This window comes from Gymnoscopelus microlampas (genome assembly GCF_963454915.1).
Source record: "Gymnoscopelus microlampas genome assembly, chromosome: 8".
Taxonomy (NCBI): domain Eukaryota; kingdom Metazoa; phylum Chordata; class Actinopteri; order Myctophiformes; family Myctophidae; genus Gymnoscopelus; species Gymnoscopelus microlampas.
The window spans coordinates 40,155,068-40,225,577 of NC_139945.1; the positions used below are offsets into that span (position 1 = coordinate 40,155,068).

The window sequence follows — 70,510 nt, forward strand, 5'->3', positions numbered from 1 at the left end:
ACACACACACACACACACACACACACACACACACACACACACACACACACACACACTTGTGTTGCTGCCATTGACAACAAAAAACAAAAGCATCCTTCCTAATAATCAAGAATTCTATGCTCCATGTTTTGACACAACTATTCTTAGACCTGAGTTGGCTTTCAATGCATCAGAATGCAAATGTAAGTTGGAGTAAACTTAATCTCCATGGTTTTCAGTACTGCAGTATGATCATGTCCCATAATAAAACCTGATCTAAGCACGGTCACGTTTATTACGGAGGCCTGGCTGGAGAGTGTCACGCTCATTAATTTCGGTGGGGCCACTTTCCCACAGAACCAGCCCTGCTGCTGCCGTAGCTGCAAGCAGCAGCAGCTGGACCCAGCTAAGCTCCACACTCTTACATCTGACCCCTCAACCCTCCTTACAGCCATTGTTGATTTTCCTTTCTTTCTTTCTTTCCCATTACACTTTTACCTTCTTGCCATTCATTTCTCTGATATTTCTCGCACCTGGTTGGTCACGCACTGTCCTTTTGTTATCGGTCTCCTCTGTGTCACTGCCTCCACCACTCTGACCCCTGCCAGGCGCTGTGCCTCCCGTGTCTCCCTACATCCTAGCTCCTCCACCTCTGAATGTGAAGCAGACTGTCAGTGACATCACCCTCAGTCTGTAAGGTCTCCTTATTGAGTAGAACCTGGCCTTCTCTCCCTCCATATGGAGGTGATTTTCCTTGTGCTTTACCCATTAGAATGTGCAAATACATTTTAGCAAAGGTTAAACAAACAGCCAGATTACTTCTTCTCACTCCTGCAACCACTTTGGTCTGAAATGAACCATAATCTCTGGCATTACCGTCTGTGCGGGTATAGCTACATGTTAATCTTTATGTTGGAATAATATATGGGTGGGCAAATAATGGCTTCTAAAAGCTTTTGTGATATGTGCATACGTTTATTTCATTAGAATTAACGTGTGTTTTCTTAACTTTTGGAAAATCTGCCTGTCCAAGTCCAACAATGTGTAATTATGCAAAATGGACTTAGGTGTGGGTAATTATCACTAACAAGCACCAGCGCTTTCATCGATGTAACTGTTGTTGTTGGAACTTGGAATGGATACATTTAGACAGTGCATGACAATGTGTTCAATGACATGCTAATTACTGTATTTTCACTTCTCCAAAACCTACCAAGTTGTTGGATGTGATACCAATTAATGACCAAATTGCGGAACAGTTCAAACAACTGTGTCATGGCCAGTGCAGTACAACTGAACAAACTTGCAACCATATCGGACAGTGTCTCTGTTTATGAAAGAACTGTAATTGAATGCATTTTTCAGTGTGCTGGTGAGCCAGTGAATATCCAAGAGTAGAAAGCAGTTGAGACAGACAGCCTGACATCAGTCTTCCATCCATCCTCCCATTTCCTCTGACTGACTCCTGGTGGCTTGCCCCTGGGTGAAAACCTCAGTCTTTACTGGGCTAACTGTCTGCGGTCTGTGGTGTCCAGGAGGAGCACTCCCCATGAGCAAAATACCCACTGCTTTCCACTTTAACAAGCTTCTCCACTAAACGTTTCTTTGAGGTTTTTCTTTTACTTGACTAGCTGTACTGTATCTATGGCCATATTTAGACAGAGGGACAAAATGGCTTTACTTCTGTCTGTCTATGTAAGAGCATAGTAGTGATGATAATACAGCCTTACAGTCAGTGGTTCTGAACTGGTTTGTGTATGGAAGCACACTGGTGTACGTAGCTCGAAGTCACTTCAGGTGTCCCTTAATATTTTTGCTCAAATGCTAAGAAGATTTTCTTCATTGTAATGAAATCAACCTCCAATACCATAATTATTTTACCAATCTTATGTTAACATCTTTGCTCCTTGGCCAGCAACTGTTTGCCTTGTAATTTTGATTCTTCAATAAGGGGCTGGAGTAGACAAAAGTGCTGGGAGACAGAAAGAGAGATGGAGAGAGAGACAGAGAAGGGGGGGGTCTAAGCTTCCTTAAAAACAGAGAAGAATCTTAAATACAGGGCTATAAAGGTGCAGGTACAAAAACCACAGACCATGGCACCCTTTCAACGTTTTACTACAGTCCAACGTCTAATCTAAAGCATGCTCTCTTACAAGCTTTAATTCAACACAAGTTTAAATGGTATCTAAAAGCCAACTGCTTCACAGTAGCATGATTGCCAAGCTATATTACCAAACAAACAAAAAAGTCAGTGATGTGGGTTAATCTCCTTGGGACTGCTAACAAACCACAGATGAGCAATGCTTTGAATCTTTATTTCAATCTTTGAGTGATTTAGATACAGACCACATTTTATAGTGCAATCCCTTTTCTTCACTACTTGAGAAGTAAGCATCTGGCAGAGTCTGTGATTGGGAGGAAAAGTACTAGATACATCTAGATACAACATAATCTGTAGTCCATTTTTATCCTTTCAGAGATAAATGAATACTCCGCATTTAACTGTGTAGGGAAAATGCTTACCTTCACGACACTCTTCTCCTACGAAGCCAGGGCAACACTTCCACTCCAGTGCTGTAACCAGCCTATAGGCCACTTTATAGGAAGGCCTGACCAGAGTCCTGTAACTGGATTAAAACACATAGTCACTACAGGAACACACGCACGCACGCACGCGCGCACACGCACACGCACACGCACGCACACACACACACACACACACACACACACACACACACACACACACACACACACACACACACACACACACACACACACACACACACACACACACACACACACACACACACACACACACACACACACACACATTAATCAATTAAGCCCTATAAACTTTGTCGTATGATGACAAATAGCAAAAATAACCATTGTACATACAAGCTCTCAATGTGTTGCGTTGCAACGTGCTGTGAGCTTGTAGATCTGCTACTTTCTTTTGAAAGTTCTGAAACATTTTGTACAATTTTAAAAATATTTGAAAGATTCTGCAACAAAATCCCAAAATAGGGATGGCAGTGATAAAGTGATTAAACTACCATTACACATCACTGACTTTCGAACAACAAAATTGGATCAGCAAAACAATAGAAATCCATTATGACAACACAAAATGAGAACAAGGCAGGTATACCTGATGAGCTTGGCACAGGGTCCAGGCCATCGACAGCCCTGAAACACTCTCTGAACTGTGGTTTCAGTCCCATTGTGCACCTGGCACGTCACTGTTCTGGAAACAGTGTACTGACACCAGTTCCTATAGGAAAACACAATGGAAAAGGTCATACAACTGACAAGTGCTCTACGGAGATATGGAAGATTTCCAATGCTGCAATTTGTTGTGAAAGACATTGATATTAAAAACAATATTCTGTTAAAATAATGTCACTATGTTGCACATTTTGAAAGAAATAGCTCACTAGTTTTATACATTGATCTTATAGGTCTGTAGCATGCGGTATCATATCAATATCAAATCATATCATATTGTATCAAATCATATCATATTGTATCAAATCGTATCATATCATATTATATCAAATGATATATCACATATATCATAATTCAATTCAATTTTATTTAAGTGTCAAATCACAACAAGTTGTCTCAAGACACTTTACATGTAGAGCAGAGACCCGACATTGTCCCCCGATCACATCATATCATATCATATCATATCATATCATATCATATCATATCATATCATATCAATCCTACAGCCTAACTTGCACTTATCTAAACTCAATCTGCACTTCAATGATGGAATGAGTCCAAAACGTTCAAAACACCAAAAGACAAAACAGTTGTTACCCATGCAAACAACAAATTGATTCGATTTAATTTAGACTTTGAATGTTGTTTTGAGTCAAATATAGGCTATGTCTTAAAGGGCAAGACCACTTTGGTAGAGGTTTGGGTTGTGTATTTACCTTGCCATGATGTAACTCCAAAGGTGGACAAGAAATAAAAAATAATTGCTCCATTGATTAGAAATTGATAATTAAAAATGTGCTCCTCATTGACTTACATTGTACGGTAAAACAGCTCTCAAAGTCACTCTTTAAGCACATAAACGAACACAAACACAGCTGGTTCAGACAATATAGAACATCACCAAACCCAGTACTGTTTGTTTTTTTAATAAAAATGTTAACTTCCTGCTGATTTTACTATTTGAAGATCCAGATCCGGATCCGCGAATCCAGTCCAGGTTTTCTTCTTAATAAAAATAGCAAAAACAACAGGAAGTTAACATTTTTATTTAAAAAAAACAACAGTACTGGGTTTGGTGATGTTCTATATTGTCTGAATCAACTTTGTTTGCGTTTGTTTATGTGCTAAAAGAGTGACTTTGAGAGCTGTTTTACCGTACTACAATGTAAGTCAATGAGGAGCATATTTTGAATTATCAATTTCTAATCAATGGAGCAATTATTTTGGATTTCTTGTCCACCTTTGGAGTAATGGAGTTACATCATGGCAAGGTAACTACACAACCCAAACCTCTACCAAAGTGGTCTTGCCCTTTAAGCAGTGGTGTAAAGTAACTACAGTAAGTAGGCTACATTTACTCAAGTAGCCTACTGTAGGCTACTTAAGTTTTACCTAAAAAAAAATTGAGGTATTTTGACTGTATTTGAGTACTTTTACTTCTACTCCACTACATCTCAGAGGCAATATACATTTCGACCATTTGAAAATAGCCGAAGCTCACAATTGTGAGCATTGTGAGCTTTACTGTAGATCGGCTATTTTCAGAAGATTTGTTTATACATTTTGAAGTTTGTGAAACGGGACATTCTGCATGATGACTACTTTTACTTTTGGTACTTTAAGTACATTTTCCTTCCAATACGTTTGTACTTTTACTCAAGTACATTTTTAATTACGGACTTTTACTTGTAACAGAACGTTTCTACATTGCAGTATTGATACTTTTACTTAAGTAAAAAAAAAAAAAGAGCAGTATACTTTTCCACCACTGGTCTTAGTGCAAGCCAAGTGCATGGACTCACCTGAGCTGGTTGTGTGATCCGGTGCCCGGCGGTCCGGCCGTGTCTGACTTGATGCGCTGCACAGTGACCCCAGGGAACTGATAAATGAACCCAGTTCCCACCGAAACACACATCAAACACATCCACACGCACAGCGCGTACAAGACCGTTATTGCCATGGCTTCAATTTGATGTATTCCAATATGGAGATATTCGTGGATTTTTCAGCTGCACAGAGCAGAATACAGAATTAAATGTTGGAGTTGTTCGGGTTTGCCAGATATTTCCGAGGTGGAGCAGAATAAAACGGCATGAATGAACAGATCCTGCAGCGCTCATAAGTTTGTCACCCCGTCGCCTGACAGAGAGATGAACTAGCCTACTTGGGAAAGCAGAATGAACGCCACACACACACACCCCTTCCCAAAGAATAATAGGCTTTTCTGACGTTTGACATCCTGCCGAGGAACTAAAGGAATCAAATATCCAATCGCTGCGTAAAAGCGCACTTGAGTTGAGCGCTCAGGACCGCGTGCGTAAAAGCGCGTCTACCAGGCTGGCAAGGAAACATGTAAACTAGAAAAAGTGCTCCTCGGAGCACAGGTCTCCGCCAGGTCAGGTAGGTTATTGTGGGCCAGCATTGTTCGGAATTCGCCAATCAGGATGGAATATGAAAAATCTGACGGATTGTCTGGATCACTTGACTATAGAGATAATTTGCGTGATGTGTGGACAAAATCGGCCTCCTGGTGGCGCTATAATAGGGCAATGTTAGGGTGGCATTTGCTCCTCAACATGAATGTGCCTGCAAAGTTTCATGCAATCGGACACTGGCTGCGTCCATGATTTTCGGTATTTAGTTCCAGACCCTCCTGCAAACTTTAGCCAATCAGGATGGAATATGAAAAATCAAACAGATATCTGTTTTGATCACATGACTATAGAGATCATGTGTAGCGATTTGGGTGAAATTTGGATGAAATCTGAAGGAGTAATATATTTTTTACAATTTAGGCACTTAATCCAGAGCGATTTACAGTAAGCTTACATAAATCGGGCTCCTGTTTTTTTCTTGGCCTCTAGGGAGTGTGCGTGCAAAGTTTTATGTAGATCGGTGCAATTGAAGGTAAAAACGTGAATCGGCCCATTATAGTGCCACCATGAGGCTGATTTGAACAATTTCAAGTGTCATTTCTTCCTCGGCCTAGTAGGAATGTGTGTGCAAAATTAACTTTGGAAGCCAATCTTAGCTAATCAGGATGGAATATGAAAAATCGTCCAGATCCGTCTTCATGACATGACTATAGAGATACTGTGTACCGATTTGCGTGATGTATGGATAAAATCTGTAAGAGTAATATCAAAAAATGTGTTTCGGCCTCCTGGTGGCACTACAACAGGCCGATCTAAAAAATTTGGAGCACAGGTTCTGCACTGACACCCTGCTGACACCCAGGAAGTGTGCTGCACAGTTTCACTGACATCGGGCAACAGTGCCCCCGGAGATTAGCTGTTCACAGACAGACGGACACACAGGTGGACAGACGAACGGACAGACGGACAGGGTGCAAAAGTCTCTGCCACGCCTTCAACGTGGTCCTATAGGCTACTGACCCGTTTCTCATCCATTATAGCCTGTATTCAATGAAATCAAACTCTGCGGTAGGCCATGTTGGGTGTTAGCCCCATTTAGTACCTCTCCCTCCGCTATGTAGCTCCGAGATGAGGTCCTACGTGGAGCGGTGCCGTATGGTTGAAAAATGTCCGCACATTTTCCACTTTACATGTTTCTTACCCCTTTCTGCACATCGTATCCAAAAAGTAAACGTATTCTGAAATGATCACAGATGTTTGACATTTTAACTCACCATAAAATCCATCCAACGAGTTGAAAAAAGTGTTTAAATCGCTTCTCTCCTCAGCCGGTTCAATAATATTATGCATTAGAAGATGCAATTCAACATTTGACCAGTAGGGCAATCAGCAATGTTATCTCTATGGGCGCAACTCTTGCGCAATGTCTTAAAAACATGTAACCGGCGGAGGAGAGAGGCAAATAAAGTGCTTTTTTCAACTCGTTGGATAGATTTTATGGTGAGTTAAAATTTCAAACATCTGTGAGCATTTCAGAAAACCTTTACTTTTTGGATACGATGTGCAAGAAAGAGGTAAGAAACATGTAAAGTGGAAAATGTGCGGACATTTTTCAACCATACGGCAGAGATAAACATGGAACCTCATCTCGGAGCTATACAGCGGAGGGTGAGGTTCCGATTGGAGCTAGTTGGGTGTGTGTTATTTCATATTTTATTGAAACAAAAAATTGTAGCGAGTAAATTACTCGTAATTAAGCGTCATCCAAATGCACGCGCAACTTCAAAATTGTACAAATGTAACCAAATAGCCTACATTGTCTACACATTTGAAGTTGGTGGTTACATCAATTAACCTTCAAGATGTTTTAATGTATGATTAGCCGACAGCTCGCGATGCATAGACACAGCAGCAGTGATAGCCAGGTCGTCTCACATAGCCAGACTGATCGGATATCTCCAACGGTCTCCGAATCGCCATAGCAATGATAAATTATTTGTTTGAATTTACTTGTTTAATCTGGAGATACATCACTTCAAACTCACCTATAACTAGAAAATGTGCTCCTCGGAGCACACTCAGCACAGGTCTCCGCCAGGTCAGGAAGTGGGTTTGGGACCCATCCGTAGCGAAAGTTTTTCTTTCCGTCAGCCTGTGATTGGCTGATTGGTATTCAGACCCTTTGCTCAGTACTGTGATTGGCTAGCGAGACGCATGACGAAATTAATACTCATAAATTGCACCACCCACTTAAAAAAAAATACTTTTCTTTTGAAGTGAGCTTCCATCACTGTGATGACCACTGTTGTTTTTAAATAGCACCGCTCACTTCACACTGGGTGTGATTTTTAGCGGCGCTAGCCGCTCTATACCTTTAGGTATAGAGCGGATCCTGCTCTATACCTGACTTTGTCCGTGTTCACCGTCAACGTTCTGATTGGTCAGACCCGTCAACGCTCTGATTGGTCAGACCCGTCAACGCTCTGATTGGTCAGACCCGTCAACGCTCTGATTGGTCAGACCCGTCAACGCTCTGATAGGTCAGACCCGTCAACGTTCTGATTGGTCAGACCCGTCAACGCTCTGATTGGTCAGACCCGTCAACGCTCTGACTGGTCAGACCCGTCAACGCTCTGATTGGTCAGACCCGTCAACAAAGTGATTGGTCAAGCTTCACATGACACGTGTGTTTATAAACACATTATAAACACATATCGATGACAAAATGTATCAAAGGCGCGCTACCTTCACACAGGGTGTGATTTTTTAATTTCATCATGCGTCTCGCTAGCCAATCACAGCGCGTCTGCGAAGTTTGAAGTTAATTTCATCATGTGTCTCGCTAGCCAATCACAGGTGGACACACACACACACACACACACACACACACACACACACACACACACACACACACACACACACACACACACACACACACACACACACACACACACACACACGGACTGACGGACGGACGAAGTGAAAACGTACTCTCCGCCTTCGGCCTGGCAGAGACAATAACATATATTACTCACAGACAATTCTTTGAACGTTGAGCTTTGGCCAAAAATAAACTATAGTATGTTTGTTCACCAGTTCAATGGAATCCACTTCACAATGACCTACTGTACCTCTGATAATTTGTAAGATTTTACTGTGGAAAATGTAGAAATATCACTTCAAACTCACCTATAATAACATATATTACTCACAGACAATTCTTTGAACTTTGAGCTTTGGCCAAAAAGAAACTATAGTATGTTTGTTCACCTGGGGCTGGGGGGTCACTAATAATAATAAAGAAAACCTCCTTGATTGTAGGATGTAAGCAGGCCTGATGACAATACAAGTGTCACGGTCGGTCACTGTACAGCATGGGTTCTCAAAGTGGGGTCCGAGGACCCCCAGGGGTACTTGAGGGGATACCAGGGGGTCCCCAGCTAAATGATTTATAGGAACCAAATGGACCCTTATGGGTCTGTAACTCTGAGAGTGTACAAATGGAACCAAATGGACCCGTTAGGGTTAACATTGATTAACATTGATTTTACAATATGAATTGGGGCCCCAGAGATAGAAATGCCATTAAATGGGGGTCCGTAGCCTAATAATGCATGTCAAACTGGGGGGGTCCTTAAATTACAATGATTGAGAATCACTGCTAGAGCCGTAAACATCTTCTCTTATGGGGGTCCCTGGCTTATCTTTTCAAATGGGGGTCCGCAGGGGCTAATAAGTGTTAATTTGGGGGTCCTTGACATGAAAACGTTTGAGAACCACTGCTGTACAGAACCACACTGCCCCCTGCTGTTCAAACTCCTGTATGCACCAAGAAAGCACACGTGTCCTACTTCTTCTAGAAACACGATCGATAGATAACTCTGTAGGTTAGTGTGACAGCAGCTAGCTAGTCACACACACACACACACACACACACACACAAAGATGGAGGCAGAGAGTATAACAGACCCAGGAACCATGGACGAAGCAGCAGACACCGAGGTAGCAGAAAGCCCGTTTGAAAAGTACTTGGAATCCCTGCGACAGGAGCTGGAGGACCAGGATCCAGTGTTTCTCGTTGCGATCATCGTTGCTTTAGCAGCTGTTGTCATCACGTTTGGTAACTAAACAGAGAGCTTGTGTTTAGCTGTTAGCGCACAGGCTAAATAACAGTGTTGATGGCTAACATTAGAGAGCTAGCAGTGCAGTGGTGGGAAAAGTACTCGAATGTTTTACTTAAGTAAAAGTATCAATACTTTAATGCAGAAATAAATGATATGAATCCGGAAATAAAAATGTACTTGTACTTATACATGAAAGTACAAAAGTATTGGTATCAAAATATACCTAAAGTACCAATAGTAAAAGTACTCATATACAGAATGTCCCGTTTCACAAGTTATCATGTCTAAAATCTATAAAAAATCATTTGAAAATAGCCAAAGTTTAAATAGGGATGTAAAGTGGTAAATGTATGTTTAGTAATCATAATCAAAATCTACAAAGTAATTGAAGTGAACACAAAGTGAAGTAAAAGTTCAATATTTTCCTCAGAGATGTAGTGGAGTAGATGGTAAAAGTATTGAAAATGGGAAACACTCTAGTGTATTTTTTTTTACTTTACTGAAGTACATGAGTAAATTTACTTTACACCACTGAACGTTAGAGAGCCAGACCCCATCCTATTTGGATGTAGCTTAGCTAGTAGCTGTAGCTAGCTTAGCGAGCATGTCAAATTACTGTGCACCACAAAAAGCATGTTTCTAATGAAACCATTTATAAAAATGTCATGAGCCTGTGTTGTGGATAAAGATATTTCAGTTTACTCTAATAACATACAGGTTAATTGCTATAACGGAATTAATCAGGTGGTTGTTGGCTAATAACAACAACACATCCAACAGCTGTCAGTTGCACTGTCTCATTCCTGTTACTAAACCAGCTACTGTATTTAACAGTGGTGTAAAGTAACTAAGTACATTAGTACTTAGTACTAGTAACAGTAATTTTCAGTACTTCTACTTCTACTCCACTACATCTCAGAGGCAAATATTATATACTGTTACTGCACTACAATTATTTGAAAGCTTTAGTTACTTACTAGTTACTTTGTAGATTTTGATTATTATTACAAAACAGGGGCGGTGGCAGTGGCTCAGGGGTAGAGTGAACTGGAAAACCGCAAGGTTCCCAGTTCGATCCCGGGCTGGGGCGCTCCCCTGGAGTTAGTGTCGAAGTGTCCTTGAGCAAGACGCTGAACCCCTAATTGCTCCCGATGAGCAGGTTGGTGCCTTGCATGGTTTCCTCCGCCATCGGTGTATGAATGTGTGTGTGAATGGGTTAATGGCACAATCAATGTAAAGCGCTTCGGATAGAAGCGCTATATAAATGCACCATTTACCATTTACCATACATTACCCACGTCAGCCCTATATACATTTTGGCCATTTGAAAATAGCTGATGCAACGCATTGTGAGCTTTTAGATCTTCTATTTTCAACAGTCACAATTGTGAAATTGGACATTCTGCATAATGAGTACTTTCTACTTTTGGTACTCTAAGTACATTTTGATACCAATACTTTTGTACTTCTACTCAAGTAGATTTTGATTACCGGACTTTTACTTGTAACAGAGTATTTCTACATTGCAGTATTGATACTTTTACTTAAGTAAACAGGGATTAAAGTTCTCAGTCCTGGGGACTGATTTCAGTCTTGAGGATTCCATGTGCCATGTTTAAAAATCAAAAATCACATATTGGGACATGGTCTGAAAATAATTTTCAGTCTTGGGATTCTTTTTTCTTTAACCCCTGAGTAAACAAATAGTAGTAGTACTTTTTCCACCACTGATTGCTAATAGCATTTGTTGGACAACATGGAGCTGGTTTTCCATTGATCACTGATCCCTGTCCCTTTTCAGTTTTCCTGAAGTACTTCCTCAGCAGTAAAACAGTGCGCAGTGCTGTGCTGCTGGTTGGATTGTGTGATTCTGGAAAGACCCTGCTGTTCAGTCGGGTGAGTTTATTATATCTCTGTTGTTGCCACATGGACTGCTAGAACAGTGGTTCTCAACCTTTTCAGGCTGTGACCCCTCAAAATAATCATAATTGAACTGCGGACCCCCCACCCCGACAAGCGCTTGGAATGTATGAGTTGAGTGAGGCATTACATTTAGTTTGACTCGGTTCTACAGATAAATATTGTGAAAATAGTAGATCTACAAGCTTGCGAGGCGGTGTGAGGTTGAAGATCGTCTATTTTCACAATGTTTGCCTCTTATTATTATTTGACAATTTGGCCAATGTTTGGCCAGTTTTTATAGTTTAGTTTGTTGATAACTTTTGACGTAGTAATGTTATTTTACCCCACTTGTACAGTGCCTACGACATTAGTGATTGTCAGTGGTGGAAAGTAAGTACATTACTCAAGTACTGTACTAAAGTAAATTTGAGGTAGTTTTACTTGATTATTTCAAAATGTTTTATATTTCTACTCTACTACACCACCCTTCACTTTTTCCACATTTTGTTGTTGCAGCCTGATTAAATACAAAATATGTACAAAAAAATCTCCACACTATTCCACATAATGACTGATGATGATTTTTTTGCAAATGTATTTAAAAAAATGCAAAATCACATGTGCATCCCTTTGCTATGAGACTCAAAATTGAGCTGAGGTGCCTCATGTTTCCATTGCTCATCCTTGAGATGTTCCTATAACTTGATTGGAGTCTGCCTATGGTAAATTAAATTGATTTGACATAATTTAGAAAGGCACACACGTGTCTCAATCAGGTCCCACAGTTAACAGTGCATGTCAGAGCATAAACCAAGCCATGAAGTCAAAGGAATTGTTTGTAGACCTCTGAGACAGGATTGTATCGATGCACAGATCTGGGGAAGGTTACCAAAAAAACTTCTGCAGCATTGAAGGTCCCAACAAACACAGTGATCTCCATCATTCGTAAATGCAAGAAGTTTGGAACCACCAGGACTCTTCCTAGAGCTGGTCACCTGGCCAAACTGAGCAATTTGCGACAGTTAAAATTAGTGACAGATTCTTAATACAAAACATACATTAACCATGATTGTGAAATTCTATATCTGTAGCTGCTGTCAGGGAATTTCAAGAGAACGCAGACCTCCATCACTGACAGCAGTGCTCCCTACAAAGCCAAAAATGACAGAGTAAGTAAGGATGATTGGGAGTTCAAACTCATTAAAAGTTGCGATGAAATATTGACTCATAAAATGGCTTTTTAACTTTGCTCATAATTTGTCTGTCAAATGATGTGTGCAGGGCAGCATATGGACCCTGATAGACCTCCCAGGTCACGACAGCCTTCGTCCTCAGTACTTGGAGAAGTTCAAGTCTGCAGCAAGGTAGGGAAGAAATGACTACCAGGTTTGGGCTGGGCGATATGACTTCAAATCAGTATCGTAATCATTTCAAACTTATGCCTCGATTATGATTAATGTATGATAAAAATAAATAGTGAAACTAGATCTACAGGGCAAGCTCACAATGCATCGTGATGCAAGACGTTATGAGTTTATAGATCGTATTTTTCCAAAAATGTTGTACACCGCCATTGTACAAAGTATAATGCAGGGTTAAGTGGTTAATGAGACTAATTGATTTAGTCAAATTCATTGATATGTAAGGTGGGAAAAACTGCTTCTCAATTATTCGATTAACCTACATGACTGTCTCGGTTATTGGTTCTAAATCGGTTTCGATATATATTTTCGGTTAATTGCACAGCCCTACTTAACATTTGTCAGTCTAGACTTCTTTCTTGCATTGACATATTTAGTCTCTCTTCTGCCCCCACAGAGCCATTGTGTTTGTGGTAGACAGCGCTATCTTCCAGAAGGAAGTAAGAGATGTGGCAGAGTTCCTTTACTCTTTGTTGACGGACACTGTGATATCAAGGAATGCACCGACTCTTATTGTAGCATGCAACAAACAAGGTGAAGCCTCTCCTTCTAAAATAACCCTATAATCCACTTTGGTGTAGATGCACAATGGCATTATTTATATCTTCTGTATTCCTATTTTTATAGATATCACAATGGCTAAATCAGCCAAACTGATTCAACAACAGCTGGAGAAAGAAATGTAAGTTACTTAACCCATTTTGGGCGGGAACCCCTTTTTGTAACTATACCTTTCAGGACGGGAACCCCTTTTGGGGTTACTGTTGCTATGTACAGTATATAGCAACATACATACATACAACATACAAGTTAGAATCGGCCTCAGGTCTAAATGGGTTAAAGCTCTATTTCCTGCTCTTGTTTGAGACATTTAGATCCTGTGTATTAGTCTATGTTGGACACGACCTTAGACACAATCCTGTTTCTGGTTTGACACAAATTTTGACCTGAAGGTCAAATTCAAGCAGGCAAGCTCTATTAGCTCAGTGGTAAAAATGTCAGCACTTGCACAGGAAACCCAGGTTCAAATCCGGGGTTGAACAGGAAAGTTATAGTGCAGCTTTAAGTGTACTTTTATTTTTTCAGAGGGGTGTCTTTCAAACCTTAAGTTTTCAGTATTTAAATGGTAGTGCAAGTGATGAGGCTAGACAAGAAGAACACACTGGTAGAATAAGTATTTTTGAATGGACCATTATATATTATTATATATGGTTATATTTCTTTCCACATTATTGCCCTTTCTCTGGTTTTTATCACATTTATTGGGGAATTAATCAAATAACTTGAGTTACAATCTGGGATTTATTTTAATGAATACATTATTTTAACCAATCCATTCCCATATAACCAGCATATCTGCAATAGTTGGAGGTGGCCTCCCTTTTCTTCCATTGAGTGTTTTACCCGTTTTGGTCAGGACATCGATTGGTTGACCATGTCAATAGTTATTTGAAGCAGAATTCACACTGGATTGGACACTAGAAGCAACTGCCATCTTTAATGTAATTCGGACATCACTGCAATTACCTCTCTTCCAGGAGAGGCATAAAACGTACAAATTGTAGTTTTGACGCAACTACAATTTTTATTCTTGTCTCAAAGGAACACATTGAGAGTGACTCGCTCAGCAGCCCTGAGCTCTCAGGATGGTTCTGTTGGTGGCAGCGTGCACCTGGGGAAGAAGGGAAAGGACTTTGAGTTCAATCAGCTGCCCATGAAGGTGGAGTTCCTGGAGTGCAGTGCACGTGGTACCAAAGGCGAGGAAGGGGACGCAGACATCAACAGTCTCGAGAGGAGCCTGGCTAAGCTGTAAAATCAGCTCCCATCTCCGTGTCTGAGGAATTTAGGCACAGGTCTGGGATGAGATGAATTCTCGATTAAGCTAATTTAAACTCTGTGTTACTGATAACTTCACAGTAACTATATTGACAAGATGTAAATAAAATGGATCATAGGCCTTTTCAGACATATTTACTTAATCCCATGAGCCCTGTCCCAGCTCTGAACTATGTGGTTCAACACATACGCACATTGCATTTAATCAGCAGCTGTTTGCATTTCAGTCAGCTCTGTGCCTTTTTCATTTTTATAGAGCTACATTTTCCCTTGACAGAGTGCTGTGGACTGAACACAGTACATGAATGAATGTATACATTTGTGGTAGCCATTTAGTTTTTGTTCATCAGATTGTAAATAAAAGGTTTACACAATGGTGAGTCTTACTTCATGCATGTTTTATGCAAATGCACCCTTAATTATAAATAATACACTTGGTCTGGTTTAGTAATGTTCAGGGGGCTACCAGTATTGTTGCCCAGTCAAATCATTCTCAAATACTGTATGGTAACAGCTGCACACAGTTTTTCAGGCACAAGGACAAATATTTGCTTTATCAGGCAGTTATTAGTTTCAACCAATAACTATGTATTAGTTCAGGACATGAGTACAAAGCACTCATTTAAGTTAACTATGGCAAATTCATTTTCTTTGGCATGTACAAATAATGTGATAGTATTACAGAAACAAACTCCCCCAAACCATATACCCAGATAAAGCTGTAAAACAAGACCAGCAAAAAAGTTATACCCCTCAATATTGAGTTGAATAAAAATAACATGAAATTCATTCATTATGTGAAATGTGCCTGAAGGTATAACAGCTAGCCCCATATGACTGTCTATATATTGGACAGGGCCTTATTTGACTAAGATTAATTCTCGTCCACTGTTCAGACTTAATGGAAAAACCAAGAGGCAGTTCTGTCATGCAACAGTTCTGGCCACCCTTCAGCTGAACATCAAATCTCAAATCAAGAGTGCATTAAATGCTGTTTCTATGAGCCCTGAATTTCCCTCTGGGATCAATAAAGGTTTATCTTGTCTTGAAGCATTTCATAAACACCTTAGTTGAGCCATTTCCAGCACTTCCGTGAGCCCCCATGCCACAGACAGTAGTACATGGTAGCCCATATCTTTCACAAGAGCAGCGGAGTGTCTTGCATGCAGGTATGCTCTATGACAATGAAGTTTGGTAGCAGATTCAGGTGGGGCAGACAACCTTCTTGCTCAAGGTGTTATATTGCATTGTTGCAAGTGAATCTGTGCACTTTCCACCAAAGAAGACAGCCATTACGTGGCATCCAAGGTCAACCATCACTTCTGTGGTCTATGACATATAGGGTTCTCACGAATTTTGCCCACATTTTTGCAAGGGGCATGGGGGCACAATTTGTTATAACCTTCATAGATCACAAATCCTCTGAGAAACGAACCTCCGCTCTCCACGGTCATGGAAGTGCTGAAAATGACCCAACTACCAGGCAGCTTACAAACGATGTATTCAAAATGTGTCTCATACAAAATAAGGTATGTGGCTGGAGCTATAGCACAGATAGGGGGTAGATAGTCAAACTGGAGCTCTGATCTGCTACCACTAGACTGGGCTCTCCTTTCAGCAGAGCAGGACACACCCAGTTCACCTTGTCCCCATGGCTGAAAGTGAGTCTGGGCCCAGACTTCAGCACTCTGTCTGAGGCTGATGACTGATCAGCACTGTGACCCTCCACTATCGCAGTCTCCTCCTCCTCCCCCCGCTCTCCTTTTTCATCCTCTTCTTCCTTCTCAGTTTCTTTTTCCTCTAGCTGGACCTTAGATGGGGTCTTGGCTTTACCCTGGGACGGCTGTTTGGCCTTTGCCTTGCCTCTGGCTTTCCTTCGGTGGCCTGTTGGTGGTTGCGGCTTGGACTTCTCCTCTGGGACGACAACTGGATTCTGGCTAAGGTCCCACAGGGAAACCTGGCCGTCATTCCCGCCTGTGGCAAGCCAGTATGGGTGGGAGAGGAAACTAACGAAGTGGGCCTGCGATGCTCCCTGACTGTGTGCCTTGAATGCCCCCTGCTGTTCGAGTTTAGAGCCACTGCCGACTCGTATCAGATGCACTCGCCCATCCTCGGCTGCACAAGCCACAACATTCCCACAACTGGCCACAGAAACACAGTGTACCAGAGGAGGGTTGAACAGCTGACCGGCCTTCTGCTGATGCTCCTCTTCCTCCTCTGTGACTTCCTGTAGGTTGAGGGTCCAAAGGGGGCGGGTTTTCTGCAGGCCCCACAGCATCACCTGAAAAATTAGGGCATTTAGGAGTGTGACACCATACAACTAACTATCATTGATTTCACAACAGTCACTAAGTGATAATCTCTCACCTGCATATCCAGTCCAGCAGAGACAAGGTTGTTGGGCCTGTGAGGCCGGAAGGCCACTGAAGAGCAGATGTTGGTGTGTCTACGGAGGGTCCTGTAGACTTTCCCCCCTGGTAGCTCCAGCACTCTCACTGCCCCGGAGTCATCAGCCACTGCCATGGAAGAGCCCGTCTCATTCAGCGCCAACGCATTGATCTCCTCCTCTCCTGCACCATGGAAATCTTCTACAATCCCCTTGAAGTTCCGTGGGTCAAGCACACTCACCGTCTCTCCATGAGACACGTACAAAAGACCCGAGGCTGCAGGTGAGAACACCAGACTTGTGTTGTCCTCTTCTCCAGGCAAGGTGAGATGCCCTACAATGGTTCCTTCTTGGTGCCACAGCGTTACTTCTCCACCCTCAGATCCAGAGGCTAGGAGACCCTCTGGGCCTCCGGCAGCCCCAACACAGAGTACGGAGGTGGAGTGTCCCTCACACCACTGCCTGGCCATGATGACCTAGGGTTTGAGATAACAATAAAACAGAAGAAAAAAAGATTCAACCTTATTGTATCCTAATAGGCTAAAGCAGATTGTCACAGCAGTCATACCATATTAGAGTTTGTCTTTTGAATATGATAGCTGACACCCCTACAATGACCTGATCAGAGGGAGCATTAAAGATGCTCTCTGCTATTCGAAGTATTACCTTGCGCTTACCTGATGTTTTAAGTATCTCGAATGATATTACTGTAACAAATACCATACATACACACACTTATTTAGAAAATGAAATCAACAATAAGTTTATAAATGTGGCAAACTCGATCGGCTATCGAGACAGGCAGTTAAAAGTTCAGATAGCAACATTATTAGCTATGACTTCCTTAAACAAGACTGCATTCAAAGAATATTGTCTGCAGAATACGTGTTCAGAGTATTCTTCTCTTGTACATATTTTTCACTCTTCATACCAGTAACCTGTAAGCTGATTGTATGACGTTCTGTATAGTAGTGTGTATATCTGTCTGTCTCTTATATGTCATCATGATTTGTGTGCATGGGGATCTCATCTTAAACAAGCTCAGTGCTTAATGAGTCTTCCAGTTTAGTAGTCCTTGTATTGTGAATTTGTACTTCCATTACTGTTGTTCTCATGTCTTACTAAATAAAGTACATCAATCTAATAATCAATCTTGCAATAACATAGTAACGTCATTTGGTCAGCTAAGCTGTCAAACCTCAACAGTGGTGGAAAAAGTACTACATTTCTATATTTAAGTAAAAGTATTAATACCGCAATGTAGACATACTCTGTTACAAAGTAAAAGTCCAGAATTCAAAATTTACTTGAGTAAAAGTACAAAAGTATTGGTATTGAAATGTACTTAAAGTAACAAAAGTAGAAAGCACTCATTATGGAGAATGTCCCATTTCACAAGTTTTCAAATGTATAACAATCATTGAAATCAACTGAAAATAGCAGATCTACAAGCTCACAATGTGTCACAGCTATTTTCAAATGGCCTAAATGGATGAAGTGGGTAATGTCAAAATCTACACAGTAACTAAAGTTGTAAAATAATTATAGTAAATGAGTAAATGTAAAATATTTGCCTTTGAGATGTAGTAGTGGAGTAGAAGTAAAAGTATTGGAAAATGGGAAGTAATAAATACCTAAATATTGTACTTATGTACAGTACTTGAGTTTTTGACTGATTGATTGATTGTATACTTTATTAGCAGTTTGCAAAAAAACACAGGAAAGTACAGTTCGATACAAGGTCTGCTAAGAGGATTTAAAATAAATAAGTAAATGTGTACTTAGTTACTTTAACTTTACACCACTGTTCTAGATAGATTGTTCAGTGACACAGCTGTAATAATAAGATAGCAACAAACGTGCTATGGTTTTACATTATAAACAGTATCTTGTTATGTTATTAGCATTTTGCATTACCTTCGTTAAAGCCGTCAAAACACTCTCCCGGCTGCCATGTGAGACCTGATAGCATGATATGCTCCGCCGTAAAACGGTGTCGCGCACTGAAATTAGCAGATCTATAAGCACACAACGCCTTGCATGCGCTACGCGTTGTGAGCTTGAATGTCGTCTATTTTTACACGCGATACCGACGTACGGCGATGTACAAATGTGGTACGTCGCACATAGATGACGACGCTGTGGCTCGTGCGTAGGTGTGTCTCCCCCCCACACTCTCTGACGTCACCAGGCTTTTCCATTTTCCAGGTTCCAGACAGACAGACAGACAGACAGACAGACACACGCACGCACGCACGCACGCACGCAGGCACGCACGCACGCACGCACGCACGCACGCACGCACGCACGCACGCGCGCACACACACACACACACACACACACACACACACACACACACGTACAATGTATTTATTGAAGTTGTTTTATAATAATATTAATATTAATATTTGTATTGACTTTTTGTGACATACAGGACATGCACTTGCATAGTCAACACATCTAAAAATTAAAAATGAATAATGATAAATAAATTAAAATAAATCACATTGTTTACACTTTCTTTACCATTATGAAATGTAGTTTTCAGTTTCCTTTTCTCTTAATGATCTCCATAACATTCATGTATGTGTCCCAAAGCTGGACAAACTCATTCTGCTTACCCCTAATTATATATGTTAGTCTTTCCAGACCAATACAGCTCATAAGTTCCCTGTGCCACATCCTTAATGTTGGGGCATCCATATGTTTCCAACATTGTGCAACAACTCTTCTGGTTTGAAGAAGTCCAAAGTCCAAGATTTTAGTCTGGTTTGTGCAAAGTTCTTTGGATATATTCCAAGTATACAGAGTTTAGCACTTAGAGGAACTGTAGTTTTTTTTTAATTCCTGACAGACATGTTATGACTTCTTTCCAAAATATCTGCATCTTGGGACACTCCCACATACAATGAAATGTACCTTTCGCAGTTAAACATTTAGTACAGACATCTGGAATACTAGCGGACATATGATGGAGTTTGACAGGAGTTATATACATTCTCATTAACCATTTATATTGGAGTAATTCAAACCTTGTATTTATTGTCTGCTTTTGCGCTTTTAAACATGCCTGTTTCCACTCAGTGTCATCAATGTCTTCTTGAATGTCTAATTTCCAAGCATTTCATTTATCTGTTGTCGAATCAGTACTATATTCAACTAACAGATTGTAATATATAGATAGGCCTATGTGTCCTCTCCCCTCTGAGTTTAGTGTTTTCTCAAGTGTTGATAGGGGTGGTGCATACATTATCTGTTCACATTTTGATGACATAAAACTTTTTAACTGTAAATATCTGGGGGGGGAAAAAACGTTTTTTTTAGGGATCTGATACCTCCGACACAAATGTTCGAAGGAGAGCATAACTCTGTCTACATAGAGGTCCATTATTTTCTGAATACCTTTGATATGCCACAACTTAAAACCGCCATCTTTTTTAGCAGGTGTAAACTGGTCGTTTCCCCAGATAGGTGTAAACTGAGATAATGTAGGCATATCGCTCATATGTTTATGAGCGATTTTCTAAAAAATAATGTATTTTTGAGGAAAGTTTTTTTTGTGCGTTTTTTTTATTGTATTTATTGAAGTATTTATTTCAGAGAGATAATCTAATATAAGCCCAGTCTTATGGGAGTAGTCCAGTGGTCTCCGACCCCCCCCCCCCCCCTCCCTCCCCCACTGCAGTAGTCTACAAGCCGCCTCCACACAGCCGCCTCCACTCTGCAAGTTTAGAACCAAAACATTCTGGAAAACATGCACTATCATACAGCACAGGGAGGAGACAATCATGGACAAATAATTGCACCAGAAATTTCCTGGCAGAACAAGAAGACACACACACACACACACACACACACACACACACACACACACACACACACACACACACACACACACACACACACACACACACTCTCTCTCTCTCTCTCTCTCTCTCTCTCTCTCTCTCTCTCTCTCTCTCTCTCTCTCTCTCTCTCTCTCTCTCTCTCTCTCTCTCTCTCTCTCTCTCTCTCTCTCTCTCTCTCTCTCTCTCTCTGTGTTGTAAATGAGTGTTGCACAATGGTTTCCATCTCGCTGATTCATTCAAAACTGCAGATCTGATGAGTGTGGTCCATTTCTGGGTCACTGAACAACACCCCATACAGCAACACTGAATACGGGACAGGGCAAGCCATAGTGGCCACACACACACAGACACACGTTCACATGCACAAACACATTCTCACACTCTCAACCCCAAAGTGTATTCAAATGCTGACACATAGATTCTCACAAATCTCAGTTCACATGCACCATCAAAAGACTTAACTGTAAGTATACCTTTGTTATCTCATTTTGAAAATGTTCTTTAAAATTAAACTCTACTGTCGTTGGCTCATACATCATCATATATGCCTACATCAATTGGTATCTCATTAATGAAAAATGTTGAGACTATCTGCCAATGAACATTGGTTAACTGTAAGTGCTGACATTACAAGAAAGTTGGGTTAGTGAAACGGTCAGCTAAAAGATTGTGGCCTTCTTGTGTGTTTTGGCAGTTAAAAAAGAGGAAGAGGAAACTAACTATAAGGAAGTCTGATGAAGAGCTTATTGCTCAGAAAATCACATTGGGTGAAATCCTCTTGATGGGAGCTATTTCGTGTGCAGCCATTTCTGCTCTAATCTGAAATGTATGTTTTTGATCCAGCACCCATTGTAGACATTGGGATGTGCATGTCTTTTTTTTCTTCAAAGTGGAGACAAACCTGAGGTTAGATTACTTAAAAATGCTTTTCGTACAGTAGTTTCAGTAGACTAATTAAGACAACAATTGTAACATTTTAAATTATTATTCACATTCAGGATGTTGTACACTGTACTCCTGTGTCTCATTAGCTCTGAGAGTATAAATGGAACCAAATGGACATGTAAGTGTCCATTTGGTACCATTTGTACACTCAGAGTTAAATGAACTGTGATTTTTATTGTGTAATTCACTTGGAATGGTGCAAGGACTGATATGGAATGTGTGAATATAGTACATGTAAATTAAACCATTTGAATGTGTAAAAACAGTTGTCACATAGAAATGGATCTATAAAAATGCATGTTATAATTTTACGGCTGGGCAATATGTACAAAATCAAATATCACAATGCTGTTTTACTAAATACCTCAATATTGATATTGTGGGGATGGTGCTTTCACAAAATATTTACACAATGAGGTTTCTAAAAAATAACCAGTAAAGTCAATTAAACGAGGCTTTTACACGAGGAAAAGACAACGCTTATGGTATATCACAATATCATATATGTCTAAAATCCCAAACAATAATCTTATATTGACATGTGACCATTAGACAAGATAACCCAGCAGCAGACAGATGAATTACATTATGTCTTCATTACACTATTCTCATATACTTTCAGCTGCCGTGGATCAAATATCAAACCAGCCGGAATCTCTTAAAATCACATCTGTATCCCCTGCACATTGACACTTTCTTACATACAGTTCAGGGACATACTGTACATTATAGACTGATATGGCACTCATTTTTCACTGGTGAAGAGGCAGCTCCACTGAGGATTTTGAATCATCCCAAAACGCACACACACACACCACAGTAAATACAAACAGTAGAATATGAGATCGGCACATTTTCCAGCAAGGTCGGTGCTGTTCCATAAGGAGGCTAATGGAATAACATACCGAGTTCCAGCACTGCTCTACCTGCCTCGCTCCAATTCCTTCCTGGCCTTCTGTGAGGAGAGACTCAGCCCCTCTGACTCCCAGGCTCACCTGCTGGTCATGAGGAAAGGAACCTTCTACAGAAACTATGTAGAGGTTAGTGTAGCGACCTTTTTGTCAGGATATGGCCCCCATAATGGTCTTGGATTTGGTCTGAGTTTATTTGTGTTTGCTTACAATACAACACATTTCATAGTGGTAATGTGCACATTGAGCTAGGCTGACTACATGGACAGACACGGACAGCCTTTTGTCTTGAATGTGTGAAAGAGGAAATTGTGGTTAATGGTAATGGTAAATGGTTAATAAAAGTTTTTGTTTAACACTGGTCAACATTGTTTCTTCCCTCTTTCTTTGCCCCTATCTTTTTCCTTTTCTCTTGTCCATCTATGCTTTTGTCTTGACCAAATACTCTCTTTGACTCTTTCTATTTATTGCCTCCCTTCTAAATCACTTGTGCCTCATTTTGCATCCCAGTGGGACGACATGCGTGTTTTGGGTACAGCTTATCTGCCGGGCCACCGGTCCATGAACCCATGCCCCGTGTACGATGAGTTCACAGGTACCCTCTTCCTGTTCTTCATTGCTGTACTGGGCCACACCTCCGAGGCATACCAGCTTGCGACAGGAAAGAATGTCACACGTCTCTGCTACGTGTCCAGCACTGACAACGGGGACACCTGGGGACCTGTGAATGACCTCACCGAGAGGGTCATAGGGGACACCATTAAAGGTAAGGAATATAGTGCATCATGACGTTAATTTCATTACCTTATTTTGAATCATCACATTCTTGTTGCTTTATTTAGTTATATCAGACAAGGCAAGGCAAATACAGTATCATTTCCAAAAAAGGCATTTAAGGGTATAAAAGGTATTTAAGGAGAACATTAAGAATACAAAATAAAATAAGATAAACATGTAATTAAAATAAATGTTATGGATGTGAAACAACGGTCACACAATAACCCCTCCGTCACCCCACAGAATGGGCTACTTTTGCTCTGGGACCTGGCCATGGCATCCAGTTGAAGTCCGGTCGCCTGCTGGTTCCAGCCTACGCCTACCACATTGACTGTAAAGAGTGCTTCGGCCAGTTCTGCCAGACCACTCCACGTGCTTTCTGTTTCCACAGCGACACCCACGGACGCACCTGGCAGTTTGGGGAGCTGGTGCCAGGTCCAGAGAGTGTGGAGTGTCAGGTAGTGTCTGTGGACGAGGAGGATGGGTCCAACGTGTTGTATTGTAATGCGCGCAGCCCGCTGGGGTGCAGGGTGCAGGCTCTCAGTCTGGATGATGGAGCAGTGTTTCAGAATGGACAGCTAGTGCAGCGGCTTGTGGAGCCTCGAAATGGTTGTCATGGTAGCATTGTGGGATTCCCCGCTCCTATACATTTACATCATCCCCAAGCTACTTTCCCTCTTCACCACAGACAGTCTCAACACAGGAGATCCTTGGGTCTCTCCACTCTAGAGTCCTCTTATAGCACAACCACACACACCACCACCATAACACCCTCTATCCAATCCTCAACCACTCCCACATCCATCAGCACCACCATCCCAACTACCACAACAACCCAGGCCCCTACATCCACCCTAATCACTACTAATATGTCATCCAATCCTAGGTCACCCCAGAACTTCCTCACTCCGACATGGGTGGTATACTCCCATCCAACATGGCCTAATGTACGTAAGGACCTGGGGGTTTACCTCAGCCTGTTCCCCCGTGACCCAGACAGCTGGTGTGGTCCCTGGGTGATCTACGAGGGTCCCAGTGCCTACTCTGACCTAGCCTATCTGGAACTACCACCCTCCCCTGGTGCCCCTCCTGTCGTCGCCTTCGCCTGCCTGTTTGAGTGTGGCACCAGGACAGCCTATGATGAAATCTCTTTTAGCATCTTCACCCTCTATGAGCTTATTGATAACCTCCCCCAGAACAAGCCCATTGGATGGGAAAGTCAGGTCTACAGCAGAAAACAGAAGGAAGCCAAATTTCCTATGACAAGCCAGAGTTATAGAAGACATAAGGCTCAAAGTACAACACATCCCAGAGAGGTGCCACAGTATAGAAACAAGAGTGAGAAGAGCAAGCTGAGTGAGCTGTGCTGTGTCTCTTAACTGTAGCTTCAAGGGCTGGCATTTTAAAATAGAATATAATATATTACTGATTTATATACAAACTAGAAAAAATGTGTTCTGTAGTGCACAGACCTCCGCTAGGGTGGCGGTTCATGTATATTCTATTTGGTCTTGTGGTGCTTCTGGCACCATGTCCCCTTTTGGCTAATATAACTTCATGATGCATGTGACCTGTTAATCAGTTATTTCTTTGCCCATGATAAACCTTCTTTCAAGTTTTGTGATCTTCGGTTAAACTGTTCAGTCTCCACTCTCACACCCCCTTGAGGCCAATCAGAGTGAAAAATCCATCCATGGAAAGGGACCAACCTTTTCACCAAGTTTTGTGCAAATTTGTTTGTAATTGCTTGAGATATCCTACTAACAGACAGACAGGCAAATGGATAGTTGGGGGTGACAAATATTACCTCCTTGGCAGAGGTAACAATTTACACCATAGGCACATGATGGCAATCACCCATATGGGAAGTAAAACAATTTATACACACAAGAATGATGCAACTATGGCTACAACAAATGTGTGCATTCCATGTTTGGGAAAAAGTAGTGTCTGGTCTGCTATGTAGCGTGATTCGTTGATGAATAGCCTTCCAAGTTCTGAATGTTGAGATTTTGTCTTTGTTATGTGACATTTTGTCAATATACGTATGTTATGCATTATGATCAGCTAATGTATTGTCCTGGGACAGAAACACCAAGGGTTTGTTAATAAAGTTTTGTTTATGACGTGTACATTTTGTCTATTGTTGACTGAGCTCAAAGGGGGCTGTGGGATGGGATTTATCTGCAGTTTTAAAGTGAAAGCAGATTATACACTACTAATGTACTAATTTCTAGATTTCAGGTCTAGTCCCCCACATGGAAACCATTTGTTGTGATGATTTGATTGTTCTCATTATGAACATGATTCATATCTGACATCACATAACTTCATCCACCCGTGTCATTTTCCAAGACCTTTTTCAACAATCATTTCAGCTTCATCACTCATACCAACCACAAGAGGTCAAATCAAACTGGACTCAGCTGAAATCAAGCTTCTTTTACTGAGCTCGATGATCAGCTGCATCCAATCATTTGAACATGTTACCAACACCTATTTCATCAGAAGTAACCCTAAACAGTTGCTGGCCTATTCTGTTGCAGAGCTTTTAATCATTTTAATGAGGAGCTGACAACTCAGCACAGTTTGAGAATGCAATGTCCAGAACCAGATAAAATGCAGCACTTTGTTTAGTTTTCCTGCTATCTAAACAGAGACAGACGGCAGCTGGGTCTGGACAGCTTCTTCTTTCCCCTGCCCTTCGCTCTTGCATAACTACACACTAGATTAAGGCTCATTTTCCTGACTGCATTCAGAGAACTCCAGTCTCTCCCCTACTGCGTTAGGCATTTTCAGTATACCTACAGAGTCCTTGACAGTGCGGATTATGACTTTGAGGATCCTTGTTGTTCTGGCCTTGCTGAATGTGGTCCATGGGAGCCCTGCTGTAACAGTCACTCCTGGATCAGGATCAGTGGACTTGTCAGCCCACCCAAACATTGTTCCACACACAGCAGGAGAGGGAGTTCAGGGCTCTAATGGGGTAAGAAGGAACTAGCTCTGTTGGCTTATCTGGGTGATGCCGTTTCGAGAAATAACGATACGAACTATACACGAAAATGAATTTCACCCACTTTCATACTTCTGTAAACCTGTGATGTGACAATAAAGCTGATTCTGATGCTTAACCAAGGTTGGAATTTAACTTTTAACTAGGACTGGGCAATATATCGATACTATATTGATATTGTGATGAGACTAGATATTGTCTGGGGTTTCGGATATCGCAATATCGTGAGAATAGGTGTAGTCTTTTCCTGGTTTTAATTGCTTAAGCCCTATTTTATCTTATACTTTCAAAATCTTTCAAGAAAAGTGAAAATAGCCGATCTACAATCTCACGCATTGTATTGTATCGCAACGTGTTGCAATTTTTGAAAGATTTGAAAGAAAATGTATCGTCACAATACAATATTAGTTACAATGTTGATAAGAGATATTTGGTTTAAGACATTGAAATTAGATTTTGTCCTCATCGCCCAGCCCTATTTTCTTTTACAATATATTTGTATTACCTTAATTCCTGATTTTTCACCCATTCCTCCAAGGCAACCAGGGGACGTTCTTCAAACAAGAAGTGTTTCAGAGGAATAGTCAAAAGGGGTATCATTTATTCTCTGATATTTCTACATCATCAGTCTGTACATAGTACAAAACTAGCAACTGCATGCTCATGTCCAAACACTGAGATTGTCTCAGTCAGATATTCATTGTATCCACCTAAAGGTGGTGGGTGGAGATAAGGGTGCTGGCTGCAGAAAGCAGAGGCCAAATATATAGGGATATATAGGGATAAAATTATAATAAATATAACATCTATAAGAATCAGACAAGACGGGGGTATTTACAATACAAGATCTGACTCATGAATTTTGAAAGCATTTACAAATTTAAGCTTTAACTTCAGACTAATTGATGTTGGGATGCATGGGGTGGGGGGGTGATCATGTCATAGTCCAGTATATTGCTGGGTTACAGTTTTCAGTTCTTAAACTTGTTCTTCTTGGCAGGTAACTGGCCTGTAGACTCCAGATATTTATGGATGAGGTCCTCTTGTGTGGCCGGGAGGCAAGGCTGATATCTGCTGTAATCCATGGTGTACTCGCCCTTTCCCTGGAGGTGGAGAATCAGAAAGTTATTAATTAGTTATCAATATACTTAATAATTCAGACTGTACAAGACTGATATCAGCTCATTTCAGCTTTGCCTTACTTCTGTACAGGAGCGCAGCTCAGTGGCGTAACCAAACATGTCATTCAGGGGAACCTGTGGGGAGCAACAGAAAATGATACCAGTCAGACAACACTATTATAATGTGCTAAGAGGAGTAATTATGTACTTTAAATGTTTAGAGACTATACACTACTGTACTCACATCTGCATACAGTGTGAAGTATCCTTCTGCCCCATCCTGTCCTGTAATAACCCCATGGCGCCGGTTAACACCGGCAATTACGGTTCCCTGAAACTCCTGGGGCGCTACAATTTCTACAGACATGATCGGTTCTATTATGATGGCGCTTGCCTTCTCCATGGCTGTAGGACAAAACAAAAGGAGAGACAGACAAACATGGACATCAGCACATAGAGAAACCCAAACACAATATCTTAGTAACACTGAAAACCATATAAAGTTAACAAAAGTAAGCTCTGAGGAGCCATCTGTGATGGGAGCGGGACCCTCACCTTGCTTTAATGCGCCTTCTCCTGCACGGATGAAGGAGATCTCATTGGAGTCAACCATGTGACTCGCTCCGTCCTCCAACACAAACTTAACGCCTGAGATCTTGTGTCCACTCAGAGGTCCTTTCTCGCAAGAGTCCTTGAATCCCTGGAGGAGAATGGAAGAGAGACAAGGACAGGGATGAGGGAGGGGGAATTCAAACTTAAACATCATAAGAAATATTAAAAATTCATGTGACTATGTTAGCAATTGCAATATATAATTGCATATATAATACCTTCTCAACAGCTGGCACAAACTGCTTGGGGACATTGGTGCCAATAGTCTGGTCCTCAAACTCCACCTTCGTGTAGTGCTCCGACTCCAGGGGCTCTAGAACTCCAATTACTTTACCATATTGGCCAGAACCACCAGACTGCTTCTTATGGGTGAAGTCAAACCTAAAAATAAGATAGCATCATGGACAACATAATTAGAATATAATATTATTTAACACCCACTGACAATTGTGTCACATTTACTTGATAACATAAAAGAAAAAGAAGTCTGTCTCTTTAAGAAAGGGGCGGTCTTTGGCTACCAGGAAGTTGGACATAGAACATGGTAGGAGGCTGCAACTGACCCAGTATTTCTAGCAGATCTGACAAGGGGTCTCAGCTTTCCATTCACAGGCAAGAAGATCCCTTTATTCACTATCTTTCACATTGTTTTTCTGTACTTGTGTACTTCCTTTCTTTCCCCATTTGGTAAGTAAAGCTCACACACTATGATCTCCTGTTACGACCATTCCTTATCTAGAAGTACAAGAGAAAGCAAGACAGAGCCTCTGTCTATCCTCAACTTTTTTTTCTTTGTGACTTCAAATTTAGATTACATGTGTGAATTACAGGTTACAGGTTCACATTTTAGTGAGTGAGTGCTCAAATCAAATCTACAAGCTCTCAAATTTTGCAACCTATCTACCATCATATACTGTAGCTATCCTTTCCTTATTTACATAAGGACCTGAGACACAGCCCTTGTCTACGCCAGGGGTTCAAAGTCCTTTGGCCCCTGCCCCTCCCTCCCTACCTACCATACCAGTTTCATCCCTTATTTCTTCATGCTCTCACGCTGATCGCCCCTTTCAATATTCCTCTTTTCTTTCTCTCTGAGAACAGGAGGGAGTGGCAGTAGAATTGTTGGTGGAAGACACGGTTGAAGATGTTATGGCAACTGGAGAGTTGAATCCTGATCACTACCCTGCCCAGAGAGCAGCCAAGGTGGTACAACACTACCTCAATACCCGCTATGGCTCACCGTACCGGTGGGTTGGACTGCAACGAGTTCACAGTGCCAATGCAGAGGTACGGCTTTTATTATCTCATAAGGTTGACTTTGATCTAAATAAATAAACATAATTATTTCATACAGGATGATGGTGTACCTGCTAGGCCTTGGCCTGTCGCACCGTTGGAGGTGCGACTTCTTAATAATTACTTAATAAGTAATTATTAAGAAGTAATAACGCTTAGTCCTGACAACTGATTATTTATGTTTTTTCTTTGTCAGGACGTAGAGTGTGGGAGGAAGTATCACCTAGAGATCTCAGTTCAGGAGATGATCAGCAATGTAAGATCGGCTTCATTATCACACTTCACCTTTGCACTAGGCGTAATGGCTCCATTCATGGAGCTTAATGGGCATATCTTTTATATTAACACAACACAACTTGGCAGCGCTGCATATAAAGTTTTGACTGATGAAAGCCGTAGGTATGAGTACAGTGGACTATAACACAGTAGAATATTCTGCTGTTTTAGACAGAACAAGCCTAACCCACTTCTGCTGACAAGATGTATTGCAGAACATTATATTGTGTTTTGTATGCATTGAGTCTAGCTACCATGGTTACATTACAACACCTAATTTTCATCTATCTCCACTTCTTGCTTTGTACATCTGCCCCGCCTTGATCCTTTTATAATCTGTCATTCTCTGCCTCTCCCACCTTGTCATGCAGACAACAGAAAAGTGTTCTGCTGAGGTGGTATTTCCAGGAGGAGAGTGTAAAAGTGCACCCCAGGTCCATGCCTCATGTGAGGGCCTTTTAAAAATCAACACCATGGTTCAAGAGGAGGCCTTGTACCAACAATACAAGACCAGTAACAATCAGTTGTCAACAAATAATTTACCTGGTACGTGAAATAAAACATATGCATAGACGTAGAACATGAACTCAGAACACAGGATACTGGACTATGTCAGCAGTCTAAAATTGCGTTTCAGGATTGCAACATGGGTATGACCAATAAACATTACTATTACACTGCTGACAAAACAAGTGCATATCATCACCTATCGTAACTATTGTGCAGTATTTATACATTCGCAAACCTTCAGATTGTAAGACGACAACATTTATAGCAAAGCAATCACAATTCATACTACATTGACTATAATTGTCTGTCATGTTGACTTTCTGATTTCAGATAGCTATGGTCACATCGACAATAGCATGAAGCCTTTCTGGCATTTGGGGGGTGTGGCTGCCAGTTTTGTCATGCTGAACGAATCCACTGAGAACACTCTCTACAACATGGCTCAGGTGGCCAATGTCACACAGCTGGTGAGTTTTTCCACTGAGGGGGGGACAAGGGTTTAAGCTATCATACTGTAGCATTGTAGTAGTAGTAGTAGTAGTGCCCAAAAAAGGTGTATTAGGAACTCATTTAGTCTTTCTCTCCAGAGATAGCCAATTCAGGGGACCATGTTGATTAACATCAACATAAACAGTCAAAATCGAGTTGAAATCATGTTAAATAGTAGGTGAAACTGATAAAGCTGACCCCTGTCTATCATTACAGGAAACTGAGAACAATCATTTGAGGTTCAACTATCATATTCTGCTGCATGAGATGGTTTCCCAGGTAACTATCAAAACAAAAAGGTCCCATTTTCAGTGCATAAACACTGATGGAGAAGATCTCAGAATATGTCTATTTGCCATCTAATGTTGCAGGAGATTATCCACTGGAAGGTACTCGTCACTTGGACTCCAGCAGAGGGAGTCAAAGTCCTGCAGGTGGAACAACAGCCCAAGTGCCATGACTGTGAAGTGCCTACAATGCTATAATACAGGGAAAATTCCACACACCTCCACCTATATAGCCTCTACCCACATCCTGTAGCACTTCATGTATTAAGCTACTGGATTAAAAACATAAACATGAAATGTATAATATAGGGTCACTCCAAATAGTATGCAGTTTTTAACACACCCTTTCAAACACCTTTTTACCTTATCATACATTCATCTAATGACATCCTTAGATTACACTGTGTTTCAGTCCAATAAAAAGCATGGTCTCACTTTAAACTGTACTGTACATCTGTGCATGGTTTTTGATGAGTTCAGTACTTACGGTACAGTGCTGGTGACAGTTTCTCTGAAAGCTACCTTGGGCTTTCCCATCACACAAGCGCAGTTGTATTCCCTTTCCATCCTCTACATTAAGACAAAAGAGGGAAGAGGGCGTAGTCAATTACTGTAATACACAATGTGTCTGTAAACATGATAAAGGAACAGAGCATGAGTGACTTCTACAACCTTTCAAGTTAAAACGGCACATCCACGGTTGCACCTTGTTTCTTTATACCTGAGAGTAGATCTCTAGATGCAGCTCTCCCATGCCTGAGATGATGGTTTCTTTGCTCTCTGTGTCATAATGAACTCTGAATGTTGGGTCTTCCCTTGTGAAGCGGTTGATGCCTTTGGAGAATTTATCCGTGTCATTCTGGGTGAGAGTATGACGAGTGAAGGAAAGAGAGGCTCATTGCAAACTTCAGAGATTATGTAGTCTTATACAATCATATGGGGAGAATAGTGTGTATTACTTTTTTTATTTATTTTTTACCTTATTTCCAGGTTTCATAGACATTGAAATGACAGCTTCTGGTATGTGAATGGATTCCTGTAGGACAGCCACATGTCAGGTCATGTCAGGTTTACTTTGTTCAAAATGAAATTATAATAACCGACATAGGAGGATGCTAATACATAAGAATCAAGAAGAAATATCTTCTGGGAATCACCATGTACCTCACTCTATAACATGTATCACAACAATACAAATTGTTTTACAATGTGTATCACAATCAAATTAAGATACTATTCAGACCACAATACTAAATCTATGGCAATAACCACAATCAGTTTAGTCAAAGTACAAATATAATAGGTTGTTTTAATATAAACCCATGCTATGTGGCACAGCAAGTGCTTCCATGTGCATAATCCAATGCCCTTAAAATGTATACAACGTAAAGGCGCACTTAAAGAAAAAGGACAAAATATCAATATGGGTGTCAATTAATTGATACTACAAGAAGTAGAATTGCGATACTGTATCAATATATCGCCACAGCCCTACTTTGAAGACAGAAATTACATAAATCCCCACATTCTAGACAATGAACAGTAGCATTGCATACTAAGAAGTTTCATTTTCTAATATGCATGGTACTCCTGCTTTGCTGCAGTGCCTTCCCCCGTGAAGCAATTACTATCACTCACCATAGAGAGGTTGGTACTGCTCTTGGAGGTGAAAGTGTCGCCACTGGCACAGTCAATCCCAAACAGAGCACAAATATCACCTGCATACACCTCATCAACATCCTGACACAATATAGGTGGGAAAAGGAGATAGGTAGGGATGGACAGAAAGGGATATAATAAGTTTGATTGTGCCTTAGAAACTGCAACAAAAAGATGAGCTTTTAATCATAAGTATGAGAACAGAAGTGTCATGTCTTGTGTAATGGAAACTTGTTTTCACAATGCTAAAAACAAAATAAGGAACACATGTTTTTTTGACCGATCACATTGTTTTGCAAGTCACTCCATGCATAAATTACCGACAACACAACATCAGCAGTGTTTTGAAATGTCTATTTTAGGGGTTAAAAGGTGACCGTTGACAGGCTGTGTGTGTTTATTTACGTGTTATCGTCCTCACCTCCAACTGGTCAGCATGGAGACGCACTAGCCTCTGTACTCGCACTCTCTTGCCTGAGCGTGTGTTGTAGATGTACTCAGACTTTTTCAGACAGCCTTGGTACACCCGCACGTATGTCAGCTGACCAAACCTCCCTGCCTAGTGGAGATGAAAGACCGTCAATCCTCTCACCCCAGGGGGGGCACAAGCATCCATGTAAATTATTACACACAAAGAATGATCTCAGGAACCGTAACCCTAACAATTAGTGAATTCTGAAGATGTACATGCTCTTAGTTCATAGCATCTCTCACCTCCAATTTGAAGGCCAGACCAACAAAAGGGTGCGAATCGTCTCTCGCAGGGTCCATGAGAATCTTAGAGGTTTCACTGGAATCCCTGATAAGATTTAATATTCCATTGAAATCAGCACATAAAAAATTAAATGTGTCAAGTAAGCCTTTGTGCCTTTGTGCCACAAACAATACACAATGACAGAAAAATATGAATTACAATTACTAAACTAGATCCGAAATGGTTTTATTTTGGCTACAATGCTAATGCATTAACTAGTCTAAAGGCCTTTCCACACGGTAAGCGACAGACGTGCTACTGCCTAGTAATTGATTTTCATGAGAGGCGAGCAGGTAGGTAGGGAGGTGTGGGCAATCTGATAGGTGGAGTGACAAGTGGGCGCACTCCCATGAAACTTTTGCGTTTGTGCTCGTTTGACGCACACCAGTGACAAGAGTTGAAATGTGTTGAGCTTTTATGCTTTATATGAAGCGTTAAAACGTGTCTATTTGCATGAGTGCAGTGTGGCCTCGCGGATCCAAGTGAGAAGGCAGGCATTGTAGCGCTCCCCGTGTGAAAAGGCCTAAGACTATGGAAGGGCATAAAAACGTGAACTGTTTTTTACACTCTGAGACTTAAATGAACACTCAGGATTTTTGTGTCTACTACTCACTCATTATTCATGATGGCATAGTTTGAGACCTCTGTGGGGTTGGGCAAGTATTCCAGTACAGCGTCCAAGAGAGGTTGGACCCCCTTATTCTTCAGTGCTGTGCCCACCAGTACTGGGCTGAACAGACGCTGCACTGTGGCCCTGCGGATTGCAGCCTGCGGAGCAAGGAAGTAAGATGTGATTACTCTTTAAAAAGGAAGATGTAGCTCTAAATTATGGTCGGTCTGCAGTCAAATATTTTTGCTTAGACTAGGGCTGCACTATTGACCCAAGATAACGACTATGGCCCCTGCCGAAGTTACAAATGAAATCATAATATGAATGAAAATGATACACAATTATAATTATTTTCTCAATCGTGCATGACGTAATCTCCTAGTACACACAGGAAGAGACAAACCTTTAAGTCGTCAATGGTGGGAATCTTTTCCTCCAAGAACATCTCCCCTAAGATTTCATCAGCATTTGCAACACACTCTATCAGTTCCTGCCGCCGATCTGCAGCCTCAGATCGAAATTCTGCTGGAATCTCATCATACCGGATATTCTGACTGTAGAGGACGATACGTAATATGATATTTAAATAAAGAATCCATTAACCACTGTGGCCGGTTGACAAAAAAGTTAATTTCATATTGAACATGCCTAATAAAGACTGAATCCCGTAATAACCAAAAGACTGATGGCTTTTAAATTAATCCAACTACGGTAAATATTTATGTCAACTGAATGTCATCCTATCAATGTCAAAATCACTCACCCAAAGGGTCCTTCAAAATATATGCTTCGCTCCTGTATAAGGTCAATGATACCACTCATTTTCCCCTCTAGCCCAATAGGAATGTTCACGAAGGCTGCGTTGTGGTTGAGTTTGGTTCTGAAGGAAACAAACACAAACATATTAGGAAAAAAACTGAAAGATAACTGAAATGCAACTGAAATGCATTTTCAGGAAATGCATTTCAGGTGGCTGGCCTATGACGTACTGTAAGTCAACGTAAGTCAACCACACACACACTTAACTTTATTGTCTCTGCAAGGCCAGATGGCCGAAGACTATGTTATCGGCCCTGTTAGTCTGTGTGTGTCTGTGAATTTGGTACCTGCATATTGTTCTGATCTCTCAGATATCTCTTGTTTCCATCTCCTCTTGTGATATATAATTAAATAATCAACAAATACGTACTTCTGGATCATCAGCAACCAGCACTCGGTTTGCTCTTCAACATTTTGGACAAACTGACCGACCGATCAAACGACATAATACCTTTGTGGGAGACATATGCTGTATTATTGTCCCTTCTATTTGTTTTATACCTAAATTGCTGCAATGCTCTGGCAGGGTTGGCACCCGTGCGGTCCAGTTTGTTGATGAAGGTGAGGAAGGGCACGTTATAGCGTTTCATCTGTCTATTAACAGTCATGGTTTGGCACTGGACGCCTCCCACTGCGCACAAAACCAGCACTGCCCCATCCAGCACACGCAAGGCTCGCTCAACCTCAATGGTGAAGTCAACATGGCCTGGGTACGAAATAAAAGAAGTAAGTATCAGTCAAATGTTGTCCACTATTTAGTCTACAAACTGTGTGCATTCTTTTGGTGGACTTGTTTGGGCAGCTTAGTCTGACGTTGGTCATTTTTCTGTCTCTGTGTCCACAATAAAATTTGCATCGGCAGCTACGAGTGGGCTATACTCCTTTTATTATTTAGTACTGAAAACTCGCCATGTCTTCTACAACTAGTCCTTTTTAACATGGAGCGCAACAGTACCTGGTGTGTCAATGATGTTGATGTTATGGTTGTTATACACAGTGTATGTGGCAGCAGACTGAATAGTAATGCCTCTCTGTCTCTCCAGTTCCATGGAGTCCATGGTGGCCCCCACACCATCTTTCCCCTTCACCTACAAAACCACAGGAGGAAGAAAGGGATGAGCCAACCGCTTGTTTTCTTTGGTGTTCGTTTATCCATTTGTAACAGAGTTGAATTAACAGGATAATTTTTTACCAGTGTTGGAAAAAGTACTAAAATGTTTTACTTAAGTAAAAGTATCAATACCACAATGCATACATTCTCTGTTACAAGTACAAGTCTGGAATTCAAAATTTACTTGAGTAAAAATACAAAAGTATTGGTATCAAAATGTTCTTAAAGTACCAAAATTAGAAAGTACTCATTATGCAGAATGTCCCATTTCACAAGTTTTCAAATGTATAAAAATCGTTTGAAAATAGCAGATGTACAAGCTCACAATGCGTCACTGCATTGTGAGCTTGAAGATCGGCTATTTTCAAATGGCCGAAATGTGTGTGTGAAGTGGGTAATGTATGTTGTTTTGTAATAATAATCAAAATCTACAAAGTAAAACTATAGCTAAAGTTTTCAAATAATTGTAGTGGAGTAAAAGTACAATATTTGCCTTTGAGATGTAGTGGAGTAGAAGTAAAAGTACTGAAATGGGAAATACTGCAGTAAAGTAAATATACCTCAAAATTGGTACCGTACTTGAATAAATGTACTTAGCTACTTTACACCACTGGATTTGACAGTGTGCAGGAGAAAGACAAGAGCTCATTGGTGCACATAGCCTTACAACACAACAACAGATGAATACGGGTGCTCACTTCGTGAATCTCAGCTATCTTGCCAGTGTAATAGAGTACACGTTCAGTCAAGGTGGTCTTCCCTGAGTCGATATGGGCAGAGATGCCAATGTTGCGGATCCTTTCGTTGGGGAAGATGCCAGAGGAGCATGTCCGACAGCTATTGAGGAGTACCTGTCAAATGACAAGTTACACAGTGAATATTCACCAGGTATTTGGTCTGTTTCTGGATGCGAATGCACTGTGTACTGTAGGCCTACTATATCAGGTGTCAGCAACCTTTTTCACATGAAGTGCCAAGTTTTTTTTTCCTTCCATATGCCATATCAACATTACATTGATTTTATTATGACACCACATCTAAATACAATATTTCCAACAGATTTTGATTCCCATATTCATGACAACCTTATTTCTTTCTTTTGAAACCTTGTCTTTCACATCAGGACATTGCAATGATCATTAGACTCACAGGAATAACCCACCTACCTCCCAGACTCCCTCCCCAGTCAGAGTTTGAATGAATGTAGCATTATGTGCAGGATGTCATTTGGACACATTATGTAAAGGGACTTAATTTAATTGACAACATTTAAAATAATATATATGAAAAATCCTCTCTCACACACTTATGCCAGTGTGCCAGTGATCACCCTCCCCTGTGCCAATGTTGGCACCCGTGCCTAACGTTGCCTACCCCTGGTTATATCGTTTGGTGTCATGGCCGATCACAGCAGTTCTGGATATCTCTGATAGGCATACCTCGACTTGGAAAATGTTACCTTTTTTAGAGTGACGGTTCCTGGTGCGAGAAGGTGTGTTTTTCCTAAGCTGAGTCCTGCTTTTAGTACCCTCATATCGACGCCGACGGTGTCAAGTCTGTCGACACTGTATTCAACACAACAGCCCTCGACACTCACTGGTTCAAAGTCACGCCGGTTCAAGAGCTGTGTTCCGTCAGCAACGATAAGGTGGCAACAATAAGACTTCCGGTGGACGATCTCTTCAGAATAAGAGTACCCTCTAGAGCAAAAAGGAGCCATTGAAAAACGGTTAATTTGCACATTAAAACTATAAATTAAGCATTTAAACGACATATTATGTTTCTATACAACACATATTATGTTTCTGTGTAACAAAAAGGGATTTAAAACATTAATAATTTATATAAATGGATAAATGCTGTTCAAAGGAATGCATAGCCTATACAAATTGGACACTGGACAGGAGACGGCTCCGCGAGGCAACACTTTGGACATACGCACGCGTTCAGGGAGACCTCCTCTACAATACCACACTCTCCGCTAAGCGGGAGAGGTGTAAAAAAAAGTGTGGCGGGCCGTCCAGTGAGGTCAGAGGTCAGAAAAGTGCCACTTTTAGACAATAGTGGGCGCTGCACAGGAGACGGCTCAGCGAGGCAACACTTTGAACATACGCACGCGTTCAGGGAGACCTCCTCTACAATACCACACTCTCCGCTAAGCGGGAGAGGTGTAAAAAAAAGTGTGGCGGGCCGTCCAGTGAGGTCAGAGGTCAGAAAAGTGCCACTTTTAGACAATAGTGGGCGCTGCACAGGAGACGGCTCCGCGAGGCAACACTTTGGACATACGCACGCGTTCAGGGAGACCTCCTCTACAATACCATACTCTCGGATAAGCCCGAGAGGTGTAAAAAAAAGTGTGGCGGACCGTCCAGTGAGGTCAGAGGTCAGAAAAGTGGCAAAAAGTGCCGCTTTCAGACAATAGTGGGCGCTGCACAGGAGACGGCTCCGCGAGGCAACACTTTGGACATACGCACGCGTTCAGGGAGACCTCCTCTACAATACCACACTCTCCGCTAAGCGGGAGAGGTGTAAAAAAAAGTGTGGCCCGTCCAGTGAGGTCAGAGGTCAGAAAAGTGCCACTTTTAGACAATAGTGGGCGCTGCACAGGAGACGGCTCCGCGAGGCAACACTTTGAACATACGCACGCGTTCAGGGAGACCTCCTCTACAATACCACACTCTCCGCTAAGCGGGAGAGGTGTAAAAAAAAGTGTGGCGGGCCGTCCAGTGAGGTCAGAGGTCAGAAAAGTGCCACTTTTAGACAATAGTGGGGTCATTTGTTTTTTCACAAATGCAATAGACAGTTTTTTAAATTATTTTTTTTGGCCTCACCCACTCATCACCTAGTGTACGTTTGGCATTTCTGTACATAATTTCAACTTGTTAGTATCTTTTCGATTTGTGACTTTGTCGTTCTTATCACTGGCAATATCACTAATATCACTAACCCCAGCTCCAAAAGCTTTGCCTCTCTTCCCCTGCCTCTCTCTGCCTCTCTCTGCCTCTCTCCCCCTACTCCCCGGACGACCCGCCACTTTTTGTTTGAGCCCCGTCCGGCTTAGCGGAGAGTGTGGTGTCGTAGAGGAGGTCTCCCTGAACGCGTGCGTATGTTCAAAGTGTTGCCTCGCGGAGACATCTCCTGTGCGGCGCCCACTATTGTCTGAAAGCGGCACTTTTTGGCACTTTTCTGACCTCTGACCTCACTGGACGGGCCGCCACTTTTTGTTTCACACCCGTCCGGCTTAGCGGAGAGTGTGGTGTTGTAGAGGAGGTCTCCCTGAACGCGTCATAGACTGTATAAATGAGATGGACAAACCCCCTCCGCTGCTTTCTACAGACCGAAAATGAATCCTTTGCTGCAGACTGTGGCTCCGCCATCTTTCACTACGCGTCAGAATGAGTTCAGACCATTATTGGTTGGGTAACTTGTCAATCAAGAGCGGGGGGCGGGGAATGAATGCTATTGGTTGTGTAGCGTGTCAATCAAATCATCCCGCCCCTCCTAGAGAATAGCCTACTTTATCGTCAATTTTATAATAAATAGAACCATAATTTAGCAAAACGCATATCCTGATGATTGAAAGGAGACTTTAAAGGCATAGTAGGGAAGTTCAGAACTAAACAAACACCGCCACTCCAGCAGTTCTTTTCCCCGACCACCAGGGGGTGACGCAGGAGCGAGTTCCATAGAGCAAGGGTACATTTCAAGGAACCGTGCCCCAAACAGGTTGCTTTATTGGGATACAATATGCGGAAATGCCTGCCCTGCTGGTTCTCTGAATTTTTATTTTTAAATAGGCTCTTTCATGATAAATTGACCACATATATGAAGTTAAACAACTACATTCTATCCACACGCTATCTTAAAAGTAAATTCGGTGCCTCAAAAACGAAGTTTGAGAGCGTTTTAAAACCGAAAGTAAAACGTTCATACGGACACGGACGCGCACGGACGCGCACATGCGTGCGTTAATTTACGTACCGGACATAAACATAGAACACATAAACATTAGGGAAAATACGGATTTCAGAAGGAGGACTGTGTTTCAGTGCATTAAAACACCCCAGCATCATTATATAGTGGCTGATAGAGGGGAAAAAATGCAAAATATATATATATATATTTTTTTTAAATTTAGGCTTAATGTTCCCTACAATACCTTTAAACTAGCGACTGGAAGCATATAGAATTTATGACAATTTTTATTACAGTAAGAAAATCGAGTCTGAAAGTTGGTAAAAACCCATCGGCTTGCGTTAAAATAAATTCTTTCTGAACTCACAGGTCGGCACGGGTGAAACAGCGCCTCTCGCTGGACATTTACTAAACATCCGGGTTGGCCTCATAGTAAATATCTCAGCCTTGCCCCTTGGTGCGTATGTCCAAAGTGTTGCCTCGCGGAGCCGTCTCCTGTGCAGCGCCCACTATTGTCTGAAAGCGGCACTTTTTGCCACTTTTCTGACCTCTGACCTCACTGGACGGTCTGCCACACTTTTTTTTACACCTCTCGGGCTTATCCGAGAGTGTGGTATTGTAGAGGAGGTCTCCCTGAACGTGTGCGTATGTCCAAAGCGTTGCCTCGCGGAGCCGTCTCCTGTGCAGCGCCCACTATTGTCTGAAAGCGGCACTTTTTGCCACTTTTCTGACCTCTGACCTCACTGGACGGTCCGCCACACTTTTTTTTACACCTCTCGGGCTTAGCGGAGAGTGTGGTATTGTGGAGGAGGTCTCCCTGAACGCGTGCGTATGTCCAATGTGCTGCCTCGCTGAGCGGTCTCCTGTCCAGTGTCCACTATTGTCTGAAAGTGGCACTTTTCTGACCTCTGGCCGCACTGGGCGGCCCACCATTTTTTTTCCTATCAAGTGCAGGGGCGCTCAGTTATGGAACAGCACATATACTACAAATCTACCAATATGCCTTTAATCTTTTCTTTTGATACTGTGTCCATGTTGTATGTATGTCGTTAAATAATATACGTTTTAAATGTATTTTTCTGATTGCAAATACATATATCTAACACACACAAATTAACACAATATCCAAGTGCAAAACAGGATCAGAAACTGTGCACATTTAATGGGGATCAATAGCCAATTTAAATCTGGAACAACCTCACTTAGAAGTGCTATAGTAGGCCTACATTGGTTCTCAAAGTGGGGTCCGGGGACCGCCAGGGGTCTTTGGGATGGTTCCAGGGGGTCCCCAGCAAAAGTAGTTAACCACTTTATCCATTTATAAGTTCGCTATTTTAAATATAGCAGATCTACAAGCTCGCAGCGCGTCACTTCGTGCCGTGCTGCGAGCTTGTAGATCTGCTATTTTTTTTACATTTTTGAAAAATCTTGAAATTCTTTTGAACTTTTTCATTTGCAACACAAATCTTCTCTTCTGGGGGTCCCTGCACAATATATTTTCAAATATAATACAAATAATAATACGATACAATAATATAATACAAATATATATCAATTTGGGGGTCCTTGACATGAAAAAGTTTGAGAACCACTGCTCTAGTGTAAGCCATTTAAAAGACATACATCATAAATATATTTTTTCAATAAATGTGTGTCTTTAAAAAAAAAGGCAATTAGAAGTGTTCTAGTATGCGCCATTTAAAAGACATACATCATAAATGTATTTTTAAAATAGATTTGTGTCTTTTAAAAAACATTACAAATTTTCGATCTTATTTTGAAGGCAACCGGAAACCTTATTGTTGCTAGCTCAAAAACCGGATGTCCTATCGTTGCTGACGGAACGGAGCTCGGTTCAAGCTCGTTGTGAAACAACATCCGTGTCTACGGAAAGTCAGAAGTGTCATAGCGCGTTTGCCAGAGCTGGCGTTTGCGTTTCGAGTAGAACGTACATAAGCCACATTTTTGGACACGATTTGAAGACATCTCCAACGCTGCTACTGCTATGGCTCCCACGGAACCAATCCCTCAGCTGTATAGCTCCGAGATGAGGTTCCTCGTTTTTCGGTGCCGTTTTAGCAGGACATTGTCGCACATTTTCCACTTTACATGTTTCTTACCCCTTTCTACACATCGTATCCAAAAAGTAAAGGTTTTCTGAAATGCTCTCAGATGTTTGAAATATTATCGTACAATAAAATCTACCCAACGAGTTGAAAAAGGTGTTTAAATCGCTTATCTCCTAAGCCGGTTCCATAATATTATTATGCATTAGAAGATGCAATTCAACATTTGACCAGTAGGGGAATCAGTAATGTTATCTCTACGGGCGCAACTCTTGCGCAATGTCTTAAAATGTAACCGGATGAGGACAGAGGCGAATTAAATACTTTATTCAACTCGTTGGATAGCTTTTATTGTGCGCTAGAACTTAAAACATCTGAGAGCATTTCAGAAAACCTTTACTTTTGCAGAAAGGGGAACGAAACATAAAGTAAAGTGGAAAATGTGCGACAATGTCCTGCTAAAACGGCACCGACAAACGAGGAACCTCATCTCGGAGCAATACAGCAGAGGGAGAGGTTCCGTAGGGGCTACTACTGCTAGTTCCAGGGCTGCCAACCCTCCTGGATGCTGAAGGAGTCCCCTGGATTTCGACCACATCTCCCTCTGTACTCCTTGATTGTCATTTCCCCTGGATTTGGGATCAAAATCCCCAAATTCACCAGAACACAGGAAATCTACTATGTTTAAAAACAAAAAAACAAAAAAATAGGGGGGGAGGACCCCCAAACCCCCCACTTGGGGTATGGTCACTGACCATAGTGTGTGATATAAGACAGAGGAGAGGTTAGCTTGGTATAAACGTTTGAACGTTTGAAACTCTCTCTCTCTCTCTTTATATTTCTAAGTATAATTAAGCGGCCAACCTCTCTCAAACCAATTCTGGGGTGGCCATAGCTGAGTGGTTAGTGAGCTGTGAGCCCGCCTTCCCAGGTACGATCCCAGGCCAGGTCAGCAACGTGTCCCTGAGCAAGACTCTTAACCCCTAATTGCTCCCCGTGCGCTGTACAATGTTTCGATCAAAATACCGATCTGCTATCTGCGCTCCTTTTTTTTTTTTTTTTAATCATCTTTTGAAATAATTAAAAACAAAAAGTAAGAGGTATTTACTTGCGACCCTTAACGACCCTAAGTGGTCCTCGGAGTCACTGCAGGGGGGCCACCCATTTTTTTTTTCTTTTGATACTTTTTTTGGTTTGTTTTAAATGGCTGAAAATATGCATGAATCCAACATACTATTAGCAAATATAAATGGTAAGAAAGGCTGCCCAACTATTAACCCCCACTGTGTGGAGGACAGTAGCAATTTAAGCAACAGATAAGTTAAACAATATATAAACCCATTCTAGTAAAAGTGTACATACTTTAATTACAAATATGAATGATAATGAATCATAGATGAGCCCTAATAAAATGCCTGTCAACAGAACCTACTGTAGCAAGTACACACTTTTGAGTGTTACTTGCATAATATCCTATGTAAATCACACTTCACACCCACATATGTCTGAGAAACGTTTTATTCTGCTGCATGTTTTTAAAAGCGTTGCATAGCGAGTGCTGACAACTTATTTTGCTATTTTTGTGCCTTTTATACTGTGGTTTTAACAATAAAACATGGAGACTGCCATGCTCAACTAAAACGTTTTCAGACTTATCAGGATGAGAATAAAAGCGACCTAACCGACATTGTATTGAATGAGAGCAGGGTGGAGAGCAGCTGTGGTTCAGCAAGGGCAATTTCTCCTATGAGAGCAAACAGGCATGTGCTCAAGCACTGGGTGGCTCCTATGTGTGCGCCTGATGGAGGCACTGCATGCTACACAGGTTACAGGTTAAACTGTATGTTACACAGGGACTAGGGGGTCACTTGTAACATTGCCAAAGATATTAGTGCTGAATTGTCAGATGTCATGAAAGCTGTGAAGAAGCTGTGAAGAACACACTGCTCTACTTCACCATTCTGAGGTTTGATGTCTTTCACACAGAACAGTGTTGTTAGGCATGTTGAAGTTACTGTATGTGTCTAGTCGGGAGTTTTTACTTCTCCAAAACTGCACAGAGCTGACTGACAATTTCAATGACGATGTCTGGGTTGTGAGCTGAACATACATTACAACATTTAAAGCTCTATACAAGGCCACAATGCACACGCCATTCACGTTTCTGTGTGACGGACAGTCACAGCATGGTAAGCATTCTAAAAAATAAGAATATACAGTATGGGGTCCCTCTTCATCTTTCTATCAGCTAAGGGGTCCATTGCCCGAAAAACGTTGAAGACCCCTGATCTACATAAAAGCAGATGTCATCCAGGCACGCCAACCTATCCATATATCCAGCACTTTTTTGAGTTCTTGTTTCAAAACAAAACACGGTAATGTGGCGGCAGCAGGAGAAGAACAAGTTCAGTCTTATCAGCCTGACAAACCTCTAAGAACACCCCATGGCCTTATCTGAAGTCTATGTTATGAAAAACGCACATGCAGACATAAAAAACATTCATTTTCAAATGCTTACTGTGTTTACCGAAGACAAACTACATCGCTTACAAGGTTCTATAAATTAATTGTGAAAACATTACAGAAATGCATTGATATATAAAATAAATGTACTTCTAATTTTACTTTTTACTTGTACTTGCACTTAAGTAATGTAAGTAAAAGCATGTACTTTTGAATACTTAAATATATGAAAAGCAATTACTTTTGTACTTTTACTCGAGTAACATTTTGACAGAGCTACTTTTACTGTGGAGTGAATTTGACCATTAGTGTCTGTACTTTTACTCAAGTACTGGAGTTGAGTACTTCGTCCACCACTGCTTTTAAGTAATGAGGTGAGGCAGTTCATTGACTATCAAATGATGTTAACATTGTACCTCTAACTTAGAGAAACTCTAGGGAGTTTGATCTTCAGTGATTTTTTATGTTATCATTTAAACACATTCTAGAGCGTTGACTGTGCAAAATGTTGACTAATTACTTGACTAATTATAATGTATTTAATTTCTAGGACCCCCACAACCACAACTCTGAGAGTGGACAAGCGGAACCAAATGTACCAGAGTCATCCGACTCCATTTCGAACCATCTCAAGGAACCCTGAGGGTCCCTGGACCCCACTTTGCGAACCACTGATTTAAAGGATTCCTGAATTTTGTAAAGTGAGCAATCTTTCATATTTTATATAGCCTAATCTGGTGTAGGCTACACTCCGTTTTTCTGGACTGGGCCTGTGACTCAATTGAATTTGCCTTGTACTGGTTATCTTTTTCTGTGATAGCATATATGCATATTACTATTAGCATGCCACTTGGACACAGACCGGGGTCTGATCAGCCTCGGTCGGGTTGCCTGGATGAGGGTGTCTGTTGCAAGACCCGAAACACCCAGTGACTCCAGGTAACAACACTGTTGATGTGTCCAAGTGCATCAGTTGATGTTTTATTGACTCTATTAACTCTGGGAGTGGGAGTACCAGTGATGACCAGGAACAGACTGGGTGACGACCATGAAGAGTGTGGTGACATCTGGAGAGACAGAGGACGGCCGGAGAGACGGGTACCCGGGGTGGAAAGGGTTGGCAGCCCAAACCACGTCTTCCGTGAGGAAGAACTTGTTGCTATAGGCTGTGGTGAAACCTGCAGGGAGGGTTTAATCTATCTTGGCAGAGTGAGATGTTTGTGCCCAGCAGCAACGACGACGCAACCCACAGAAAAGACCCTACTTGTTCTGGTCAGACGAGGGAGGAGCCAGGCCTGGAGCCAAACCACAGTGCCTAGAGCCTCCTAGTGTCGCCAACAGCTGCAACATCTCAACTAACCTGGCCTGGCATTGGCCGGACTGATGGCGTGGATTCACTCACATATAGTACGTGTGGGTGGATCCGTGTTGTCGGTCTGGCTAGTGCCCGGCTAACCCTAACCCCCTAATTAGCACTGTCTCTAACTACCCCCAAGAGACAGTGGGGGCAGTACTAGCATGCCACTTGGACACAGGCCGGGGTCTGATCAGCCTTGCTTGGGTCGCCTGGAGGAGGGTGTCTGTTGCAAGAGCCGAAACACCCAGTGACTCCAGGTAACAACACTGATGATGTGTCCAAGTACATCAGTGGATGTTTTATTGACTACTCTTTAATATGGACGCTGATTCAGACAGTGGACCACCTCATGTGTTCCTAATATTAAATAATCAAACCTAATACTATAATAAGACATAGTCATAAATATTTTCAAAGATAGCCTATACTTACTACTTATTACATAATTCAACTTAAAGGACGACTTCACCCATTTTCAACCTATCTTCATATAATTGGTCCTCATTAGTGCTTAGCTCATATGGTTTCCATTTTTTTCTACTCGTCTGTGTCTCAGAGGAGAGCTGTGACATCATTGTTAGACAGTTTGTTTGTTTTTTACAATTTTTTAATTGTATTTTTTATTAATGCTAGAACAATTGCTTCCATTATAGAATGCTAACTTTTCAGGAATAGAAAGTCTGCCGTTTCTATTAGCTTGGATTCCCCATCGATGATGTCACTGGTAGGCGGGTTTCTGAACTGTCCACAGCCCTCCTCTGAGACACAGATCTAGTAGGAATAAATTGTACCATATTATCATGAGCATTAGTGAGGACCAATTATTATATGATATAAGTTGAAAATGGGTGAAGTCATCCTTTAATAAGACAGATGCATATGAATACATTTGCCGAGTGCCCATGCAGTTCACTTATCTTTCTTTTGTAAGCTGCTGCTGCTTTGTTTATGTAGAAATCTAAATATTTTCACATCATGCCACACATACATGGAAACATTTGGAGTCAGCAGAATAAAACTATTTGTTTTGAACTCAAATGAATATCAGAAGTTATTTCGGATGAAAAGCATTTGTTTAGGCTAATTGTTCGGGGGATATGTCTGTTAATTCTAACATCTATCATCTGAAGGCATTAAAGGAACACAAAGGAAAACAACTCGTAAGTCTACAAGTGTTTTGAAAAGTACTTCCTCTTTCTCTTTAACCGCACATGCTTTCACATTACTGTCAGTATTACTCAGTACTCACACACACAGCAGATAGCACAGTCACATCCCTTCCACACCCTTTACTTAAGGAACATCATCACACACACACACACACCGCTACAGATAGTGAGAAGACAAAACACATCAAAAGGGGTTTTAAAGGTAAGTTGGTGTAGTAATCTTCCTGGGTTTTTGACAAATGGGGGTGTTTTCGCTTTTAATTTAATAATTTACTCTCTGGAGTCTTTTAATTTTTGTTGTTTCATATTAAAATGGGGTCTAGTGACTGGTTCTTAGGATCCCAAAGTCACCATGAAGCTGTTAAATAAGAAAGGGTTGTAAGAAAGGGTCTGTATAACCATTTTAGTTGTAATATTCTAAAATAAGAGCTTGAACCCCTTCTCTTCAGTTCCACCGAATTGGGTTAGTAATTCTTTATAAATGTTTAAGAAGCAAACTGGTTCCAGTGATCATGTTTGGGTTAATCTGGGTATTTTAAAATTTTCATCATTAGATGGATGTATAATTTCCACACACACACACACACACACACACACACACACACACACACACACACACACACACACACACACACACACACACACACACACACACACACACACACACACACACACACACACACACACACACACACACACACACACACTGGGGTCCACATTAGGGTCATGGTGTTCACATGCCACAGTAATTGCATTCATTCCTATGATTCACTATGCCTCATACCTTATTTCTGTTATATAAGAATGTGTATGGGTGTGTGCACAGACGATGAGCAATATTTTCCATTGTTGTCTTTCCTGTTTCATTTCCTATCTCTGCACATTCTTTCCTGACAGTGAGGTTACTGTAGTGTTGTCATACTGCTGCTGTCATTCTGACTGATTATAGGAGATAACACACAGTGGCTGACTGTGCAATTGTCTTATAGGTCTATATTTCTTTCATGGAAAAAACGGCTATTTCACGTGTTGGGGTCATTGTTATTATCTCCACCAGGCCAAAGGCCAGGGATGGAGATTATGTTTTCACCCTGTATTTGTGGCTTATCACATGAACCGCTGGACTGATCAGCACCCCCTTCATGCATCGCACTCAGTAGGCCAAGGAAGTGTCTCCACCCCACATTTTTCAAATTGGCATCATGGTGGAACTATACCAGCCCGCCTTACATTTTGGCCTATAACTCTTCAACCATAGGTTGTACAATAAAGTTGCATAACTTGTATTTTTCCCTGGATTCCTTGGATCATGATGCAACTCTTCTTATAGTCCATGACATCTCTACCTAACTGGACTTTGGGCCATTCTGCCTTTTCGTCAATGCACACTCCTACAGATTTTGTGCAAAGTTCATACAAATCGCTACACATTATCTCTGGAATCATGACGTGATAAAATGTGTCATACAGATTTATTTTTTTCACAGCCTGTTCAACATAGAATACAGGTCAAGACAATACATAGAATTTCATACATGTCAGTGAGGCAGTTGCAATGGCAGAGTGGACAAAACTCCACTCCTAAAGTGAGTAGATAAAACAATTGGCTTAAAGTCAGAGTTCCCACTTCAGGGTTTTATACATTTGACAAGATTAGCCCTGTATTGTACTGTGTTTAAGATGGTTTGGTACTAAGACCCCCCAATACCCGTCCAGTCAACACCCAAAGAAATGAGAGTCAGACACCGGTATGTCCAAAAATGATCAGTCTGTATTGCTGAACGTGCACACGGAGACAGTACAAGTTACAGACAAGAATAACAATCACTAATATTGTAATAACAAACAATGGTATTTATACACAGTTGGACTTCAGTGACATCAGACATAGGTGCATCCTTATGATTGGCTTTAAGACCCTCAGACGTAGAATGGAGTCGTAGGATGGACAGGCGTCTGGCTGTCGTAATAATAAGTTGTTGTTCATCTTATGTGTCCTTGTGTACAATTCTCGGTTCCATAAACAAGTCATTCCTTCGATATCATAGGGACATGTGCTCGGTTTCATCTGTGAAAGGATGACAGCTGACAAAGGGAATTAGTGACGATGTCAGGTCATGCAGAGATATCGGTCATTGTACAGAGATACAGGTCATTAGGACATTAAACACAAAGCGTTGACCAAGACATGTTTTTACTGATTGGGAACATATGGAGCCGGCACCAGATAGCAAATATGGAGCCAGCTACATGGCCTTGGTAGAGAAAGTATAGTAGAGTTACAAAAGGCATGTTTAAAAGACTGAAGTACAGGCCCAAAAAGACATCACTATATTAATTTGACTGGTTAAATCGATATTTCTAGATCATATCAATCTGATCCACAAAACATATAGTTTTAGCTCCATCAGTCTGTATGTCAGTTTTTTTTTGCTTCCCACTTCATGTGTACATCATGTGTATTTTTAGATGTAGCTACTTTAACTATTATAAAATACAGGGAGTTTATTATCATGATGTAGGCCATCATTTTTTTTTTTTTAGTGTGTGGTCTCCAAACACAGGAGGGCAGCATTCTGCCCTTTGTTAAGTATTACATTTTCAATGAAGTTGTTTTATTTTGTTGTTTTTCGTCTGACATTTTTCTTGATTGTTTTCAAGTCACAGTTTATTAATTCTGCTGATGATGGTTATTCATATCGGTTTCTTTTGTTCTTTCAGGTTTGGAATAAACCTATAGGCTATTTGAAGAGGAAATGATGCGGGAAGTTAAGATTTCACAATCTTTAAACATTTGGAACCTATGACTAACATAGGGAATAATATCACTTGGAAGTCTTGCATTAAGTCGGGTGGTCGTAAATTGCTCTACATAGTTGAGGGTGTGTCTTTGGCACAGCTTTGGCACTACTACTACGGCATGCGGTATGGGACAGACTTCGTCGCACACCACTGCTACTCCAGGCAAACCCAAATGGAAACCAGGCGCGACAGCCAAACGACTTCGTATCCGTGGATTTAAGAACAAACGACGGGATGACCGGTTAAACAGGAATCTGATAAAATGTAAATTGCCGCAGCTAGGAGTGCAACCTCAAGACAGCAACCTGGCTGAAGTAGCTTCTGTATCGACTGATTCGGAAACACAAACACGCCAAGATCACGGGCAGGGGACGTCGCTGGGCGATCTGGGGGTTTTGGAAATCGAAGGGGACCGAACGTGTACGGTTTTGGGAAACCCGAACGGTCCAAATCGTGGGAATGTAGACGCCAGCCACGCTGCGAAACTGTCCGATGCGTCGTGTTTGGATACACGGCCCCTTGAAGTCAGCAGAACGACGGGCTGCGTGGATCTGCTGTGTGTGGAGCCTAAATCTACCAGAGAAGACCATGCCTCGGATCCCTCAGCGACGGCCATGGAAGACCAGCCATTGGGAGCAAACATCCAGGGCAGTGTTGTCTCTGAAGAGATTTCTCTAGGTCCAGTTCGACGGAGGAGTACCTCTGGCGAGGAGACTGAGCGGACTTTGGCATCGCTCAGATTTTGTGCGGGTGAACCTTTGTCCATGCAGACAAACAACGACCACACGGAGGCTGATGTGACTAAATCGGACTGTAACACCGTTTCATTTGAACCCAAAGCTGTCACTGCTGACCAAAGCTGTCAAAGTTTCCCCGTGGAATCTGTTCAGATCCAGGTAACTACTAAGAGAGGCCAGTGTTTCCTTGGCACTATCCCTAAGCTGATCATAACTAGAGACACTAGCCCCAGTATATCACAGGGTACGCCAGACCCCCAGACTACTGGGTTGTGTATTAGCGGACCGTGCTTGGAACCCCACCTCGATGACGAGTCGCCCTGCTCGGACAGTGGTTGTGGAGGGTCCCCTGCGCTGATGCGTTCTCCCCGAAAACTCTCCAACTCGTCCTCGGTGGGCCTGTCCTCTCATTCGTCGTTCGAGGAATCAGAGGTCGAGGATGACTTGACTGTGAGTGATATCGAGTCCAGTATCTCCCCGGCCAGGTGCCAGGCTCTGGGCAGCCCAGACGATGGGACTGGGGTGAGTGTGTTTATCATATAAAACTTTTATTCTTTTCACAACAGTAACAAATTCGCTGTGCAAGTTAATTCCAGTTATACAGTGTGATTTTTGATTACAGCAAATTAAGAATCATAAGGCCTGGGTGTAAATATATTAGGCCTATTACACACCCTAGAAAGCTTGTCTCCACAGAAATAAGTGGCATTCGAAGCCAGGGCCAAAGTGCATAGTCTAGTTCTCAGTGATCATTTTGAGGTCAGTGTTGTTTTTCAAGGAGTGGATCCATCAAGTGTATAAGTATCTGTTTGTTGAAATGAAGGCATTATAGAAAAAAAATATTTGCCCTTTTTATAATTACTAGACCATACCCGGTCGGCGCAGCGCATCCGTGGGGGGATATGCGCACATGATCTGGCAACCCGGGAGGCAGTTTGTCCCATAGCTGGGCAGTCGCAGCTATGGGACGACATTCTTTGACACAAAAACGCTAATAAGAAGCTGGGATTTGATTAAATTGAAAAGCGGGCTTCACAGTTGTGTTCAGATGGTAATGGTCAATGGCTGTGTGAAAAATCAGAGCAATTGGTCCAGCCAGTGAGGAGAACCGGGTAGCTTCACCACCACCACTACAAACGCACGCACAGAGGTTACTAGAATTATAGTAGGATAGTAGGATTATAGTAGGATAGTAGGATAAGTGCTGTTCTTTTGTTGTAGAACTTTTTGTCTCATGTTGTGGACAATTTAGATCCACTAGATAGGCTCCACTAGATCTTACTTTTTTCATTGCTATTTATTAAGAACAACATATACATGTCCACCCTACAACACAGGTCCATCATCAGGAATCAAACCAGGCTGTTGCAGTTAATATGGTTGGCAGTTGACACTACTGTCTCTACTGTGGGAGCAATGTTGTAATCTGATTATATCATGAGGGCAATCTAGGGCCTATATTGTCCACAAAGTTTTCTTGACAGCTTTCCAGTCCTGAAACCAAATTAAAAGTTAATTAGTGGAAGTTGTAATGTTTTCCGCCTGAGTCAGAGGCCTTTGATCTGCTGTAACTAGAAACGGATTGGAATAAGAACAGCTTTTAAAAACAGGATGTCCACTGGAAATAGACTCAGGGCATCACAAGTGCTTTTCCTGGGCAAGTTGTGAATCCTAAAAGTCACAATGGTGAGACTGGAATGCAACATTAACATAAGCTACATTCTCACTTCGCTACATCGGCCAAAAGTAACTTTATGACTGACCGTTCATTTTCTTTTGTCATTATCTCTGCCAGGCAGAAGGTTGGGGATGTACTGTGTAGATTACTGTATGTTTCAACCCTGTCTGTCTGCAGAGCTAATCTCACAAATCAGTAAGCCAAGTAAGTCACTCCATCCCAAATGTTTCAGTTCAACCTTATGGTGGCGCTATACCAGCCCGTTATACATTACAACTCTTGGTTTATAATTTGTGAACCCTGGGTTGTGAATCCAAATACCCCTTTCCCTGGATTCCTTGGATCATGAAGCAACTCTGCACACATATACACAAATCCACGGAGCGCTGCCCTGTAGGTGGCGCCGCCATTGCTGCGGTGTCAAACTCAGTCAGCTGCTGCTGCGGTTCTGTCCGTCTGTTCACGTTACTCTTTACCTGCTTGGCTGTTGGAGCAGCCATAAACTACACAGGTTCATCCCGATTTTCTGTACATCTTTGTAAAGTTAGTCTTAGTAGAAGTTAGTATAAAGCAGGTAAAAGAGTAACGTGAGCAGTCAGTGACTGCAGCTGACTGACACCGCGCAGCAGCAGCTGATTGAGTCTGACACCGCAGCAATGGCGGCGCCACCTACAGGGCAGCGCTCCGTGGATTCGTGTATACAGTAGGCCACACCCAGGTAGCACCCATTTCCACCTAACAAGGTTTTCCACCACTCTTCATTTTCTTCAAAACAAACTTTTTGCTACTCCTACAAAACTCACACAAATTGCTACACATTATCTCTGGAGTCTTTGGGTGGGGCGGGTGGTCATTGATTGAAATAACCTTTTAAATAATGTAGGCTTATTGATTATTTTAAATATGTATGCTTATTAATTATTAACCTGTTCTCTTCAACTTGACGAAGAAATAATTATCTTCCCATTCAGCATGGAAACGGTATATCGTTTGTCTCTTGCTGTCACTTGAACTCCCTTCCCAAACCCATTCTCAAAACCCGTCTTGTGTCGTTTGTTAGTGGTGGTTTAAAAGTAACCCAGTACAGTATGTAACGGGTCACTCACTGGTGGTATGCAGCTGTAACCATTATTTTGCGCTGTAACACTCTGCATCTTTGTCAGACGGTGTGAATGGCTTTTGATCAACTCTCGGACTAAGCGGATCTGATTCTGTTCTACAGATTTCCGTCTTGAACATTATAGGGCTGGCCTCATATGTTAACTTAAACAGATTCTAACAGTAAAATCTGGTAACAGCAGATCTGTTGGCGCTACTGCCTTAAAGTAGGAATAAACACAGGAGCACCCGGATGAAGATGACTTAAAAGGGGAAGAGACAAATCCGAGTTCCTGTTTAACACGAAAAAGGAGGTTGTGCCCCCAGAGACAAAAACAAAAAGTTTTTTAATGTTATTTCTTTACCTAATTGGTTCCCAGGTTGGTGCTCCACGCACCACCCCTTTCTAGTGCTAATATTTACGAAAGCACAGTTCACACTCTAGGGCCACAGGGTTTATAGGAGGACAGCTGGCCTCTTTATGATCAATCGGAAGGAGGAGATAGAAGTCCAACAGAGATTATGACGAGTATATGACTAATTTGCTCATGTTTTGAAATAACTGTGTCCAGAGACGTACACAAACATCAGCCTGAATTCAGCTGCATGAAGTATTTTAGCTACCTCCATTCTCTTATTCTGTACTATAATAAAATAAATAATCTTGGCTTCCATGTTAACAGTTGAACCCCAGCATCCATATTCTGGGGGGAACATTAGCCACAAATAGCCCATCTACAAGCTCACAACACGTCATGTTGCGGCGCGTTGTGAGCTTGTAGATTGTCTATTTTTGGCAAAGAGATTTGGTGTAGATAGAAAAAAGTGGTCCAATTACAGAGCCAACCCAGGTCCAGTCTAGAGAGTTTAAGTGGTTAAACTACGCAAATATGTAATGCTAAATTATCATACACAATAATATAAATAATAAATACTTGAAAACGGTGCAGGATCTTGCCAGGCTGGCTGGCCTACCCAGGGCTGTCAGTTGTGTGTTACAGTTGGCATAGTCTCGCGTAGCCAGACAACTATTCCACAATCTCCGAATGCTATATAAATGTATGTATGATGTATATATGACCGGAAGCATTTGAAAATTGTGGGAGGCAATAGTCTGGCCACGCGAGACTACAGTTGGCAGGACGTGAAGAAGCTGTGGCTGGAAACTGTTTCTACTAGAGGTGCACCGAATAGAATATTCTTGGCTGATCATCAATAAAACATTTTTTACCGATTTGTTCATATTAATACATTGACTATTAAATAACGTTTAATTAAATAACTACCTCAATACATTACAATAAGCAGAACTATATTGCTTTTAATTTCTTTATTAAATGAATGAAGTTGACAAATGTAAACGTTTTTGGCCTATCATTATACACTCATTACTAGGCCCTCAAAATATTATTCTACCAGACAGAAGGCAATTGACACATTTGATTTTTGTCAAATGGAAGAAACTGTTTTTGGGGTGGAGTGTCTTCCTTCTTGGCCTACGCATGCAAAGTCGCACATGGATTGGACAATGGACAGGGGTGAAAATATAGTCTTTGCCTTCTGTGAGCCTGTCAGCCTGGTGAAGACCTCGACAAACACACACAGCTTTTATAACTTTGATGGTTATAATGACTGTAATTTTCATCTGCAGGATAGATGACAATTTTAAATGCTCTAGTCAGGAAATGTGATGACACTAACTTGTGGTTATGATAGTGAGATTAGTTATCCTATAATGTGCATGTTTTTCCATTCATGGTTGTGAGAAGTGTGTCTGTAGCCACGCAAGCTCTACAGCAAACGAGGGTGTGTGCTGTTATTGAATGTGTGTAATCTGTGATCACATGTTTACATCACAGCCAAAACCTGTTACACACAAGTATGCTCACTGACGTGAAGAGATACTTGCTCACACATGCATATTCAGATACACATTACAAGCATTTGCACTCTGATGACATCTCACATTCAGAATTGAGTTCAGTGCGCGCGCGTGTGTGTCATGGAAAAATTAGATGAAAGTCAGAAACCGTTGCTAGGCAACATCTTTGCCATATTTGGTGTTCTCTCTTACTCTTTCACTCGCTCTCTGACAATATCAGCTCTGTTTGTCCCTGACAATTGAATGTTATTAGATGTAAATTCCTGCAAATAACTGCTAGGCCTTCATTAACACACATTTTATAAATCCCCCCCCCCACACACACACACACACACACACACACACACACACACACACACACACACACACACACACACACACACAGTCTAGTGAAAGCTTAATATTTTCCCCTGAAATACCTTGAGACATAGACAGTGGAACGAAAAACAAAGGAAAATGTGATAAGAAGAGAAAATATGAAGCACAAAAAACACACACACAGAAGTTTGAACATGTGCCTTACAGAGGAACGTTTGATTTATGCTTGACAACTCACATGATCCACAATGCTAAATTGTTTCCCCCAACGCTCATTATACAAATTCCCACACATCGATCCCACACCCTGACATGGTGCGCCCAAACAGAACTTCTTACAAGTACTCAGTCTAGGCTGTGAACAGTCTAGGCTCAGTCTAGGCTGAGTGTGAACAGTCTAGGCTATTTGCATTGCTTGAGCATTGAAGAGCCAACCCAAAGCAAAGGGATGTGGTTTCATAAAAGCAACATTTGAGAAACATCTCTACTGTGTAGATCTTAAAACACCTGAACCAATACAGCGTGTATTATTCATATTGTTTCCTCCTGTAGCTCTAATAGTTGCCTTGCTTGACAAGTTTTCTTTACACACACACACACACACACACACACACACACACACACACACACACACACACACACACACACACACACACACACACACACACAGGCACTCGCATACCTGCAGCCAGGTTGCATAATAATCCAGAGGAATCTGTCAAGTACACAAAAGAAAGAACATTGGGAGGGTAGAGGACGAGTCACATTTATTGGGATAGGTTAATAGCACAGTGTTTTTCCCCACCGTGTCAGTCAGGGCTAATTTCTACTTTGTCAACGGAAATAACAGTTTTCCAGTTATTTTTGGCGAGCGGTTGTATGGTGAAGTATTCTGTCTGAATTGTGGTTCATTGTGCACGGGGCTGAATATGGTCATGTTGAGATTAGATGCAGAAAGACAAGGAGACGGAATAATCAACAAAGGTGAGACTGGGCGAGTTTGTGAGATATTAAGTATTGGATAGCTGGTATAGTAATTGTTCATTTATACTTTGTCGTGCGAACATGCTGCTTGCCAAAAATCTGTTACAATTCAGGCATTTAGCAACTTAGTGCAAAAAATAGACTGAATGGTATAAATTCTTGTCAACAAACGACAGGATAAATATTCACATAAGTACAGTCAGTGCAAAGACAACAATTTAGTGCGTCAAATAAACAAGGATATCAGGTAAATATCAAACCTAGAATCTTGTCTAAACGGCATGCTAAATGTATAAAATAGCATTGTTAAAGGGACTACACCATGATTTTTTTTTCTTTTTTTTTGTGTTTTTGGTCTCTCCTACCTCTCGTCTATCCCCAAAAATACCCCAGTTTGAACACTCAGGCTTTCACAGCAAATCTGGGGGTTTCTGTAAATTGGTCTCAAAATAGGCCAAACTGACGTGACGTCAGGGTACAATACCTACCGTTTAAAAAAAAAAAAATCATGGTGTAGTAGATCCTTTAACATTCATGGTCAAGCAAAAACCAAGCTAAATAACAACATATGTGAACAAGTAAAAAGAATGTAATTGTGTAGCATAATTAGCGTCTGTCAAAAAGGTGACAAGTAATTGACGAGCGACACAAAGTATAAATTAGGTTCAAGTAGCAACAGAGCAGGGAGGTGAGGAGGGTATTTGAGAAAGGAAAACACAACTTGTTCAGGCAAGCAGCCAGGACGACATCTGAGGGGGAAAACACCTGGAGGTAGATGAATACCATGATCACCAAACACCATGAAGATATCAGATACTGAGTAAGTGATAGAGGCAGAGAAAGAGGGGAGTGACAGGATGTCGAAACAGGAGAAATGGTGAATGCACTGCACAGCAAAATGGGTCAGTTTTTACACACTCGAGTGAAATTCACACTCAGGATTTTGCTGTGGGAAGGTCTGGAGTGGGGAGGTCTGTCAGTGTGAAAATGAGAGATTAGTGTTACCTCATAGTAGAGCAGGATTATTTACAAGGCACTGTAAGCTGCAGACAGAATGACTGAAGCAAAGCTAAAAGAACAGAAATAAGATGGAAGAATTTGCTCAGAAATAATGCTAGGCTAAAGAAGTGAATGGAATGGATAAAGGTTGATATTTAGGCTGGTGGAAAGGCAAGGCATCAGTGGATGCAGCTGGTGGGACTTGCCTTGGGGGACGCAATGCTTAAGGTGCAGAGTATGTTTTGCTGGCTGCACACTCACTTTGGTTCCGTTGCTGTGCCTGCCTTTGTCAGCGCCTGTCTCTTTCTCCACTACTGTTCTGTTTGCCAGGTAAGGTTTATTAGACTCTGAGGAGTTGCCTCATACTGTAGAAGAGAAAGAAATAAACATAAAAAGAGAAATTAAACAATATGGGACTTCCATGTGTTGACTGTAATTCGACATGCTTGGCTTGCATAGTTTTAGAAAGAAGTCTAGATTGTTAATTCAAATATTATCAGATTCTCAATTAAATAGATTGCCTATGCTTGTCTCTGTTGATTTTGTTAGCTATGCTATTTGCATAGCCATCTGTTGCTATATGCAGTCAGTCACACATGTTCTCTATCTAGGTTAAGAATAAGAAGCCAGTAAGCCTGCCACTAGGACTTATGTCGTTGGCTACTGTATTGACTAAAAGGCTACGACTTATGACTGTAGTCAAGCTTGTTGTGCTTGTGTGGACCCTGGCGATTGTAATTCTTGCTTAAATTACCTAAATAATGTTCCATAGTTCTGAGTGGTTGGTTCCTTACAGTCTGCAATCCTGTTTGAACCTGCTTCTTCGGCTTTGACCATTACCATTGTCAAAGTGTGTGTGTGTGTGTGTGTGTGTGTGTGTGTGTGTGTGTGTGTGTGTGTGTGTGTGTGTGTGTGTGTGTGTGTGTGTGTGTGTGTGTGTGTGTGTGTGTGTGTGTGTGTGTGTGTGTGTGTGTGTGTGTGTGTGTGTGTGTGTGTGTGTGTGTCTGTCTCAGTGTCTCAATAACAAGTACTAGGCACATTCCCAACATTCCAAGCCTAAGCTCTTATAGAGAAGAGAGAGTGGCAGGAGTGAAAGCCATAGGATGAGGCTACTGGTTTGACATCATTGCCGATGCAGGCCCCACAGAACAGCGTCCATCATCACACAGGCCATTTCAGATCTAGATGCACTTTCAGGGATCAGCCAATCTCTGCAGTTGGTCTGTTATTATGACAAACATAATGAGTAGAAAGGATAGATGGCTAGGGGCATTTAGTGGAAGGAAGAAAATGGCAAAATAGTTAATAGTAATTCTGTAAAAAGTCAGGAAAGTATTTCTGGAAGGAGAGGAGAGCCTAGCTTGAAACAAAACTATGAATATAAGAATCGGGGTCGTGTCAGGGGCTATTGTTTGATAAACCCTCCAGTAAAAGTGGAGAGGAAGGCAGAGAAATGGGAGATGGGTTAAGTTTGCCTGTACGGGAACGGGAGTCTAATATGTCAGAGTGGAGAGGTAATATGCAGCCACATCCGACCCCACAGAGAAACACATGAAACTGTCAGCTCAAAGCAATTAGTGAGAAAACATGAAAGCATCTGGATAAGAGACCGCTAACCTTCTAGGTCCTAGAAGAGACAGGAGAATGAGTTTTCCATCTAGTCTTTCAACCCACCACTAAACTTACTGTACATCTGTCACTAAGGGCTTCTCTGAAATAAGGAAAGAAAAGAAAGATAGTAACTGTACTCAAATGGAAAGAGGCAGGGGGTATTGTCCTATGCGTATCATTCTTGTAAGACCTTTTCTTTTCACATAAAGACAAATTTATGCTTCGGTGAAAAGGCGTTGTTTGACATTTTGCTAGACAAAACAAGAAATCAATGGATTTTTCTTGAGAGTTGTAAAATGTTCAAAGCATAATCTAGGCTTTACAGCTTCATAATAATGGACTACATTGCCTACTTCTGACTGAGGCAACTCGGAGCTCATACAGACAAAACCTGTTATCTTCCCTCCCCTATGGAAAATGAAACATTCCCAAAGTCTTGGAATGTTTTTTTGTTTTTTCAGGATTTTGATATTAACCAGTCAACTATGAAATGTAAAAGTTAACTGCTGTTAAAATGAAAAATGTCAAAAACAAGTTTTCAAAGTGACTTTTGAATTATTGCACCTGTCAAAAATTGGTCATAAAACATTGTGCTGTATGTTATCGCCATAAGCATGGGAATGTAGTGAGGAAAAAGGGTGTACAAAGTTTAAACTTCTGCTTCTATAATTGACATTATACTTGTGTACATACTGTTTCATGTGAGTGTGTTGGTCTGATGTGGTCTTGTGCCCTGAAGTGGTTGTAGAGGTTATGTTTGTGTTAATCTGATAAAGAGATTCAAGGTTCAAGTCTCTTGTGTCTAGTGCTCAGTCTTGCTCCCTTCCTCTCCTGTCTGTGTTTCTATTCTACACAAACATTGTCTTCTAGGCTACTGTTCCCTTACTATCAGCTACACGGATTGGTTAACTGTATAGCCTACTTTGTCACCTGACAGAAATGCCATATTTGTAACTGACAAAGGTGTGGGCATAATTCCACACTTTTTTGTATTTGTTGATTGGAGTATGCGGTCTATACATTCACTTCAACTCCACCCATCGCAGGTTGTTAGGTGCCTTTCTAATCATAGCTTTATTAAGTGTAAATGTTTGTCAGTCAATCAAATTCACTGCCCAATACCTTTTTTTTTTAATTGCATGAAATTACTTGATAATGATCAATTAAACACGCTTAATGATGTTGATACACTGACATCTTTTGAAAACAATTGCCTGTCTTCATAGTGGGCAAACACACAATTACCACTTCCTTTGTGTATACATTCCAATGTGGACTGTTTTGTATTGTGACAGAATTTCAGCGTTGCAGCTGTGGAAAGAACGTACAGCATTTGTAGAGAAGGATATGCAGACATGTAAACACTTTTAAGACAGGCGGTGGACACTGGACAGAGGGGAGCAAGGTAGCTCACAGCTCCCACAGTTCACTGTTACATTTTATTACATTATGATTCCATATCGTGGAAGATTATAAACTGAACTGATCTCTCTTCTTCCTTTTCGCTCTCTCTGTTGTCTACTGAAGTATTTGATGGCATTTGTACATTGTACCCACATCTCTTCCTTACTTATCTGATTTAACACAGACAACCCCTACCCTGGACTCACTATCTCCTTGTTTTAATTTCCACACACACACACACACACACACACACACACACACACACACACACACACACACACACACACACACACACACACACACACACACACACACACACACACACACACACACACACACACACACACACACACTCTCTCCAATCAATGCCATGTGTTCTTTTTCATTGCTTGCGTCAAAGCCCCTGTTGCATGCTGACCTTGCCCTGGTGTTTCCCAACAGAGATAGCTATGATGCATGTACACACACACAGACAGTGGGGATTCTGTTTTATGACGCCCACAGTGGCAGCTTTGGTAAATGTTTCATGAATGAGCCACTGGTCATGTACGCTGTGTACCTGGCCTTGGTGTGTGTGTGTGTGTGCGCGCGCGATCTGTGCATGTTACAAAGAATAATCTATTGTTTTCTCAGAGGTCTGCACAAATCTCTAGACCCATTTTGCTGTTTGTTTATACTGTATGTACTTTTGTCTGTGATAACTCGCTACACTGTAACAAATCACAACACACAGCCATAAAACTCTGTATAGTAGATATCTAATTCAGTGTCTGACATAGTGTGGTGGAATTTGGTGGTCAAAGTTCAAGGTCGGTGATGATGTGTTACATGGCTCAACTATGCATACCTGTCTAGGTTGCCCATTTTAGTGTTGCTATTTCCTACATGGTTACTTTTGTTTCATGATTTTTCATTTTGTTCTTTTACAGAACAAGTCCTGGCAGAGGCTGAAGACCATGGTTCACTGGTCCCCCTTCATCGTCTTCTCCAAGAAGCATTATCCATGGGTGCAGCTAGCTGGCCATGCAGGTATAGACATGCACCTGTAAAGGCACACTTATCTTGTTCTCTATCTTGTCGTCACTCACGTTTCCATTCACTTCTCTTAGGTAACTTCCAGGCTGGGGAGGATGGTCGTTTGCTGAAGCGATACTGTGAGTGTGAACAGCAGTGCCTACAGAAGCTCATGGAAGACACGCTGCGTCCCTATGTGCCTGGGTATTATGGTGTAATACAAAGGGGAGAGCAGGACTATAACCTGATGGATGACCTGCTGGCTGACTTCGACTCTCCCTCCATCATGGACTGTAAGATGGGCAGCAGGTGAGCCATGGCCTCGTAACGCAGAGGGGACATCTAAGTTCGTAATCACAAGAGAAGCCACATCAGGCATTTGACTTGCTATTGAGTCTACAAAATGTACACCCACAAACGCAAGCTTTCACTGACTTAATGTCTCGCCGGTGATCTCCCTTGTTAGATTATTAAGCTCTTCCCTTCTGTCTCCTACCAGGACATATTTGGAGGAAGAGCTCAGCAAGGCCAGGGAGCGTCCACGCCTGCGGAAAGATATGTATGAGAAGATGGTAGCCGTGGATGCTGGGGCCCCCACAGTGGAGGAGAGGGCACAGAAGGGGGTCCTCAAACCCAGATACATGCAGTGGAGAGAAACACTCAGCTCCACGGCCACCTTGGGCTTCCGTATTGAAGGCATCAAGGTTAGAATCCACCCTGGGATCATCTTGCCTAGGGCTAGCACTCTGAACATTCCTGGCTGAATAAACAGCATGGGTTGCCACTAGAAGTAAACCAAATATTGGGAATAAATATTTATCAGTAGATTTGTATGGTGGTGCTTCAGTCACTGGATTGGAATTGCCAAACAACTGGCCTATTATAAACTTGTCTAAATCAGCTGTCAGGGATTATTTGTACTTTCAAGACATTTCCAGGCCTGGAAATGTTTGACCCAAAGTAGATTTGCATACTTTGGGTCAAATATCTCGTGACCCATTTTCAGCATTTGAATATTTAATTTGTTTGGCATTTTGTTTTTCCAGACAGACACGTTTCATCTGCCTGTCCTTTGCGTCACATAGCAGATATATTATGGAAATCATTGCTATGTTAATATGTGTCTGTCATAGTATACTTCTGTGTGTTGTTGTGTTTATTTATTATTGTACTTCCACACAGGAATAGCATTGCACAATTAGGGCACTGGAAGCATATACATAATAATTCCAGTATATAAAGTATGGACAGAACTTTAAAGCTGTATTATGTAACGCTTTAAAGCGATTCAAATGTTATTTTGTCCAATCTGTATGGTAGAGTATGTTATAACTTATACAATTGGGGTTTTTGTATTTGGTCTCCCTACTCTTCTATTGGGACAATTAGGTCCTGTGTCTGGTTGGTACTGCCTGAAGGTGAAAATAAAATGTCTCCCCTGAGCAAGCAGGCAGCTCAATGGAAAAAAATGTCTGCACTTGCACAGGAGACCCGGGTTCGAATCAGGGGTAGAACAGGAAATTTACAGAGGGTAGCTTTAAGCTGGGAGTGTGTACAACCCCTGAGATACCTGACTCGGTGAGCTAATGGTTGTAAGATAGTTCTATTGATTTGCATAACAATTTACATGCTGATGGAAAAAACAGAGGGCAGCAGGTTGCATCATGGTGTATGCATTTTACTATCAAAACACTTTGGAGCAGATGGGTGGTTTTCAACACTTTTTGTCAAAATCTCAAGGCACTCCTGCAATTGTCTCACGACGCACCGGTACCACTGGAGAAGATGAGAGATCTGAAATGTTTTCCTGTTTTGCAGAAAGCAGATGGAACTTGCAACACCAATTTCAAGAAGACAAAGCACAGAGAGCAGGTCATGCAGGCCTTCGAGGACTTTGTGGATGGCAATATTCAGATCCTGGTATGTGTCCCCAGTTCAGTGACTGATTATTCCAATAGTCAATGTCGGGCAGAATCTCAACATTTCATCTTTTTTTTCATTATTTGTTTTTTCATACATTTATACAGTGGAGTGCAAAACTGAATCTACAAGCTCAACATGTTGCGATGTGACGCTTGTAGATCTGGTACTTTGGAAAAATTTGGGGAGGCTATTTTTTATAATGACATGCTCAAAATAGGGACGCAAGGTTGGAAGTGGTTAAGTCTGTGGGTTCTATAAATATTTAACGACTGAAAAGTATTAACAATGGCCTGTGACTAAATAACTACATTAGATCCAATGAAACACAGGTTGTTTTTTCGGTAACACTTGCACCTATAAATGCATTATAAACATACTTATACAGTATTATGATCTGCTTATACACTGTATCATTATAGTTATAAAAACTCATAAATAAACAATGCTTTTAAAAGCATTTAATGATTTTATAATTTATTTTTGGAAGGATCATAGTGTATTATAATTGCCATAGTGGCAATACATTATAATAATGTATTATAATCACGTGAGTGGTCATTGGGTGCAGTAATTGATTTTCTTTAGTTAAAATACGTTTTTAATAGCTATATATTCTGATAGTAATCATCGCTATGGAGTGTTAGTTCAGTAACAGGGGTCTCCCTGTCTCTCCAGCTCTTTAGTAAACAGAAAATGCATTTTCAGTCAGAATATCAATTTCATCCAATCAGGAGAGAGAGAACTCATACAGGATACAGTAGAAACAAGTGAAATTGAAATGATGACACAAAGGAATGATCAGACAAATTTGGAACTGGAACGCCATCAAGTTGAAACTGATAAATGGGTTCTTTCTCCTGAATGGATCAAATTGACAACCCACCTAAAAAAATATTTTGTTGTGTTTATTAAAGACCTGGAGAGAAGGTGGTAAAGTAGCTGGAGGTCGTGGGTTCAAATTCACTGTGGTGCATCCGGCTTTGTCGAGCGTCTACACAAACACAATTGTAACATGGGATGCATAACAAGTGTTTCATTTCCTGATGGTAACGGTTCTGTTACTGTTCAGAGTCAGACAGCGACAAAGTTCAAACTCAATACTGAGACATATTCACATAAATGTGAATATGACTTCTGTTTTGCCTTTTCAAATGCATTTGCAGTGATGAAGTCATTGAGGTTACTTTCAAGAACATTTTGTTCAAGTCAGAGTTACTCAAGCTAGTGTAAAATGTATGAAAGATTATTCTTTTTCCAGTTATACGTCTATTTGACACAATTCTGTCCTTCTCTTCTGTAACCCGTAGAAACTCTACCTGCAGCGATTGAAGAAACTTCGCTCTGTGCTGGAAACGTCACCCTTCTTCCGAACACATGAGGTGAAGCGATAACACACACATACATACATGCATACACAAACGACTATGTTGCCGTCAATTCTTGGCCTCGACAAACCAGTTGGTCAAGTTGAAATTGCGTTACATAATAAGACAGGTAACACACCTAAACTCACTCATCTCGCCTGTTCTTGTCCTAGGTCGTGGGTAGCTCTCTGCTCTTCGTACATGATGCCTCTGGACAGGCCCAGGTGTGGATGATTGACTTTGGGAAGACTGTTCCCCTGCCTGCCCCTCTCACACTGAACCACAGGACTCCCTGGGTGGAGGGCAACAGGGAGGATGGCTACCTCTGGGGGCTGGACAACCTCATAGACAACTTCAATAAAATGCTGCCCCAAACACCCTGACAGGGAGGAAGAGGGCCATGAAAAGTCGAACCTACTGTACAAGATACATAACGGACAAGGCAGAAGACATTGAGGCAACAGATGAACCGATGTCCTGATGGTGGAAGGCATGAAGGATAGAGAGGAACCTCTCAGAATGCATGGGAGCACGCAGAGAGCAGAAGTTGAGAATGATGGATGGTGTTAGCCAAAAGGGAGGGGGAGGGGCAGAAGAGCAGACAGAACACCGTAAACAGGACAAACTATCCAGAGAGTAAAGGATGTTGGCCCTCCAGTTTCACCTAAGGACCTCTGATTAAGATCCAGCATTGTTTTGACCGTCATTTCCAGAGACATGCACATGATCACGGCTCCTCTGTCTCGTCGCCATCTCCCTCTGTTGGTCAGAGATGCACAGTGAACTTGATTCAGATTTAAAGAGAAAAAACAATAACTTTTTTTTAAAGTGGCCTTTGCAGAATAATTGAGAATGGGAGTTATTATTTTTTTGTTTTTACCCATTGTGGGGGGTTTTCTATTTCATGTATAAATACAAAGCAACACTAAACCACTGGTTATGTGGTCTGTAAAACAAACCCATTGAGTATGGTCTGTCTGTAAATAGTTTTATTTAACATTTTGCCTTGATACAGCCTCCTTCTCGTCTTTGTACTTTTTTCTGTAACGGAAGATTTTTTTGGGAAGATTTCCCTTTGTTTTTAATACCATTCCAATGCTGTGGACTTGTTTTTCCCCCCTCTACGAGTTCACTGCAAGAATGAATTGATAAACATTTACTGGTATCCCCAAAGATTAATTTACTTCAAGTGGAGACTGAGGTTGTTTCTTGACTGGGTCGTGGTCTCATCATGCAGAGAAATTATTTGAAATACAAGAATAATGTATCTTTACCTTTCATGTCAGCTTGAGAGCCATGCCTAATGTATCTGGAATGTATTGCACTAAGGAGCCTCTCTAAGCCACTGAACAAAACAAGCTCTGCCTGTGTGTCTTAAAATGGGTTGCAGTATTCCCTGGATTCACTGGTAGACGGTAGATGTTGAATTTGGTATGATTTATAATATGATTCTGATTAATACTTGTGTAGTTTCCAATGCCTGATAAACATGATAGTAAATCAAACCACTTAAACCCTATACTTAGTTCACTGGATTCCCAAGGGTGTAATTCTTGGCCGCCTCCTGTTTTTGGTCTACACTAAAAATCTTTGCCTAAAATAGCCACAACATCTACAAGCTCCCAAAACGTTGTTCCCCCCAGAATATTGATGCTAGGGATTAAGGAGAAAGTAAAATTTAACTGGAACTACCACTAAACAGTTATCTGGCTGTTTAGCTTTTGGGCCATTGGCCACCCTAAATTACAAACTGGAAATCTTAATAGTGTTTCCTTTCCTTAATAGTTGATGCGCCCTTCTCTTGAAGGCAAACTTTTTTTTTATTAACAGGACATAGTCGCATATAAATTGTATTTGGGCTCTTTTACTCCCATACATAGAAAAGACTGGTTGTTTACAAATAACATGAGAATATGACCACAAACACTTTTGATAATTTCATTATCAAGTTAAATTACATTCAAGTATGAAGTGAAAGCACATGAATGTGTCAGTCTATCCATGTCAGTGAACATTCCAGTTTCAATCTTCCAGAAAACCATGTCCTTTTAACAGTGTTCATCGAGAACTGTAGCCTGTGTGCAAGTAGAAACCTCTGTGGGAAAAATAAGGGCTCTAAAAGAGTGCTGCAAATGTCACTGACACCATGCAATAGGTATTATTTATCTGGAATTATTTGGTTTCCTGGGAATTCCACACCATGCACACATTCTGGAAGAGAAGAACAGTGTAGTGTTTACAAAGTATTATATGTCTTAGCCATGTATGCTATATTTTAATATAACTAACAAATTATCAGTTTTCAAGCTGGTCTTTGTGGTTGAGAACTGGATTGTGGTATGGGGAGGTAATTATATGTAACCATAATGTGTTGTTTTTAAAAAGCAGTGCATTTTAAAGTGACAAAACAAACTTGTGAAAACTGTCATATCCATGCTTTTTATAGAACTGATTGCAATAAACTGGAATTAGGAGCTTTTGAATGTTTACTATTCTGATGTCCAATTTAATTTTTCTCACCCACACCATACAGTGTGCAGTACACACTAAATGTTATCTTTAAGGATTGATGGAATTTGATCAATCTATTTCAAAATGCTCTTGATTTTAAAAACGTTTTGCAACGTTGCAGTAAATGTGACATTAAGCACAATTTAGAGCCACTCAAGCAATTAAAACCAAATATATAAAACACAATATTCCTCTATTCAAGAGATTAAATACAGGAGGATTCACGTTAATTTACCATCTGAAGTCAGACATTATATTCAGGTCAGCTTCTTCTCAGCAAGGTAAGCAGATCTTGTCAAATGTGTCATGTAGTTAGTAGTCCATAGTCTGCATTGCATAGGCAACATCAATCAGACAATCAACACAATGCTAGAAGCATATTGAGATGAATGTCTTCACAGCGGTCTCGGTGGTAGTCCAACTGAACAGCTACAGTACCATCATCTTCACTGTGTCCTGGTATGGAGTAGCACCACTTGGCCAGCTAATCCAGCTTCCAACCCTCCCTGAGGAACCACATACTGTGTGCCATCACTAGCCCTCTGTGGGTCCATCCCTCTCAGCTGTTCATTGCTCTGAGCTACCCTGTCCAAATTCCATAGCTGGTAGCGCAGGCTCTTGCCCTGTTTAGCCAGGACAAAAGCTTCTCTGACCCCCGTGACTGGATACGAGCATGGAGAACTGGCATCCTTGGGCAGGCATAGCCAGGGCAGAGTGAGATTAGGCTGGGTGTGGTCTTTGCTCACGCTCTCCTGATCAAGGCCTAAGAGAATACCTGGAGGGACAGAGATGGTACATGCCTGATTGAATGTTTCATCCATTGACTCTGTCAGTGTATGGGTGTGTGTGTTTTACCCTGCCTTACCTGACGCTACTGCCCAGTGTGCTCTGTGGCCCCCACGTTGGCATGGCTCATGGTTGAAGTCTTCATCATATCTTAATATAGTCATGGAACTTTGCTTTAAGGTTGACTCCTGCGGACAAAAATCCACTGCCTCAACTTTCAAGGTGTTTGTCACATACTGTACAATACAGTTGGTAGCACCATCATAGTCATTGCAATTGTTGTACTTGAAGCTTCCTCAACAGTGTGGATAAAAGTGAAATAAGAATAAGACAGCATAGACAGGTAAAATAGTAGTAATAAAAAAAGTGATACCAAATTAGCCATACAAACAGTCAAATAACAATCTTGTAGTCTATAATATACTGTATATTGTATACATAGCTATGTATATAAATATCACAGAGCTTTACCTCATAACTAAAAAGAATTGCCACATTGCATGTTGAAGTGTAAAGGATACGGAATAAGAATGGGCTGTCCATCACACATATGTGCAACAATGGTTGAAATGTTGTTACCACTCATACCCCCAACCAGGAGTTTTGCCTTGCAGGCACAAACTTCCTCTGCCAGCAGAGCCATGTTGCGAGCTGAAATATATGTATATATATATTTTTTCATAAATGCACTCAAGTTCTTCACCAATTTACAACAACTTTAATTATGTAAATCATAGCAGCCTGTGAAGTACAAAAAAAAAACACATATTTTTTAAAACAATTATTCTGTTGATTCTTTTTTGGATTATTCAATTGAAGTACATAATTAATTTTGACCATAAAATAATGGTAAAACAAGATACATTATGGTATATGGTAAAAAACATTACGGTAACTGCTCATCACAATTGATCAGAACCCAAACAGACATTGAAATTGCTTAATATTGTTGATCCTGAAGAGGGCAGCTTGTCTGCTGAAATGTCAGTAATATAATAACATATTGCATTCGAGTTGTGAGTATGAAGCGTCTCACCTTCAACAACTTACCCTGCAGTCAAAACGTAACTTTTTATTTTATATTATGCAATAAAAACATTAAATCAAACATTCACATTTAGGCGGAGATGCAAATAGTAATCTCTACAAATGATCCATCACTATTATTGGATTACTAAATCCAATAAGTCATTGTCTCCGCCAGGCCGAAGGCCAGAGCTAATTTTCTGTCTGTCTGTCTGTCTGTCAGTTGGTCGGACTGCCTGCCTGCCTGTTTGTTTGGCCGATTCATGTTTTGGTCTATAGCTCTTTAACCGTAGGTAGTGCAATCAGATTTTTCTGCCTGGCGGAGAGCGACCTTTCTAGTTTGATTTATTTTCTGTTGATTGACTATTCAATTGAAAACAGGTTACCTGAAAACATTTCACCCTGGGCAGTGTAACCTCTCTTCAAAGCAGTCTGGACAATAACCTGCATGTCAATACTCTGCTGTGGCTGTCGTAAATGAGCAGCCATCCACAAAGCCACCAGGCCACACCTATGCACAGGCACAATAAACTTAATGTTACACTTTGGTGACTACAATATGTTGCACTCAACACACATAACAGTTACACCCATATCATTGTGTTACATCTGTGTTTTTCCATTGAAAAGGAGATCAAAATATATTTTATTAGACTATCAGAATGTTATGATTATGTTCATGATTATTAACTTACTGTGGACCATCTTGGATGAGGGAAGGCACATACTTGTTGAACAAAATCCATTGCAGATCTTTTCTAAAACTAGTACAGGAAAGAAATATCAGTGATTCAATCAATTCAATTCAAATTTTGCAACAAATCTGTGTAATAGCGTCCAACTTTTATTTCCATACGAGATATGATTCTTACGTTTCTGAACAATTCGAAAATATCACTGAAAGAATCTGAACCATAGACTGTATTATTTATCACTAGCTTATACAAGTACAAGCAGCAAAATGTTGTTGGGACTTGTTCCGCAAAATTGTGCTAACATTCTAACATAATAATATATTAAGGCAAAAATGAAATCATATGATAAAAAATATACAATGAAAAATATACAATAACTAGTCCATACCCGGACTACCGGGGATGTGTGCACTCAA

At 41.2% G+C, this 70,510-nt stretch overlaps 8 protein-coding genes across 11 annotated transcripts in view; 4 read left to right on the forward strand and 4 right to left on the reverse strand.

Annotated features, from left to right (window-relative positions):
* col26a1 (collagen, type XXVI, alpha 1) overlaps positions 1-5,686 on the reverse strand; it is a 19,563-nt gene extending 13,877 nt beyond the window's left edge. The window contains exons 1-3 of the mRNA XM_084065583.1: positions 5,013-5,686; positions 3,131-3,253; positions 2,503-2,606 (exon numbers count right to left, since the gene is read on the reverse strand). Of these exons, the coding sequence (XP_083921709.1) occupies positions 2,503-2,606; positions 3,131-3,253; positions 5,013-5,170 (385 nt within the window). The 5' untranslated portion in view covers positions 5,171-5,686. The remainder of the gene's footprint in view (positions 1-2,502; positions 2,607-3,130; positions 3,254-5,012) is intronic.
* Positions 5,687-9,464: 3,778 nt separating this feature from the next.
* On the forward strand, positions 9,465-15,242 carry srprb (SRP receptor subunit beta). The gene is made up of 7 exons (XM_084065477.1): positions 9,465-9,705; positions 11,511-11,605; positions 12,703-12,780; positions 12,893-12,975; positions 13,430-13,566; positions 13,660-13,714; positions 14,635-15,242. The coding sequence occupies exons 1-7, from the start codon at positions 9,531-9,533 to the stop codon at positions 14,843-14,845; spliced, it is 834 nt and encodes a 277-aa protein (XP_083921603.1). The 5' UTR covers positions 9,465-9,530; the 3' UTR covers positions 14,846-15,242.
* Positions 15,243-15,372: 130 nt separating this feature from the next.
* Positions 15,373-19,300, reverse strand: wdr53 (WD repeat domain 53). The gene is made up of 3 exons (XM_084065476.1): positions 19,172-19,300; positions 17,236-17,730; positions 15,373-17,149 (listed from the first exon to the last, which is right to left on the reverse strand). The coding sequence occupies exons 2-3, from the start codon at positions 17,722-17,724 to the stop codon at positions 16,412-16,414; spliced, it is 1,227 nt and encodes a 408-aa protein (XP_083921602.1). The 5' UTR covers positions 17,725-17,730; positions 19,172-19,300; the 3' UTR covers positions 15,373-16,411.
* Positions 19,301-21,405: 2,105 nt separating this feature from the next.
* neu4 (sialidase 4) lies at positions 21,406-25,867 on the forward strand. Of its 2 annotated transcripts, none has more exons than XM_084064487.1 (4): positions 21,406-21,565; positions 22,670-23,087; positions 23,469-23,724; positions 23,979-25,867. In XM_084064487.1, the coding sequence occupies exons 2-4, from the start codon at positions 22,887-22,889 to the stop codon at positions 25,112-25,114; spliced, it is 1,593 nt and encodes a 530-aa protein (XP_083920613.1). In that variant the 5' UTR covers positions 21,406-21,565; positions 22,670-22,886; the 3' UTR covers positions 25,115-25,867. The 2 variants fall into 2 exon arrangements, with proteins under 2 accessions (XP_083920613.1, XP_083920614.1); XM_084064488.1 differs by lacking the exon at positions 21,406-21,565 and adding an exon at positions 21,870-22,008.
* A 549-nt stretch (positions 25,868-26,416) lies between these two features.
* On the forward strand, positions 26,417-31,773 carry lxn (latexin). 3 transcript variants are annotated; one of them, XM_084063803.1, is made up of 7 exons: positions 26,417-26,721; positions 29,583-29,768; positions 29,974-30,033; positions 30,425-30,599; positions 30,894-31,030; positions 31,269-31,331; positions 31,424-31,773. In XM_084063803.1, the coding sequence occupies exons 1-7, from the start codon at positions 26,566-26,568 to the stop codon at positions 31,535-31,537; spliced, it is 891 nt and encodes a 296-aa protein (XP_083919929.1). In that variant the 5' UTR covers positions 26,417-26,565; the 3' UTR covers positions 31,538-31,773. The 3 variants fall into 3 exon arrangements, with proteins under 3 accessions (XP_083919929.1, XP_083919930.1, XP_083919931.1); XM_084063804.1 differs by lacking the exon at positions 26,417-26,721 and adding an exon at positions 28,914-29,168; XM_084063805.1 differs by lacking the exon at positions 26,417-26,721 and adding an exon at positions 28,914-29,093.
* Positions 27,328-37,899, reverse strand: gfm1 (G elongation factor, mitochondrial 1). Its single transcript, XM_084063802.1, has 18 exons — positions 37,752-37,899; positions 36,991-37,143; positions 36,137-36,269; positions 35,683-35,887; positions 35,126-35,242; positions 34,766-34,916; positions 34,366-34,520; positions 33,713-33,797; positions 33,420-33,557; positions 32,978-33,079; positions 32,319-32,375; positions 32,061-32,198; positions 31,827-31,909; positions 28,700-28,862; positions 28,425-28,569; positions 28,114-28,274; positions 27,951-28,004; positions 27,328-27,851 (listed from the first exon to the last, which is right to left on the reverse strand). The coding sequence occupies exons 1-18, from the start codon at positions 37,824-37,826 to the stop codon at positions 27,720-27,722; spliced, it is 2,247 nt and encodes a 748-aa protein (XP_083919928.1). The 5' UTR covers positions 37,827-37,899; the 3' UTR covers positions 27,328-27,719.
* Positions 37,900-47,339: 9,440 nt separating this feature from the next.
* On the forward strand, positions 47,340-67,563 carry LOC311051098 (inositol-trisphosphate 3-kinase B-like). Its single transcript, XM_084065492.1, has 8 exons — positions 47,340-47,464; positions 49,984-51,323; positions 61,705-61,804; positions 61,885-62,098; positions 62,289-62,493; positions 63,608-63,709; positions 65,020-65,091; positions 65,250-67,563. Exons 2-8 carry the CDS (start codon positions 50,190-50,192, stop codon positions 65,457-65,459), a joined length of 2,037 nt encoding a protein of 678 aa, XP_083921618.1. The 5' UTR covers positions 47,340-47,464; positions 49,984-50,189; the 3' UTR covers positions 65,460-67,563.
* Positions 65,780-70,510, reverse strand: part of actmap (actin maturation protease) — a gene marked incomplete at its 5' end in the record, with an annotated part of 5,816 nt that continues 1,085 nt past the window's right edge. Inside the window, 5 exons of the mRNA XM_084065493.1 lie at positions 65,780-68,362; positions 68,453-68,523; positions 68,895-69,024; positions 69,786-69,910; positions 70,095-70,163. Coding sequence (XP_083921619.1) covers positions 68,034-68,362; positions 68,453-68,523; positions 68,895-69,024; positions 69,786-69,910; positions 70,095-70,163 — 724 coding nt within the window. The 3' untranslated portion in view covers positions 65,780-68,033. The remainder of the gene's footprint in view (positions 68,363-68,452; positions 68,524-68,894; positions 69,025-69,785; positions 69,911-70,094; positions 70,164-70,510) is intronic.

Bases quoted from the DNA above. Each gene is read 5' to 3' on its own strand.
- srprb (XM_084065477.1), top strand. From the start codon at position 9,531: ATGGAGGCAGAGAGTATAACAGACCCAGGAACCATGGACGAAGCAGCA. The intron at 11,606-12,702 runs GTGAGTTTATTA...CTATATCTGTAG, and splicing joins AGACCCTGCTGTTCAGTCGG to CTGCTGTCAGGGAATTTCAA. The intron at 13,567-13,659 runs GTGAAGCCTCTC...CTATTTTTATAG, and splicing joins TGTAGCATGCAACAAACAAG to ATATCACAATGGCTAAATCA.
- wdr53 (XM_084065476.1), bottom strand. From the start codon at position 17,724: ATGGCCAGGCAGTGGTGTGAGGGACACTCCACCTCCGTACTCTGTGTT. The intron at 17,150-17,235 runs GTGAGAGATTAT...CTAATTTTTCAG, and splicing joins CTGCTGGACTGGATATGCAG to GTGATGCTGTGGGGCCTGCA.
- neu4 (XM_084064487.1), top strand. From the start codon at position 22,887: ATGAGATCGGCACATTTTCCAGCAAGGTCGGTGCTGTTCCATAAGGAG. The intron at 23,088-23,468 runs GTTAGTGTAGCG...TTTGCATCCCAG, and splicing joins TCTACAGAAACTATGTAGAG to TGGGACGACATGCGTGTTTT. The intron at 23,725-23,978 runs GTAAGGAATATA...GTCACCCCACAG, and splicing joins CATAGGGGACACCATTAAAG to AATGGGCTACTTTTGCTCTG.
- lxn (XM_084063803.1), top strand. From the start codon at position 26,566: ATGACTTTGAGGATCCTTGTTGTTCTGGCCTTGCTGAATGTGGTCCAT. The intron at 30,034-30,424 runs GTAAGATCGGCT...CTTGTCATGCAG, and splicing joins TTCAGGAGATGATCAGCAAT to ACAACAGAAAAGTGTTCTGC. The intron at 30,600-30,893 runs GTACGTGAAATA...TTCTGATTTCAG, and splicing joins GTCAACAAATAATTTACCTG to ATAGCTATGGTCACATCGAC.
- gfm1 (XM_084063802.1), bottom strand. From the start codon at position 37,826: ATGAGGGTACTAAAAGCAGGACTCAGCTTAGGAAAAACACACCTTCTC. The intron at 33,080-33,419 runs GTGAGGACGATA...ATATTGTGTCAG, and splicing joins TCCATGCTGACCAGTTGGAG to GATGTTGATGAGGTGTATGC. The intron at 32,199-32,318 runs GTAAAAAATAAA...ACTCTCACCCAG, and splicing joins CTATGAAACCTGGAAATAAG to AATGACACGGATAAATTCTC.
- LOC311051098 (XM_084065492.1), top strand. From the start codon at position 50,190: ATGGGACAGACTTCGTCGCACACCACTGCTACTCCAGGCAAACCCAAA. The intron at 62,099-62,288 runs GTGAGCCATGGC...GTCTCCTACCAG, and splicing joins GACTGTAAGATGGGCAGCAG to GACATATTTGGAGGAAGAGC. The intron at 63,710-65,019 runs GTATGTGTCCCC...TGTAACCCGTAG, and splicing joins ATGGCAATATTCAGATCCTG to AAACTCTACCTGCAGCGATT.